Genomic DNA, 72,089 nt, shown 5'->3' with positions numbered 1-72,089 from the left:
GTACACCTACCAGAAGGATGGGTCTCTCACCTTTTGAAATCATGTATGGGCGTCCACCTCCCGTACTTGGTAACTTAAGGGGGGATTTGAGTCAGTTGGGAGAAGGAATTACCCGGCAGCAGGTTGTAGTGTTGGGTAAAACTATGGAGGAGGTACAGAAATGGGTACAAGATAGATTACCTGTGAATATTTATCCCCCTGTTCATAGTTATCATCCAGGAGATCAAGTATGGATTAAAGAGTGGAACAGTGTACCGTTAGGGCCTAAGTGGAGGGGTCCTTATGTTGTTCTTTTGTCTACCCCTACAGCTATAAAGGTGGCTGAAGTGACTCCGTGGATTCATCACTCCAGGGTTAAATCAGCAGCAGTAGATTCTTGGCAAGCTACACCAGATCCAGAGAATCCCTGCAAGATCCGGTTAAAGCGCACGACTCAGTCGGAGTGACGAGGAGATATCGGGATTTCAAGTGTGTTTAAAGAGATCAGCAAGTGAGTGTTTTGACGGCCATAATAAAGCCTGACCACTTACCCACGTGACATAGCCAGGGTGTCTTGAAGGGACCTCTGTGAAGGGAAGAGAGGACCTGCAGAACTCCATTCCTTGCAGCCCTTACGGCTGGAAGCTGAGGTGCCATCGCACGGACGAAGAATGAGGATGAAGACGTCGAAAAAAGTGCTCTTGATAATGTATATTTTTGTAATTTTAATTATTCAGGAAGGTAGAGGTACTGACACAGCTGGCAGTGAGGTTTGCATTAAGACTACTAAAACGGGTAATCATATTTCCCAGACCCTTATTTGGCATTCACAATATGAGTGTAAAGGATATGTATCTAGGTGTAGATACTTAGGTATAGATTATAGTGTATGCCATTTAGGAGTAGGAGAACCTAAGTGCTTCAATCCAGAGTATCAACCCCGTACAATTTGGTTGACCCTCCGGAATGGAGACCCACAGGGGACTCTAATAAATAAGACAGTATTAGAAACCGTACATTCTTCGGGTGTTCTGCTATTTGATGCATGTAAGGCGATATCAAGTGGTAGAAAACCATGGAATGTATGTGGGGATCTTAAATGGGAAAGAGCGTATGGGTCCAACGATAAGTATATTTGTCCCAGTAGTAAAAATAAGTATGTAAATCCAAAATGCCCAGATAGGGATTATAATTATTGTCCATATTGGTCTTGTGTAGGGTGGGCAACTTGGGGACAGACAGTAGATAAGGATATGATTGTTACTAAGTTGCCTACTAAACCATATTGTAAGTCTATGGAGTGTAACCCAGTCCATATACTTATTAATAATCCTGAACAATTTATAGATAGGTTCGGAAACGTATTTGGGTTCCAGATATATGGGACGGGTTTGGATCCTGGGACAATATTATTTATAGGGATAGAGACCGATACCGTAGCATCCCAAACTCATCAGGTTTTCCATTCTTTTTATGAAGAGTTGAGTGTAGAAAATAAGATCCCCCATAATGCTAAAAACCTTTTTATTGATTTAGCTGAGAGTATTGCTGGTAGTCTTAATGTGACCAACTGCTATGTGTGTGGAGGTACTAATATGGGAGACCAATGGCCCTGGGAAGCAAAGGAGGTAATGTATTCTGGTTCTGAGTCAATTGAACAAATAATATCTTCTCAAGCCGATTATCAAATGAGTGTTAGAGGTAAATCTGAGTGGCGATTAAAGACCTCCATTATAGCTTATGTTTGCATAGCAAGGAAAGGAATAATGTTTAATGCATCTGTAGGATAATTGACTTGTCTAGGGCAAAAAGCTTATGATGATAGTACAAAGAATACAACCTGGTGGTCGGCTTCAAATGTCTCAGAACCACCTAACCCGTTTGCAAGTTATGCCAATTTAAAGGACGTGTGGTTTGATCTATCTATCACATCTAGTTGAAAAGCCCCAGCAAATTTGTACTGGATCTGTGGTAAGAAAGCCTATTCGGAGTTACCACAGGACTGGGAAGGGGCATGTGTGTTAGGTATGCTCAAACCATCCTTCTTCTTGTTGCCTATTGAAACAGGAGAGACTTTGGGAGTTAAAGTATATGATGTGAATCATAGGAAGAAAAGGGGACCCCTAGAGATAGGTACCTTGGAAGATAATGAATGGCCTCCCCAGCGTATTATAGATTATTATGGGCCAGCCACGTGGGCAGAGGATGGTACTTTTGGATATAGAACCCCAATATATATGCTCAACCGTATTATAAGGTTACAAGCAGTGGTTGAGATAATTACTAATGAGACATCGCAAGCGCTCAATCTCCTAGCAAAGCATAATACTAGGATGAGGACAGCCGTTTACTAAAATAGATTAGCTTTGGATTACCTATTGGCAGTAGAGGGAGGTGTATGTGGGAAGTTTAACCTAAGCAATTGCTGTCTTCAAATAGATGACGAAGGGCAAGCAATAGCCGAGCTTACTAGCCATATGGTTAAACTAGCGCATGTGCCTACTCAGGTATGGAAAGGGTATAATCCAAGTAGTTGGTTTGGTAATTGGTATGAGCAGTTTGGAGGACTTAAGGCATTGGTAGGTGGAGTCATGCTAATCTTAATGCTGTGTCTTCTCCTACCATGTCTTGTTCCTTTGGTAGTTAGGTCTGTGCAGGGCATTATAGAAAATATAGCAGAAAGAAAGGCTGCTGCACAGATAATGGCCATATATAGATAGGAGGCTCTAGATCAGGGAGAACCAGTGCAGGAAGAGGAATGTTGAGGGATTCATGTCATTAGGGAGTCGCAAAGTCTGGTCTGGTTCATGGCAACCTGAGGTATATGCAAACTAAGGTTAAGTGATGCCTCCGGAATTGTGAAAATATCAGAGGCATCAAAGGGGGGAATGTGGTGGAATCTCGGTAAAAATAAATTTAGTAGGCCGAGATTACCACGTGGCATGTGTACGTGCATATACTGGTGTATCGGTCGGTTGGTTGCATGTGGCAAAGATACAATCAGTAGTGTACGGAGCATGTGCGAGAATACAGGATGTAGTATTCCCCTCCTCCATTGTACTGGGCAAGCCATGTGGTCAAACAGGAAGTTAATCTTTGTTCGGTTGATTGGTTAAGAGTATGTGTGGGTGGAGCTAATTATGGGTGGAGTTACATGCCTATATAAGGAACCTACACTATTGTCCGGGGCTCAGATCTTGTTGTATTTTGGTGACATTAGTCCCTCTGAGTCCCGTTCGGTGAATCGAATAAAGAATCTCTTCCTTCCTGAAGAAACCTGTGTCCATCTCTCTGTGCTTGGCTTCCGTCAGTTTCTCCGGTATCAGTACCTCCACCAGATTAGCTTTTTCTTGCCGCTGCCAAGAAAGCCTGGAGTGCCTCAGATCCATTTGCCGTAGCAAGATTTGGGGTCTCTGGGGACCTTTTCCGCTGGAATGACCATGGTTTTATATATATATATATGTATATACCTTTCTCTTGAAGCCTTCTCGTCTAGAGATCAGCAGTGATCATAGCCCTTACCCAGACACATTAGTCGAAACTTAATGTAGGAGGTAAAACTAAAACTTTATTCGAACACACAGCAATCAATATATACAGGACAAATGTGGATACCCATTACAGGAGATCCTCCAGGGGATTACTATTAAACAATGTGTTTTACAGTTATCCCTTTATACCACTTTGTCTGGGATCTTAATTATATTAGTCTGAGGTGAACTCCCTGCTGTGCTCTTCCAGACATGGAGACATGGTGTATAAGCTCCCTCCTTTTCCTTAGACAGCACCCTAACACATCATACATCCCTGGATAGCACATCACTCCAAGCCTACAATGTCTAAATAGCATCTGGATCAACGAATCCATGCCCAAGCAACATCGGGCTAGGAGTTCCAGCATGTGGCTAGATGGTCTCGGCCCTACTTTGGACACAAATCATTCTGTCCCTCTATTCTGTCTGAATTTCTCTCTTTTCTAGGAGCTCCATATGTCACGATAGTGACCCAAACACGCAGTGTGTAACCTAAACCAATAAACGTATTTTAACGTGATAGAATAGTCGAGGAAATAGCCAAAAGTAAGGGTTACCAGAAAATAGGATAACGATAAAACTAGCCAAGGTCAGGAAGACAGATAACGGAGAAATGAAAAAAAACCAGTCCAAGTCAGGGTACCAGAGAGGAGAATAGTCAAAAGGGCAAGCTGGGTCAAAATACGAGGAGACAAACAGAGAAATATACCAAGCACTAGAGGAAACCAAGAAAGGAACCACAATAGGGCACTGATCAAGGAAAAAAGGCGCCCTCTTATACCAAAGCGTCTTTAGCTTTAACACCAAGCGTCCGTCGCCCCGGAAGTGTCGGAACCCGGAGCAATACCGCGCGGGTCTGGAGGAGAAAGGTAAGGTATCATGACACCATATTGTTGGTATGTGTAAAACAGAGTTCCACAGCAAAAAAAAAACACCTCAAGTAATATGTCTTTAACCCCTTAAGGACAGATGACGGATATATTCCGTCATGATTCCCTTTTATTCCAGAAGTTGTGTCATTAAGGGGTTAAACTACAATAAATGTGTTTAGAAATCAGTATGTGTTAATAGGATATATCTTTCCTGATCTATATTACATTTTAGTTGCATCAATTGCTGTTAGTAAATCATCTAAAAATTCTTCAAACAGCCCTGCTCCTGACCACACCTCCACTCTAACCCCCCGAAATTAAAGTGTCCCTCTTTGTTCATTTGAAATGTTGGGAGGTATTTAATAAAATGCTGTATTTTCATTACAGTTCACCATTTAAAAGTTGACATTTCAACATTGGGATTTTTAAAATTACAGAAGTAAACTGCCTTATCTATAAAAGAACATATGTCAAGACACAATTTCCTCTTACTCTGAATTACCAGATTACATCATGTTTAACACTAGACTAACTTGTCCCAGCATGTTAGAAAATGTATTGTATGTCCTTTATGACTTATATTACCATCTGACCCAATTTTCTGTTTTATATTTCCCTTCCATTATGGTATAAGTGTTAGACGGAAGTGGTATGTTGACTAAGTGTACAGCTGAGGCATTATTATAGCTATTAACATTGCTGTTTCACTTTTTTTAATATTCAAGTTGACAAATTGTGTTGTATGACACATTGCAGTATGCAGTAGGTGTTTTGCTATATCATACACCATTTGGGAGGTGTAAATATGTACAAGCTTTTAGAATGTTCCTCATCTAAATTACACATTCCTGTAATTTTACCATTTATATACTGACTGGTGCATGACTGACTGGTGATATTTTTAATTGACTGGTAATATGTCAAGGCTAGTTTCCTATTTACCACCTTGGTACTAGACATAATAACATTGCCCAACAAGAATAATCCTTATGTCTTATGAGAATCAACATTTAGTTAAAAAATCTCCTAGTACTCTTATGCCTGATGTCTTTGGTATTTCCCTTTTTAACCCCTTAAGGACTGAGCCAAATGTACACGTTGTGATCAAAACAAAACGTAAACAAAAACTTGAATTTGCACTATATGTCTGTTCAGGCATAATTGGCCTCTTTTATATTATGTGCACCCACACGTGTTTTATATAATTTTATTCAGGGGAAACAGGGCTTTCATTTAGCATCAAATATTTAGGTATGAAACATAATTTAATATGAATGAAATATTAAAAAATGGGAGAAAATAAGAATTTTAAAACTTTTTTAGTTCTACGTGACATTTTAACTGTGAATGTCATAATACAGTTTACTTTTACTGCAATAAAATACACATATTTGTATTCAGCAATGTCTCACGTGTAAAACAGTAACCCCTATGAACAGGTTTTATGGTGTTTTGGTAAGTTACAGGGTCAAATATAGCATGTTACATTTTTATTTTTTTTCACATTGAGATTCGCCAGATTGGTTATGTTGCCTTTGAGAGCGTATGGTAGCCCAGGAATGAAAATTACCCCCATGATGGCATACCATTTGCAATAGAAAACTGTCACGATTTGGGGAACCCAACACGCTAACACACACACACACACACACAGAAAAGGTGCAGTACCGGACCTTAGAGTGGCCGGGCTAAGCACACACAGAATAGTCAGGAGACAAGCCGAGTAAGGGGAACCAGAAGACAGAATAACGAGAAACAAGCCGAGGTCAAAGGGTAGGAGAAAGTCACAAAGTCAGATTAACAAGCCAAAGAGTACGTAACCAGAAACACAAGTTCAGTATCAATACTAGCAAGCAAGACCACAACAGGGCAGGGAGGAACAGGAAAGGTAAGTATTTAAACCATCAGGTTAATTCTGATTGGATAATTTCCAATCAGAATTAACAATCACACGTGGGAGATATCTAAACCTCCCACTGTGATTGAGGCACTGTGCCTTTAACGCCGGGTCAGGTGACTGACCCCGGCGTGTCATATCTTGGGCGGTCTCCCAGCGTGCAGCGTCATTCATGCTGCCGCTGGGGGACGTGGAGGAAGACGCGGGTGGCATTCGAGGCTGGAGGGATGCCGCTCGCCGAACCCACGTGGAGGAGGGGACCGCTGACGGCTGGAGGGTGAGTACTGCGAGCGCAGCCTCCCCTCGCAGCCTTCCACGGGATCCCGACAAAGACAACCCAAGGTATTGCAAATGGGGTATGTTCAATCTTTTTAAGTAGCCGCTTGGTCACAAACACTGGCCAAAGTTAGTGTTAATATTTGTTTGTGTGTGAAAAATGCAAAACAAACTAATCTGAACGCAATTTTGGCCAGTGTTTGTGACTAAGTGGCTACTAAAAAGACTGGACATACCCCATTTGCAATACCTTGAGTTGTCTGCTATTGCAAATGGTATGCCATCATGGGGGTAATTTTTATTCCTGGGCTACCATACGGTCTCAAAGGCAACGTAACCAATCTGGCGAATTTCAATGTGAAAAAACTGAAATGCAAGCCTTATATTTGACTCTTTAACTTTTGAAAACTCCATAAAACCTGTACATGAGGGGTACTGTTATACTCAGGAGACTTCGCTGAACACAAATATTAGTGTTTCAAAACAGTAAAACGTATCACAACAATTATATCGTCCGTATAAGTGCCATTTGTGTGTGAAAAATGCATAAAATGTCACTTTCACTGACGATATCATCGTTGTAATACATTTTACTGTTTTGAAGAACACTAATATTTGTGTTCAGTGAAGTCTTCTGAAAAAAAACAGTACTCCCCATGTACAGGTTTTATGGTGTCTTGGAAAGTTACAGGGTTAAATATAGTGCTAGCAAATTAAATTCCCTGGACTTTCGGCTTGGGTTGTCAGGCAGTTCCCGCAAATTGTAATTAATAAAATGACCTAATTATGTAAAATTTTTTAAAAAACGTGTGTGTATATGTATTAAGGCCGTTTGGCCTGTATTTGTGGGAGGGGCTTAAATTAATTCACCCCCCTATATAAGGGACACCCCTTACCTGACTCATATCGCTTGAGGTCAGCATCAGAATGACTTCCACTTCCGGGTCATCCAGACGCCATTTTACCTGATTACTCCATGAGGTTTTCTAAGCTAAGCTGAGCTGAGTTAGGAATCCAGCCACAGGCTTTTCCGGTCTACCACCTTCTTTTTTCAATCCATCTCCGTGGATGGTGTCCAAGTGACAGACAAACCGTAAGTCGACCTACCCGTTACGCCAGGCATCAGTCCCACGGCACCATGCACGGGTCAGGTCCTCACTTAACGGCTGCATTTTGTATAAGTCTGTTCTAAAACCATTGCATGTTCATGCATATCATTCGTTTAAACGCCCTTCTTAGACATTATCGCATTTCATGTACAAACCAACGAACCACTGCATTTGCGCCTACACACTGACTCCTACCGGTCATTTGGTGTACTACAGGCTTCTCAGACATTATTGCATTTCATGTACAAACCAATGAACCACCACATTTTTCACCTACACACTGACCCCTATCGGTCATTCGGTGTACTACAGGCTTCTCAGACATTATTGCATTTCATGTACAAACCAACAAACCACTGCATTTTCGCCTACACACTGACCCCTACTGGTCTTTTGGTGTACTACAGGCTTCTTAGACATTATCGCATTTTATGTACAAATCAACGAACCACTGCATTCGCGCCTACACACTGACCCCTACCGGTCATTCGGTGTACTACAGGCTTCTTAAACATTATTGCATTTCATGTACAAACCAACAAACCACTGCATTTTTCACCTACACACTGACCCCTATCAGTCATTTGGTGTACTACAGGCTTCTTAGACGTTTTTGCTTTTCATGTACAAAACAATAAACCACTGCATTTCACCTACACACTGACCCCTACCGGTCATTCAGTGTGCTACAGGCTTCTCAGACATTATTACATTTCAGGTACAAACCAACGAACCACTGCATTTGCGCCTACACACTGACCCCTATCGGTCATTCGGTGTACTACTGGCTTCAGACATTACTGCATTTCATGTACAAACCAACGAACCACGGCATTTTCGCCTACATGCTGACCCCTACCTGTCAATCGGTATACTACAGGCTTCTCAGACTTTATTTCACTTCATAAGCAAATAAACTAACTACAGCATTTTCACTTTTATACTGACTCCTATCTGTCAAACGGTAGGATTAACCCCTTAAGGACACATGACATGTGTGACATGTCATGATTCCCTTTTATTCCAGAAGTTTGGTCCTTAAGGGGTTAAAGGGTATTTTTACCATACAATCAGCATTTCTGAACCCCTACTGGTCAACAGCAAAACTGTATTCACATGTCATATACAATTTACTAGCCAATATAAATTACAAATAGGATTGTTTTAAACATAACCATAAACCATAAATTAAACTTCAGCACAGGCTCAACTTCAGGTTTAATTCACAATAATTTACATTTCACATCAAGACCAAGAGTGGTTCTATCAACACTGCTACAGATCTGTCAAGTACATTGACAATTTTCATGGGGTTTTACAAACACCAAAACACTGACACCTATAGGTCAACAGACGAACAATATTTCACATACCAATCAGTATCCAACTACACTGCAACCTATAGGGCACTCGGCAGATCTCCAGTGCACTGGCATTTTGCAACACTATGTTCACTGACCCCTACCATTCAATAAGACATACAACAATTCACATAGCAAGTAGTATATCAACATCTGGTATAAATACATATATTATTGCACAGTAGCAGACGCATCTGTATATACGTTACTGGTAATATAGTTCACATACATTTTTCACAGCACGCTGCTCACACAACAGACTTTCCCCTAGCAAGGGGACATACAACATACAAGGTGGGGACAGACCACTTTTTCACTTGTACATACGGCACTTAATGGGTTAAGATTGATACATATTTAACCAGTATGGCTACGATGTTTAATATTTACACATCATGGCACTTTACTTTTCAAATATACTGTACATATTAAGATAAGCTTGGTCTATGCCATATTTCCTTATGTCATACGGTTTTATCCATTCAGGTTACAGTTACTACTAAAAAACCTATACGGATTGTCAGGTTCAATACCATACTACCAGGTACATACACCTGCTCACGTAGTTATTCATCTCTTACCTTCCCTGGAATAGTGATAGTTTACTGGCAATTAGGGTTCTAGGGCCCAATAGGTATTACCCCCTTTTTTCCTCTGCATTATGCTTCGGTTAGTGGTCCCGCGAGGCCAACACCCCGCCTCACACTCGGAGGCATACACCCCTCGGGCCACTCGTGAGCTAGCCGCCTCGCATTGTATCATAGAGGGGGCCTCACCTGTCACTCCCCTTCCTATTTTCTGGTTACTGTCACCGAGAGGCCAACATCCTGCCACAACGTTCGGTGGCCACACAAAATCCCCTCACGCCAAGCATAGATAGAGCCTCTCAAGCCACTTGGCAACTAGCAGGGCCTCACCAGTCACCAAAAAACACCAAGCCTAATCGCTTCGCCTTACGGCTTAGCTAGCAAGCCAGTACAAGACCCCTGGGTACAAATAATAATTGCAATCTTTATTGCTATTTAAGTATTTCTCAAAAAGATGGTAAAGAATCACCTCTTCCTAGCACCCCGGCTAGAATTGATACACCTTCAAGCAGAGGAGATGTTGCTAGTCCAGCAGCAATTAGATCCTGGACGATCCCACACATTACCACCGACCTAAGGAGGTGACAAATCCCCTACCCTGCCACAGCAAGGAAAGCAGAGTTATTCAAACTCCTCCATACATCAACAGACAACACGGAGGCAGGGGAAGGCCCAGCTACACCAACTCAGGTGACACCCAGGCCATGCTAGCCTCACTCATAAACTCATGAGCCCAAAAAATTATGACAGACTGGCAATCTCGAGTCGGTCACCACAGCCCTCACAAGGCTGGGCCTCACGCTACTGTACAACCAGCACCAACCAAAACTCAGTTACCTGGTACAATCAATTCTTATGACACACAAGACGTTTACCCTGCACGTATGATTCCAGCACATTGGGGAAGCAAGGCATATATATGTATGATGATGTAACTGTGATGGTCAGATCCAGGGATTCCAGGTAAATCGGGAACTGACCATCCCTTGGTTGGGTTGGCATTTGGTATATGTAGAGATGTTTATTGGTGCAGGTACCCATACAGAAGGGATTTTGTCCCAAACAAATGGACGAGCACTCTCAGGCTCCAGGTACCAGCACCTCTGAACTACCAGATACAATTTAGTTGAGTAGTTGCATTGCATATAGACTGTTGCATATATGTTCAAATGGTTCAGGGCACATGACAAACCATGTGTCCCAATACAACTTACAAATAACGTACTCACCATCTGTACACACCAATGCATGTTTAACACTACTGACTCATCACCCTTCCAGACTTGTAGTAGATTTACTAAAGCTCTGGAGCTTCAAAGGGCTCCCATACAGGTATCATAAATACACCTTCAAGGAATATAGCATGCCCTCACTTATAGTCAGCACAACAGAACCATTGGCTGTAAACACACTCATAGCCAGGATTTGCAGAGGGGTCTTCCAATCTCCACCATTTACAGCATGGCACCAAACACAAACACATTGGTATTGTCACAAGGAAATCTTCCCTTAAACAAAGACTAACCATAGACCTCTGCTACCACAAGTCTCAACTCCCTCATACCCTCCGAGGAGTTTCCTTACTATACAACACCATTGATCTACCTTTACAGCTATCACTCAAGCATGGGTTGAAGCTTGGTTAAGTAAGACCGATACCATCAACGCAGTAAACGGCTACCATCTACCCTACACACTGGCACTTACATGGCATAAAATGGGCAATCCTTTCCCCGCTCAACTTTCGGGCTACAGATTAGCCTACTATCGATATTCGCAGATACTCTGTGCTGGTTATGATAACATATCCAGAGGCCTTACAGTCATACACTATCTAGACTTCTTGTTGATCAATGATAACATATTTTTCACTAGAAGCCTCACGGCAGCTTAGTCTGGTTGACCATTTGGGCGTCCCAGTACCCCATAAGAAACAGAAGGCCCAGACACTATCATCACATTACTGGGCATACGACTTGAGTCGGCATCCAGACACACAAGTTACCACAAGACAAATAGGGAACATTCTCAACTACATCAATCACTACCTCCTGCTTAGTACTTACAACTGCAAGGAACTACAATCCCTACCAGGTTCCTTACTTTTGCCATGCCAATCATACCACAAGACCACGCTTTCACATCCAGAGTACTTTCCCCTTTTTTCCACACTTCCAACATGACGATCAGAGGATGTCCCTAGACACCCCAGCAACAGCAGACCTGCACATGTGGGGGAATTTCTTAACCACTTGGCATGGTAAAAGCATGTTCCTTCCAGGATTGTCTGACACTTCTCCAACCAGATGGTCAGATGCGGCGTCTACCACGGGTTTGGTAGCCATCTACCGGGAACGATTGCTTTGGAGCTGTTGGCCATGGCATCCATGCTAGGTTTTGCTTCTTTTTGCCACCTTAAACTTAAACTCTCTCACACACCATTAATTATATATTTTACAGGCATTCAACAACACAGGATAACCTATGGCCAAAACTACCATAACTTCATGCTATCATACCAGACAAGAATATACTCAGAGGTTTTCAGGAATCCATTCCCTCACGTTCCTCTCAGAGATTACCAATAGCCATCCAACTTTTCATCCTTATCGGACCTATTAGATCTACAACCATTCAATTATACTACCAAGTCGGCCATTACCAGCCATGCGCATTGCCTTTTATGCCTTTCTCAGGCCAGAGAATCCACTACCATCACCACCACTCAGACAGATCATTGTCTTCAACGTCACATACGTAAACACATATATCATTACCTATTGCCTCTACCACATTCCGAAATGAGTCAACACACACCAACAAATGGTGTCCACTTTCGGTCCTAGATTCCTACCTTCAAAATCCTTCCAGGAATTAAATACTGTAATGCATTTAAGGAAATGTCTGGTTAACTTGTATATATTTGTTGACTGTATTAAATCTTTGATTATTCATTTTTGCCCTCTTTATTTACAGGCCTACCGTATCGTCGGTCTCGGCACACCACAACCGACTTGCTCCCTTTATACTATCCTACGCTTATGCTGGATCCTTACTCCATATACGGCTATTTGCCCCTTACACAAATATATATATATATATATATATATAATATATATATATATAATTTGTTAAAATTATTTTTATTTATATATATGTATATACTTATGTATATAGATTTATATATTATTTCGTTCTACGTGTATTTTGATATGAATATATATATATATATATATATATATATATATATATGAATTTAACTAGTAAATCAATTAACCTATTATACAACATATTATGCAATATACTGTGCTATAATTGCTGGTACATAATGGATAAGCTATAAACTGAGCAGACCTATAAGGAGATGCTTTGAAATAAGTCTTAAACTTTAAAACAATTCCTAAATTGCATAATATGTTTGCCACAAGGTTAATTGATTTACTAGTTAAATTCATAAAGTCTGCAATAAGTACTTTAATAGCTTGATTCATTGTACCTATGATGGGCATTGTGTACATATGACTATAGTCACTACTGCTAAGTGTTGTTTTACATTTGTTTCATATACATAGTGTACATATGATGTATATTTTTATATATATTTGTTCAGACCCTCAAGATATATTAACCAAGCACTTTATTAACAGTTTGCACTGTTTGACACTGACACTTTTTTGCCTTTATCACATTTGCACTTTATTAATAATTATCTTGAGTAGGCACTTGGTCACTTTATTAGATCGTTTTCATACTTCAGCAACAGAGGTTGCCTTACTAGATTTAGCACTGAGTATTGTATACTACATTATGCACTTTACAAATAATTCATCCTTCTTTGCACTTATTCATTTCCCTCACTTCCCAGAGTAAGTAACACATTGCACTGTTTCAGGCAACCGCAACCCTATCCCCATGGCGACCGCGTTTGTATCAGGTCATCATGGGAACGGGCGCGATGACGTCATAAAGTCATGGGGCGGAGCTTCTTTGCACATGCGTACGGGCAACACAGAACGCCGGTCGGGAATGCACTTCACCTGGGGGTAAGCCAATTTGTTTAATGTACTTTGCTATATATGTTTGTCAGTTTGATTATGTTATTGTATTGATCCTGAAGAAAGTCCCGTTTAGTGGACTGAAACGTTGATCGTGTTTTTAAAATGAATAAATAAAGACTAGAACTTTTACAACCCGTGAGTGCTGCTACCTCTTTGAAAATGTATATATATATATATATATATATATATATATATATATATATATAAATTTTAAAATACATAGATGTCATAGATGAATGGCGCGCAGACACCACAGAATCAGAAGATGAGAAGAACTGGCTAGACATGCCCGCCTCTGACTCTAAATACGTGATAATCATACGGTGGAGAGTCCTTCACCTAAGAGACACTGGACTCCTTCACAGAAGACAACGGGCAGTTTCTGGACACAAAGTGCTGCCCTCTCTTTGATCCACAAACCATTTGCCACCCTCGGTCCTCCGAATGGACCCTACCACCACACCTGACAAAATGTGTCCACTACTGGCTACGCAAGTCCCTAGAGCACCGGGTACGCACCCGTATGAGAGCTGAATGCCCACGCCCAATTCTGCCAGACAAAATAGCATTGACACCCGAGTTTGACCAGACAGTCGTGGTATTCATGTCAAGAACCAACCATGACCCTCGTAAAAAGGGGTGGAGAAAGGCCTCAAGGCGACACAGGACAAACTGCTGGGTCTGTTGGGCCCTATCGCAAAAATCCTCTACTTCACAGATCTGGCCCTATTACAAGGTACCCAACTTGATCCCAGCATGATCAGAGAATGGGCACAATGCAGCATATGTATGATGGGCAATATCAACACTGCATTGTGCGAAGAAAAGCAAGACAGCTCTCATCCGAATCGATGCAAAGCTCATCAATACGGCACACAAAGAGTTAGGATAAGCTGCAAACAGACAACTATATGGCGACTCTTTTATCGCCGAACTGAAGAAACATGTCTCCTATTCACCACCCTAAATAAAGCGCAGTCATCACTGAGACAAGTGTTTCACCCACCTCCAGGCCGGGGTATTTTTAGGCGGGCTGGTCGGCAGAGGAGCCGGGACACCAGCCAATTCTGGAATTCAAGCTCCAAGCCAAATCCTCCTTCATCATTGTTCTACCTGACATCAACCTCATGGACACCAAACTACTACAGAGGTGCGGACAGAGCCAGAGGTTACCGAGGAAGAGGACAAGGACATTTTCCCTCTAAAGGTGAGTCCAAACCTCATACTAATGTCTCAACTTTGACTGCAGACAGGCTCTCCCTTATTTACAGAAATGGGAGGAGTTCTCGTTGGACACCTGGATCCTATAGATGGTACGATGATACATAATCGAATTTCATACACGACTGTACCAAGCACACCATCACTCCTGCGTACATCCGCAGACAACGAGTCGCTGAACGACGAGGAAGTCCAAACCCTTTTCTCCAAAGGCACGGAGAAAACACGCGAAGGAAGACTTTTGTCCCATCATCAACCTGCGGCAACTCAACTACTTCGTGGTATACCATCACTTCAAGATGAAAGGGATCCATCTGCTTCATGATCTACTCCTAAAGGACAACTGTTTCACTTGATTGGACCTCAAAGACGCTTACCTTTCGGTACCAGTCGCTCCATCCTGTGGCAAGTTCCTACGCTTCCTATGGCATGGTCAAACATGTCAGTTCACGTGCCTCCCGTTTGGACTTAGCTCGGCCCTGTGGTGTTTCACGAAACTCCTGAAGCTGATCTTGGTCCGTCTGCGATCTCTAGGCATAAGATGTATCATCTATTTGGACGACTTGCTACTGTTTTGCAACACACCATCACGACTCAGATGAAATTGGTCGTAGACTTCCTCGAATCCCTGGGTTTTGTGGTGAATCAAGCCAAGTTCGCGATGATACCCTCTTAAGTAGTCCAATTTCTGGGTTTAGAGATATACTCAACCTCCTGTACGCTCAGACTGCTGATCAAGAAGATCGCTGCCATGAGGAAAGAAATTTGCAAAGTGTTCGCATGGATCACGTTCCATTGCACCTCCTTGCACGAGTTGTGGGACTCCTATCAGCCTCCATTCAGGCGATATATATGCGGGACCGCTGCACTACAGAGCCTTGCAACGTTTGCATTCCGGACTGTCTTACGATCACCGGATTCCCCTCACAGCTAAAGTTCGGGCGGAACTTCGTTGGTGGCTCCTCCACATGCAAGCCTGTAATTGGTCCCACACCGGATTTCATACTGGAATCCAACGCCAGCCTATAGGGCTGGGAGACTCGTTCCAGGCGGTCCCTGGTTGGAAGAAGAAATGGACTTGCACATAAACTGCTGGAGTTGATAGTGGGCTCCTTTGCCATACGAAGTATTGCCAGTCACATGTCCAACTGCTGCATACTGCTACGCATGGCCAACATCTCGGCAGTTGCGGAGGCAACCAAAGACATCTACAGTTTCTGCCTATCCCGCAATATCACGCTGAAAGCGAAATACCTCTGGGAACTTCCAACCTCACAGTGGATTGGTACTCGCGACATTGGAGGGACAGCAGTGACTGGCATCTCAACGAAATTATATTCAATACTTTATTCAATCTCAGGGGTCCACTGATTATGCTTTGGCATAGGTTGCGGATGGCGCCATTGGAGTTATATCAGGGACCGGACTCCAGAGTTGCATATTGGCAGCTGCAATGTGAGTGGAGTCTGCTTGTTGGCTAATATTGTTTTTTTTTTTTAAACAGGGGCAGGGGTTTAGTAGAGGGAAGGGCAGGGGTTTAGTAGAGGGGGGGGCAGGGGTTTAGTAGAGGGGGGCAGGGGTTTGGTAGAGGGGGGTGCTGGTATTTAGTATAAGGGGAGGACTGATGTTTAGTAGATGAGGGTGCTGGGGTTTAGTAGAGGGGGATGCTGTTTTTTTTATACTGTACTTTTAAAAAAACTAAAACAACCTACGTTTCTATTAAAAAAAAAAATTGCGGCCCACATAAACTTAAGCCTTGTTTATTTGGCCTGTGCTATCATTTGAGTTTGACATGCTTGCTCTAGTGGCTGTCTTCCTGACAGCCATTAGAGACTCTTCCTAATCAGAGCCATCTTAATGCATGGACACGCTGGGTAGTTGTCCTGGGTACCCACAAACACAGGTAATCCATAGGTTTGCCAACATTTCAGTATATTATTCCAAGAGATTTATTTAGAGCCTTCAATTCCTCTTTATTAAAATGTTTAGGTGGACGAATCACATCAGTAAACTGTTATCTGTACAAGTCAATTATAAAGCAATTCTCTGCAAAGAAATGTTGCAAATGTTGGTGTTATATACATATATATAATGCAAATTGCCATAATACAGGCATTGACTCGAGTATAAGCCGAGTTGGGGTTTTTCAGCACAAAAAATGTGCTGAAAAACTCGGCTTATACTCGAGTATATACGGTACTTGATTAATAGTAAATAATTTATAGTAATTTCGTACTGTGCTATCCCGGTCTGTATAATTATAATAATAATATAATTTACCAACTGAGTGCCATTATTATGTTGAATTTCTTATATTTCAAACTCAAGGCTCATGTTATGCTGTCCAAACGTTTCTGGGGAATATTCTTCTAAACAGCATGTTTTTAAATGTTTAAACACTGATTTTCTTGGAGGTACTAATAAATGAAAGCTTAATTTTATCAATAATGTAACATTTTATTCCGGTAAGTGGTTGTTTAGGAATGGCCCCAGTGAACTACTTTGCCCTGGGGTCTATCATGCTGTTTAGATGGCCTTGTTCCTACTTGGTAATCAAATTCTGTAGACAGAGGATCACGGCATATGGTTGAGCATTCGTACCTCTATGAGAAGCAATGGACTGGTGGAGATCTCAAAAATGTCAGCAGGTAAACTGACACCTTTGAAGGTGGAGTGGGCAGCTGTAGCAGATTAGTCCTCGCACTAGAAACTAAGTAAGTAATCTCTTTTAAAAATTTTTTTTTTTTTAAAGCCAAAAGTGGACAAAGGGGGGTAGCAGAAGAGACCCTATAGTCGGGGAATAATATTAGTTATTTTTGGGACAATAGGTTCCCTTTAATGTTACATAGTTACATAGTAATCAAGGTTCCATCAAGTTAACCCTTTAAAATACATTCCTTTATACTGTTGAACCAAAAGAAAATATTAAAACCAAATTGTAGAGATTTCCAGTTATATCATTAAAAAAGGAAAAAAATCCTTATTGACTCCATGATGGCAATCAGATATTTTCTTGGATCCACAACCTGTTCACATACATATTATTATATTCACATTCTTGTATATTCTGTTTTTGCAGAAAAATAAAATTCAGGCTTTTGAAAAATATCTATAGAATCTGATTAAAACCTCTTTAGGTAGATAATTGGTTCTTAATGTATCGTTCTTCATGTAAAGATTCCTTTCCTCTGCTGTGAAAACACCTTTCTTTCAATCAAATTTTTAAAATATTTTTGATGGCAGATGTCTTTAAATTATATTTTTCTGCTAGTGAACAGGTTAGCACATAACCTGTATATGTTTGTACAGTTCTATCACATGCCCTCCGGGGCACCTTTTTTTCTAAAGAAAACAAATGCAGTTACCTATACTCTTTACAACTAATGTTTTCCATCCCCAGTACTAATTTTGTAGCTCGCCTCTGTACTTTTTCTAGTTCCGCAATATCTTTCTTTAAAATTGGTGCCCAAAATTGCACCACATCATCAAGATTGTGGTGACATTTTGTGACACAAATTTTATAACTAAGAATATGTATCCTCCTGCTTTAAAGTACTTAGTTTTTCATATGTTAAAGAGCTAAACTCAAAGTAAACACCTCTACACAGGGCAGGAATTAAATATACCTGCACATTCTCCCTCTCTCTCTCTCTTTCTCTCTCTCTCTGAGGCCTAGAGGAGAGATCTATGATATTATGTTTCATAATACAGTTAACCTCTTAAGACCTTTTGGAGAGATCTATGATATTATGTTTCATAATACAGTTAACCCCTTAAGACCGCAGGACGTTCTATGCCGTCCTTATTTTGGTGGCTCTAAACGCCGCAGGACAGCATAGAACGTCCTGTGATCTTTTGTACTTACCCGGTCGCCGGCGATGCCACGCCGGCGATCGCTGTATGGGAGACTTACCTGGGAGCCCAGGGAGTCCCCCTCTGTCCTCTTTGGCCCCCCAGGGCCATGTGATCGCGAGGTCCTTGCGAGGACCCCGCGATCACATGGACGGCATAGCCGTCCATGTCAATGCCAGCAGGGGGAGTGCCTGTGATGACAGGTACTCCCCCTTTTGCCTGGAAATAAAATAAAATAAGTTAAAACAGTGTAAAAATAAGATTATATATACTTAGATCATATATATATATTTATTATATATATGATCTAAGTATATATATATACACATAACTATACATACACTGTCTATGTGTATTTTAATATTAATATATACATAATTATAAATATATATTAATATCAAAATACACGTACAATGATATTGATTAAATATATATATATAATTTTCATTATATATATATTTATATATAATAAAAAAGAAATAAATACATAAATATGTTAAAAAATAAAATAAAAAATAATAAAAAATAAATAGATAAAAAATATAAAAAAAGGCGTCATTTCGTTCTAACTGTATTTTAAAATTAATATATATTGATATCAAAATACATGTAGAACGAAATAATATATATATCTATATACATAGTAATGTCCAAAGCTTGCACTCCAGTTCAGCAATCTATGTATAGCCCGGTGCTTGTCGGCATAAATAATAAATATAGCGATATGAAAAGCACTCCAAGGACTTCGTTTGAGGTGAAAAAATAAACTTAGCTTTATTCAGCAACTGCCAAAAGTGATCGACGTTTCAGTCCTTTGTCAGGACTTTCATCATGATAGCAGTGCATAGCAAATGTGACAACATAAATAGCATTCTTAATTACATCATGTACATTGTATTCAGCTGAGACTTAACTAAGTTCATGTGTACACCAGTGCCCTGAACGCCAAAAAAACGCGGGCTAAAACAGACCCTGCTTCTTGTATTCAGCAGCTGTTGCTGCTGTGTAACCTCTGCGGTCCAGTGGTTGCCGGGGAAATCGACCGGGCCGCCAGGGGGCTTGTGTTAAAAATGTTGCCATGACGACAACACGATCGCAATTGCGATCGGTTACACGGGCTAAGGTGTATCACAGAACTCAGGGGAAATGTAAGAGAAGGCACAGTACTGCAATACATTGGAATATTCGGCCAGCTAATCCTTCATACTGTATAAGGGTAACAGAGTCATAGTAATACTGTCTAATGTGGCTAATTAGCCACAAAACTTCCTATATAAGAGGTACTCAGTAACAAACTATACATACATCCTCTATGAGACTATACCAAAAGTATGTGCCTATTGACATAATATGATTGGCAAAGCAAAATGGCCAATCAATTGCCAGTTAATGCAACATAATTCATAGCAGGTAATTTGTACTAGGGGACTTGCAAGTGTTATATGTAAACTAAAGCATGAATATGTAATCCAAAAAAGACCTAATGTGTTAATAAAGGTTCTGAGTATGTCATACCTTATGTGTATGGTTGTTAGTTGGTACTGTTTGAGAGGGTAAGTGGCATAGCAGGTAATATGGTGATATATAATGAACAAAGGAATGGGAAGACTATAACAACAATAGAAAATAGTGCCCTAAAATTAAGTAAATATAATTAAGTAAATATATACATACTCGTAAGGTTACCACGTATGAGAGCCGCTATGTACAAAAGTTGGCTTTAATTCTCAGGCACTCAGGGGTCACAGTGTGCACATATGGGGTACAAAATAAAGTATATAAGGTGGTCAATGACCTTAACCAAATATAGCAGGGTACAATTATAGCTTAAATGTCCATAATACATAATCAAGGAGTATCCTTATACATAAGTATATACGTATATATCACTATATATATACCTATATATAAATAAAAATAATAAAAAAAATTATATACATATATATATATACACATATATATATATATACACACACATATATATAATAATTCTACGTATATATTTATGTAATAATTTTACATAATTAGGTCATTTTATTAATTACAATTTGCAGGACCTGCCTGACAACCCAGGCCGAAAGTTCAGGGAATTACATTTTCTAGCACTATATTTAACCCTGTAACTTTCCAAGACACCATAAAACCTGTACATGGAGGGTACTGTTTTACTCGAAAGACTTCGCTGAACACAAATATTAGTGTTTCAAAACAGTAAAATATATTACAACGACGATATCGTCAGTGACAGTGACATTTTTTGCATTTTTCACACACAAATGGCACTTACACTGACGATATAATTGTTGTGATACGTTTTACTGTTTTGAAACACTAATATTTGTGTTCAGCGAAGTCTCCTGAGTATAACAGTACCCATCATGTACAGGTTTTATGGTGTTTTCAAAAGTTACAGAGTCAAATATAAGGTTTGCGTTTCAGTTTTTTCACATTAAAATTCGCCAGGTTGCCTTTGAGACCGTATGGTAGCCCAGGAATGAAAATTATCCCCATGATGGCATACCATTTGCAATAGTAGACAACCCAGGGTATTGCAAATAGGGTATGTTCAGTTTTTTTTAGTTGCCACTTAGTCACAAACACTGGCCAAAATTTGCGTTCAAATTATTTTTTTGCATTTTCAAATATTAACACTAAATTTGGCCAGTGTTTGTGACCAAATGGCTACTAAAAAAGACTGGACATACTCCATTTGCAATACCTTGGGTTGTCTACTTTTGCAAATGGTATGCCATCATGGGGGTAATTCTTATTCCTGGGCTACCATATGGTCTCAAAGGCAACGTAACCAATCTGGTGAATTTCAATGTGAAAAAACTGAAATATGTAACACGCTATATTTGACCCTGTAACTTCCCAAAACACCATAAAACCTGTACATAGGGGGTACTGTTATACATGTGAGACATCGCTGAATACAAATATGTGTATTGTATTGCAGTAAAAGCAAACAGTATTTTGACATTCACAGTTAAAATGTCACGTAGAACTAAAACAATTAAAAAAAATCTTATTTTCTCCCATTTTTTTTTATATTTTTTTCATATTAAATTATGTTCCATACCTAAATATTTGATGTTAAACGAAAGCCCTGTTTCCCCTGAATAAAATTATATATAATAAGTGTGGGTGCATTTAATATGAAAGAGGTGAATTACGGTTGGACAGACATATAGCGCAAATGCCAGGTTTTGTTTACGTTTTTTTTGGATCACAACTTGTACATTTGGCTGCGGTCTTAAGGGGTTAAAAAGGGAATTGTTGCCTTATAGTTATATGCTGTTGGGGTTGTGTTTATATCAGGACCGATCCTAGGGTCACAGACACCTGGTTACCAGCTGGGTGTGGTCATTTTACTAACTCCTCCCCTTTACACATGTAAATTGTGATTGTGAACACAAGGGTGTTCTTGGGCAGTGGCAGTGCATAATTGTACTTGTGTGAATTCTGTGATGTATTTGTGTTTAGTGTCAATATATGTATACAAGGTGCACTCTAAGCACCAGGACCACTGTAGTGGTTATGGTGCAAGGAGCTTTAGTGTGCAGTGCTTCTTTAAGAAATGCTGCCATTATGAAGAGATCTGATTTGTTTGCCAGGGGGTTTAACTCCACCTGTGACATCTGTCAATCAGTTTTCTGAACTGGCATTCCCTAAACAGTGCATTGTATGCGGTAACAGCATGCCGCACACAGAACATAGAATTTAATCTGTGTCACTGAACTAAGAAAACCCCCTAAGTGCCATGATGTGGCTGTTTTAGCATTCTGAGGGCTGGTTCTGATTATCATATGGGATGAATGTAACTGCTCTTAGAATTCTACTTCTCCCATAAATCCCTGCTTTGCATACAGGGTTATATGTGTGTTATAGATATTGGCGATTATGAATTATAAATCTCTGACAACACACATCTTTTTCCATCTCCCACTACTTCAGTCTTAAAGCCCACTTATATTTCAGTCACTCTTTGCTTGTGTCTTTATTCATCCCACCGATTCCTTCCTTTTATAATCCTCCTCCTCCTCAAGCCCTCCTCTTTTGCCTACACTTTAATCTCTGCCCCCTTTTACCTATCATTTTAATCTGTTCACTCTGTCTCTTCGTCCTCCCCTGAGCAGCATGCCTCTTAATCATCACAGTCCTTGCTTCTCCTCGTCCAGGCAGCTTCACACATGCTGTGGAAGCGCTCTGCATTTGTGTAAGAGAGAGGCGGGTATGTGATGTCACTCCCTATCCCTGCTCTAATCCAACACAGAGCGCTCCCACTGGGGGTCTAAATAAGAGACCAAGGGCAAGGAAAACTTCCAGCAAATATCAAACGGACAAACATTGCTGCGTTATTTGATGCAGGGCCGCTTGGGGAGATCCTCTTATTTACATTTCCTGTTATTTGCAGTTTGTCTTTTCCCATTAAATGATGAATTTAATAAGATTTGTGTTCAGTTAGTTTTGCCACTCTGACACCATGCATTAAGTGAGGATTTATAGACATGTTGCCTTTTTGGCTAAAGTTTACATTGAGTCCAAGACGATAATGCATCTTGGACGTAAAAACCCAAGGGCAGAGTACATAATATTTGATAGAGTCCTAACCTCAACATCTAAGGAAAGGGATTTAGGGGTGATTATTTCTGATGACTTAAAAGGTAGGCAGACAATGTAATAGAGCAGCAGGACATGCTACCAGAATGCTTGGTTGTATAGGGAGTGGTATTAGCAGTAGAAAGAGGGAAGTGCTTATGCCACCTCAGTTGGAGTATTGTAAGCAGTACTGGAGACCATATCTCCAGAAGGATATTGATACTTTGGAGAGAGTTCAGAGAAGGGCTACTAAACTAATTCATGGATTGCAGGATAAAACTTACAAGGAAAGATTAAAGGATCTTAACATGTATAGCTTGGAGGAAAGACGAGACAGGGGGGATATGATATAAACATTTAAATACATAAAGGGAATCAACACAGTAAAGGAGGAGACTATATTTTAAAGAAGAAAAACTACCACAACAAGAGGTCACAGTCTTAAATTAGAGGGGCAAAGGTTTAAAAATAATATCCGGAAGTATTTCTTTACTGAGAGGGTAGTGGATGCATGGAATAGCCTTCCAGCTGAAGTGGTAGAGGTTAACACAGTAAAGGAGTTTAAGCATGATTAAAGTATTTAAAAAAAATTGGGCAGAGTAGATGGGCCGAATGGTTCTTATCTGCCGTCACATTGTATGTTTCTATAAATCAGATTTTCAGCATTTCAGTTTTTCAATGGGTTTTAATTATTTGCTTTTTAGAATCCATTTAATTTTGATAAATGATTGCCTACGGGGTGTACAGTTTCATGGATTTTATTTAGACGTTTTCTCCACATTAATTTTTGTGAGTGGTTGAATGGAGTCTGGTTTTGTTTTCAGATTGCATTATTTAGATGAACTTATATTTATTGGTGTGACAGCTGGTGCTGAGTGAGGCAAGTGGAAACATTTTGTGGTTTTGCTGAGTAGGCAGGGATACCACTGGCTAAAGAAAAAAACGTTGATCTCACTACTTCATACTGATTCAGTTTCTGGGTATTACTATCCACCCAATTTATATATGGAATGCCATTTGCCTGATAAGCATTTGAGTCTAAAATTGGAGATTTGGCAGGTGCTTTTATCTAAGTAAACAACAGTTAATCAGTTTCATTCATTGAATACTTTGTTTTGTTGGTTGTATAATGCCCATTGGCAGAATATTTGGGAGATGGATTTGGGTAGGAAATAGATTGCCCTTTGATCATATAAGAGTTACTAAAGCCATTAAACATGTTCAGCAGGTCTAGAATGGGTTTTTGCTTTTTTTTTTTTTTACCAGCTCCTTATTGCTATCAGAATCTAAAATGAATCAAAATTAAGATTTGTTTGCCAATGCCTCTATGTCTGTTTGTTTTCGTATTTATTGGAACAAGAACTGTGGGGGAGTTAGGTTGGCCAGAAAAAACAGTTTGCATGTTGTTTGAGAAAAACATGTGATTCTTACTTAGTTACATAGTTGGAATTGTTTCCAATAATAGCGGTTATTTTTTTGCGAGCTTTTGGCTAATAAGAAAATGATCTTTCACTGATAATTTATGAGTGGCCAGCTTTGTTAATTCCAATAGTAATTGGAGTTAATCAATAGTAATTGCAGGACTCAGTGGAAATGGAACTCAAGGATAAAAATAAGATAATAAAAATATATTCAATATCTGAATACTCAATAAAATACGAATTTAAAAAATAGAAATATATTCAATAAATAATAGGATATAAATGTATCAGCTGGTCAGATCAATGCCTCCCATATAGAAGGCTAGGAAAAATCCGAAATCGCTGAAGAAATAATCTAGTAAGGGTTCTAAAACAATAAAATACATAAAAAAATAAGTGACTAATGCCCCTCAAGGGGTTAAAATCCTTAAAATTGTGTCAGTTATATAGTATAGCAGACAGAGTGCTTAATATAAAAGATTTTATTGGCACATCAATACGGTCAGTACAATACACACATATATATAAAAGACTGGTGAATAAAAATGTCCCAAAGTAAAAGAGCAGAGAATACCAGGTTTGCAGATTGAGGGTTCAATGCTGTTCGTGAACTCTCTCTCACCGGCCGGAAAAAAGTGAGTCTAGACCTCCTTGTGCTGTATCAACACTGGCTGACAGCCGCTTGCGTTCCACTGCGGTTCTGGATGCGTTCCAGTCTGCTATCACTTGGGAACAGAGGCGGCTCTCTAATTAGGCGATTTAGGCGGTCGCCTTGCGCTATGGCCTAAGTCCTTGCGCTATGTGGGGCCACGCAGCCGCCTAAATCGCCTGAGGGCAGACTGACATGTCAGGTTCTCGGTCTATGATCGAGGACCCGACACAGGAGGGGGCCCGGCGGCATGCCCTTTGTGCCGCCGGGTGTGAGGCCCCTCCTCTCTGTCTGCCCTGGGGAGAGCCAGCCTCAGTCTGCAGCTCCGCCGGGTGAGAGCTGCAGACTGATGTCTCACGATCTCCAGCCAATCAGAGCGTTGCTGCGGGTTACCATGGCAACTCTCTGACTGGAGATTGCAAGACATTCCCCATGTGGTCTGCAGCTCTGCATCCGGCGGAGCTGCAGACCGGAAAGCCCACCGGACCACCAGGGAGCCATCCAGGACACTGGACCACCAGGGACAGAATTACCCCACAGGACCACCAGGGAAAGGTAAATTTCAACCCCCTTTCACAACCCCTCATCCTGCCACCCTACCTGTCACACCCTGTCACCCCCCCTCACCCTGACTCCCCACCTGTCACCCCCGTGTCAACACCCTGTCACCCCTCCTCACCCTGCCACCTCACCTGTCACACCCTGTCACCTTGACACCCCACCTGTCACCCCCTGTCAGTGCCCTGTCACCCCCTCACCCTGCCACCCCACCTGTCACACCCTGTCACCCCCCTCACCCTGACACCCCACCTGTCACACCCTGTCACCCCCCTCATCCTGACACCCCACCTGTCACCACCTGTCACCACCCCTCACCCTGCCACCCCACCTGTCACACCATGTCACCCCCCCTCACCCTGCCACCCCACCTGGCACACCCTGTCACCCCCCTCACCCTGACACCCCACCTGTCACCCCCTCTCACCCTGCCACCCCACCTGTCACTCCTGTCAATACCCTGTCACCCCCTCACCCTGCCACCCCATCTGTCACACCCTTTCACCCCCATTTCACCCTGCCACCCCACCTGTCACCCCCTCTCACCCTGACACCCCACCTGTCACTCCCTGTCAACAGCCTGTCACCCCCCTCACCCTGCCACCTCACCCTGCCACCCCACCTGTCACCCCCTCACCCCACCTCACACTGTCACCCCCTAATACTGTCACCCCCTCTCACAATGTCACCCCCCTACACTATGTCACCCCCTACACTATGTCACCCTCCCTCTTACACTAGATCTCCCCCCTCACACATTAGGTCTCCCCCGTCTTACTCTGTCACCCCCTGTCGCCCCCTCTTACTCTGTCGCCCACTCTTACTCTGTCTCTTCCCTCTTACTCTGTCACACCCCTTACACTAATGTAACCCTCTCACACTAATGTCACCCCCTCTGCAACTAATGTCACCCCCTCTTACTCTGTCACCCCATCACACTATGCCACCTCTCTACACTATGTCACCCCCTCACACTATGTAATTTTCCCCAAACACTCTGTCACCTCTCTCCGCACACACTGTCACCGCTCTCCATACACACTGTCTCTCCCTCCAAACACACGGGCACCACTCTCCACACTCTGGCACCTCCCTCCATGCTAGGTTTAGTTAATTGTTTTCACTGTTATGTCTAAGAAAAGCTTTTCAGAAAGAATATGACCATATGGAATGGTATGTTCCCCCTGCCGATCCAGATCAATATGTTAGAGGACGCAGTCCTATAAACAATTGAGAGCTTTGTGTCGTTTTGATAGTACCAAGGTTGAGCAAGAAAATTATAGTTATCACCCCATTACAATGATTTCTACTAATGCTCTACTTCTGACTTCTCATCAAAGCTACATGCATCTTGGAACATTATTATGTAGTATACCAGAACCTGCATATACCAAGAACAGACAGTTTTACAGCCATCTTCCAGAAACTGAAACCAAGATCATCATGACCTGCGGTGAGCAGATTGTCAGGAGATACCCTTGTAAACCAAACGGCATGTAAAAGGGGAACCCATGGTCTTGTAATACACAATCTTCAAAAACTCAGAAATTCTGCTAGAATTGCTGATATGATAATTTTTAAACGATTGCCATTCCCTTTACCAAATATGAATGTAATACAATTTTTTTTTCAAGTAAATTTATATTTTATGTAAAAATAGATGTATTTGTTACCAACTACATTTTGTCTGAATTTGGGATAATCGAGTGATCGTCCATATTCCTGATTTCTGAATTGTCATATAGACTTATCACAACAGAAGTGACTCTTGCAATGGACGATCGTGATCATTTAATTTGAGATATGGCGTACCACCCCTCGCACCAAAAAAAGATGATGGATGGAAAAAAAAATGATTGATGGCTAGGGCACTGACACTAAATTTTGATTTTATTCACAGGTCAAGTGAGAATGACTAATAGAGTGAAAAAAGGCGAAACAGTAAAAACCAATAGTCTATGTTTATACATTTAATATATAAATGTAGATTTATTTCCGCTCTTCTTTTTCCCACTGTTGGTTTATTTTTCTCACTTGAAATGGTGGGAAAATGCACAAATCCGTATACAGCAAATATATAATATATATATATATATATATATATATATATATATATACACACACACACAAATGAAAAAGATTCCTGCACTCCAACCAAAGAGAAAAATGATACCTGGTGCTCTGGTAGCTGTAATAATATATCCCAAAAAAATACCGGCACTCAAGGAGTTTCCAAACATACATCTTCTTTTATTCCAAAAGCGACATCAACGTTTCAGCTCCCCATGGAGCTTTCATCAGGACACCCCTGGGTATATATATTGTATATATTTGCTGTATACGGATTTGTGCATTTTCTCAACCATTGAGTGGTGCAATGCACAAATGTAGTTATCATGGGAGTAGGAGTTTTCTTTCAAGTGCTTGTGTGCTGTTTGTTATTTTAAAGTTATATGAGTTCACAAGAGGCCTGACACATATTTTGTTTTCTTTTTGCATTATAAAAAAAAAAGCACTTTTTTTTTAGGCCCAGGGAACTTGGAGAGTTTTTGTCATAGTGACTGACCATGCCCTGGCCTGTTTATCATTAGATAAGTGTTCTGTATTCGATTAACTTGTTTATTCTTGAACCTGTTCAACCCTTGGGTCGCAGGTTCAAATCCCGGCAGGGTTGACTCAGCCCGTCATTCTTCCGAGGTAGATAAAATGAGTACCATTAAATTGGCTAATAGTTACAACCCCTGGATGTTGGGCTAAGGTGACATCCCCAGGACGTACTTAAAAAAAAACAAAAAACAGAGTAATCAGAATGTACCCTTTCTGGTTAAAAATGTGTTATTATTATTATTATTATTTCCACATTCTAATTGCCAGCCATCTCTAGTAATATGTGAGTATTACCCAATATGTTCATAAAAATATATCATTTTAATTTACGCACCTTTTAAAAGCAAAGATAATCAGCGTATTTCAAAACAAAATAATACACTTCTCTGAGGCATGTAAATGGTTCTTTCAATTGATATAGACAGAATTGAGCAGCAGTAAATATTCATTAACATGTGTATGGGGCTTTTTACAGGAGATAGATCTGTAGATAAGCTCTATATATATGTGTTCGGGCAGTAGATTTCTTTCTTATGTTATAGGAAAAATATTACAAACCAACTTGATACCAGTGACTGAAATGGAAAATTCTGTCTTTTGTTATTCAGTAACAGTGTTCATAGTTTATTTTCTTTCCCCCGTATTTTAATATATAACCTAATTATGTAGATGTTACCTATTTACCTTGGCATAGATCTAGTTTTCTAGTTGATTGGCATCATTTTAGCTTTATGTTGTTTTTTTGTTTTAGTTGTTGAGGATATTTTTTTTTTTTTTACATGAAACTTGAAACTTTCCACAAATATAAATCATAGACTATGCAAATAATATCACATAAAATTATTATGTAAACTAAGTTTGGAGTTTTAAGTCCTACCTTCTAACAAGCGTACGACTTTAAAGTTTGAGCCCTGCTTGAGTTGAATGAATATGTTTTTATTCATTTTGTCGAAATAACAGCTTATCGGTTGTCATTTGTGGTTTACTGTGGCAAACTAGGCCAAGACTCCATCTTGTTTCATGATAGAAGAGTAATTTGACAAGCATTCTAAAGTAATTGTATACATTTCTACTTGAGTCTGTCTGCATATATTTTCACATTTCTTTCTGCTCGTTAGCATAAGATTAGATGGAATTGAGAAAATTATAAATTTTTCACCTTTCCTGATGCTGCAACACTTTATGTAACAATGCAACTCTCAGTATCTTCCAAAACCACCAATGTTGAGTTATTCTATCACAACGTTTAATATCAAAAGTGGGAATACTGCAGGAGACAATGTATCCTGTTTCCCAGGAAACCCAATCAAAGCCATTATGAGAATGTAAAGCAGAATTTGAAATGAAAGCTGAGATTCTCCAGAGTTTGCTGTTCTTATTTTTTTCTAAAAGGAGGAAAAAAGTGTAGACCTAGGACAGAACGTCCAGGAAACACTAGTGAGATATAGAACTGAGTTGTCTGTTACTTACTTAGTAGTTAGTTGATCTCAGTAGTTAGTGTGAGCTACTATGCAACACTGGTCTAAGAAGTGTCCTCTAGTGTAGCCATTACTGGGGCTGGAGTGTCTCTTCATTATCAGTTGTCACTATAGCTTATGTCCATTTTTTCCGAGAGCTATTTATTATCAATCTCTCTCATTTGTATACCCATTTTTTTGGGTGGACACTTATATATCTATATACTACTGACACCTCCTATTGCCCCTTGATTAAGCTCCTCCCTTAGCTCCCTGAGCTTCTTATTTCTCCTCTCTCCCTCTCTGAGTGTGTTTATTTATTTATTATTATTTTTGTTCATTTTCTTTTGTTCATGGTCTTGTATACCAATTAAACGATTTTTATTTTAAAGTGACAGGCAACTCAGTTCTATATCTCACTAGTGTTTCCTGGACATTCTGTCCTAGGTCTACACTTTTTTCCTCCTTTTTGTATTACAGTATAAGGGTTATCCCCTCTCGAGATATGATCTGGACACACTGAATTTAAGGGATATTTTCTCGCTTTCTTTTTTATTTTTTTCTAACCATCTATTTTAATTGTGTAACATGCAAAATATACAGATTAACCAATGACTACATAAACCAAAGCAAAAGTAAAGTATATCACAATTGCAAGAAAGATGCTAGTAACTCGTTCTATAAACATAATGTATAATTTTACAAGTACTATCATCAAAGATGTCTACTTAAGAGATGACACTTCAAGTACAAAGATAAGTACTCTCAGAGATGTTGCCTCTCCTATAGCATGATGCAGGTGGTTGCGTGTGAGTGTGCCCTTGGGCACTTTGTAACTTGGAGATCCTAACTCTGTTATGTTATGTAACATGTGCAAACAGTGTGGACTGTTTGGACTTTGATACATGTTTGAAAAACCAATAAAAAGAAATTAAATAAAAAAAAATACTCTCAGAGAATACAATCAGACTTACAATAACAGTGGAAAAGGAAGACTGTCATTGCAGGATACACAATTCCTTAAAGTTCTGTTTTAACCTATGCCTGAGCATAAAATAGCTGACAGTATTTTGCAATGTATTTCAGTTGAGAGCTTTGTGTCGGGGGTGACAGTATTGTTTGGGAACAAGAAACCTGGAACCAAGTGTGAGCGTAATGATGCTAGTGTTGAACTAGACACAAAGCCTCACTAAACTTTGAACTACTGATCAAGGTCATTAAATGCAATGATATGTTGAAATTCTGTGCAGACAATGAGTATTTTCTGAATTTAAAGTAATAGAGTATAACCTAGGTTTCTAAGTGTTTAGGAAATCACTGGTTGTGGTAAGAATAACCTTTCCTAGGCAAACAAAGAAAACACAAAACTTTAACCTTACTTGTGTTCAGAAGGGGAGAGATGTTAGGGAGGGCTTGAGTATTGCCTATAGGTAGCACTGAGGGGGACCGTGTTGTCTTTGGATGTCTGGTGTCTGCATCACACTTTTTGCACAGAATTGATATTATCCAGTCCGAAACATGAGCGAAAACACTGCTGTATGTGGCTTTACGCCCATGGCAGGAGAGGGGTTAATCTCCGTATGTGCTGCTTAAAGTCATTAAAGTGGTCATGTTGCTCGATGTAACTCTTTAACTGGTTATAAAAAACATCTGGAGAGAGAAAATCCTAAAAGACAGGAGTCAAAACTCATAGAATGGTTATACCAAGAATCCCCTGTACCAGACAAGGTCAATCCAAGTTGTAATATGACTGTTTTGTATGACAAAGAGACATACAGATGTTTGGAGTTTTGAAATAGGATATCAAATGATGATTATGTCAAATATGCAAACATTGAGATTTTGCCAAGTAGTGGACCCTTTGAAAAGATAAATAGTGTATTAGTAAACTGGCTACCATTTAACCCCTTCTGGACGGAGTCAATAGTGCATGTTCTGATCAAAACAAAACGTAAACAAAAACTAGAATTTGCGCTATATGTCTGTTCACCCGTAGTTCCCCTCTTTCAAATTATATGCACACACACTTATTATATATCATTTTGTTCAGGAGAAACAGGGCTTTAATTTATCATTAACTATTCATACATGGAACATAATTTATTATGAATAAATTAAAAAAAAAATGTGAGAAAATAAGATTTTTTTTAAAATTTGCATTTCCGTCTGACATTTTAACTGTGAATGTTATAATACTGTTAGCTTTTACTGCAAAAAAATGCACATATTTGTAATCAGCGATGTGTCACGAGTACAACAGTACCCCCCATTAACAGGTTTTATGTTGTTTTGGAAAGTTACAGGGTCAAATATAGAACATTCCATTTTCAAATTGAAATTTTCCAGATTAGTAATGTTACCTTTGAGACAGTGTGGTAGCCAGGAATGAGAATTACCCCCATAATGGCATACCATTTAAAAAAGTAGACAACCCAAGGTATTGAAAGTGGGGTATGTTTAGTCTTTTTTAGTAGCCACTTAGTCACAAACACTGGCCAAAGTTAGCGTTCATATTTGTTTTTGTGTGAAAAAAGCAAAAAACAAATATTTGGCCAGTGTTTGTGACTAAGTGGCTACTAAGAAAGACTGGACATACCCCACTTGCAATACCTCGGGTTGTCTACTTTTGCAAATGGTATGCCATCATGGGGGTAATTCTTATTCCTGGGCTACCATACGCTCTCAAAGGCAACATCACCAATCTGGCAAATTTCAATGTGAAAAAAATGAAATGCAGCCTTATATGTGACTCTCTAACTTTCCAAAACGCCATAAAACCTGTACATGGGGGGTACTGTTATTCTCAGGAGACTTCACTAAATACAAATATTAGTGTTTTAAAAAAGTAAAACATATTACAACAATAGTATAGACCATAAAAGTGCAGTTCGCTTGTAAAAAATGCGAAAAATGTCACTTTTACTTAAAATATCATCGTTGTAATACAATTTACCAGTTTGAAACACTAATATTTGAGTTCAGCGAAGTCTCCCGAGTAAAACAGTACCCCCTATGTACAGGTTTTATGGTGTCTTGGAGAGTTACAGGGTCAAATATAGTGCTTGCGAAATAAATTCTCTGCACTTTCTCCCTGTGTTGTCAGGCATGTCAATCAAATTTGAATTAATCAAATCACATAATTACGTTAAAATATTATTTAAATATACACGTAGAATTTTAATATGTATGCATTTATAGGTATTTAAAATCTTTTATATAATTATATGTATTTATCTATAAATATCTATATTTGCGGTTATTTGTATTTTATATATAGATAGATATATATAGAATGTCATTCTAAGTGTATTTTGTTACTGATATATATATATATTTATAACAAAATACAGTTAGAATGAAATTACATATGCATATATAATTTATATAAAATTTTGTTTCAATATTTTATTTATTTATTTTATTATTTTATTTATTTATTATTTTAATTATACGTATTTATATATAATATATATATATGTACATCTATTATATATATATACATATTATATAAATGTAACGTCATTCTAAGTGTATTTTAATATTAATATATATACTTATATTAATATTAAAATACACTTTGTATGACGTTACATATATATAATATGTATATATATATAATATATATACATATTATATATATATATATATATATATAAATATATTTAATTTATTTTATAACATGTTAATTATTATTTTTTTACACTACCTACCAGCAGGGGGACTGTCTGATATTTCAAACAGTCCCCCTGCTGGCAGATCCATAGCGAGCTATAGGGGGCCATGTGATCGCTCTTTGAGAGCGATCACATGGCCCCCGGGGGCCTCATTTGCCGGAGGGGGGCTGCCTGGGCTCTCAGGCAGCTCCCCAGAAGAGGATCGCGGCGGAGGTGAGTACACCTCTCTTCCTGGGGGCTTAAGCCGTTACGGCGTACCATGCCGTCGCAACGGCTTTAAAGCCCATTTAATGCAGGACGGCATGGTACGTCGTAACGGCGTTACGGGGTTAAATAAACCAGTCAAGTGTTTGGGTTACATATGTTTTCCACTCTACTGGACAACCAACCCTCTGCTTTTTGAATAAACCTATATTTGTTCTAAGTATTATCAATAAACCTGTTCTAAAGACACCAGATTGTGTGTGTGTGTGTGTGTGTGTGTATATTTCAATCTATAAGGTATTGTTTTATATCACGTAACAATAGTAAGCAGTAAAAGTTTTTTTCCAATCAAAGACTACACGTCGACTCGTTGACATGAATTCTGTTCATAGTGTATCTTGACTGCTTTGCCTGGCACAATCTTGGATACCTATCTCATATGTACTGTAACATTTTGTGATGTAGGTACCTTCATCCAGAAATTGTAAAAAAAAAAATCCCACCAGGATGTTTGACCTTACAAATATGCAGAAATATCTATTTTAATAAATCTTACTCCTCTTTGTCAACGACTATTTCATCTGCACATCTAACATCAAGGCAACATGCAAGTCTCCTATTTGTAGTAGAATATTGTCATCAATTCTTTTCTTTTCTGTGCTTATATTTATTTATTAATAATTCATTCCATTGTTTTCTAAGTTACGTTCCTTCTTTGAAAGTTTTGTTTTGGCACAGTGCAAAAAATTCAGCAACCCAAATGAAAGTTAAATATTAATGTCATCCAATTAAACTTTACAAGATAATGTTCATATGTCAAACAACACTTACTCATATCCATTTAATTTTGAGTTTATATTTCATTTTTTAAGGATTTTTTTTCTTTAACACATTAATTTTTCACTTCTTTACACACATTACCATACATTACTACCACACTATCATTTTCTTTAATAAAGACACTATTCACACTCTCAACACTTCAGCTGTTGAAGTGCTTTATGTATCTGGTGCCTGTCACATTTATGAAACGTTATGAAAGTGCCGATATCAATAGAAATCTGCACTTTTATCACTGGAGGCAGGAACACCTCCCTGGCTGTCAACCAGACAACCAGTGAGGTTTCTTTCTCTTCTGTTGGCTCCACTGAAGGTTGTGCTAGCATGTATGTGTCACCCCCTTCTTAATCCCATCACGCCGTTAGGACATCATATGACACCCTGCAGTAGGAGGGCATTAACACCATTAGGGTGGCATAGCATGCCTTAATGATCTGGCCCACCCGCTGACCCACGTCCCTACCCAGCGAGCCGATCACGATTGGTAGGCCTGCCTGGCAATCCAGCCAGCCCCCCTAAAGTCAATCCAGCCATGATCACAATATTGACTGAGCCGTGGTTACAATATTGGCCGAGCCATGGTTACAATATTGGCTGAGACATTGCTCTCTGCCCTCTAGATTTTTTTTAACCCTTTCAGTGCTGATAACCTGCAAATTAGGGTGATAACCTGCAAATCTAACCCTAACCCTACCCCTAACCCTACAGTTAACCCTACGACCCTTAACTCTACTCCAACTCCAACTCTAACCCTACCCCCAACCCTACCCCTACCCCCAACCTCAACCCTAACCCTAGATGTGTAAGTGGTTGTGGAGGTTAGGGTTAGGGTTGGGGGTAGGGTTATGGTTAGGGGTAGTGTTAAGGTTAGGGTTGTGGGTAGGGTTAGGGGTAGGGTCAGGGTTAGGGTTAGGGTTAGATTCCTGTCATTATTCCCGTTAATTTACTGTCATTATTCCTGTAATAGTTTCCTTATTCTGTCATAAGAAAAGGGTTAAGAGTTTTGATCTATATGTTTATTTCTACAGTTCTCTGTAGGGATGAACAGATTCATTATTCTGTGGGTAGGAAATGGTTAAGAATTTTTATAGAGCTCGGGAGATAAGGGTTTCATTCTGTAAGGATTGGGGAATTGCCGAAGTCCCAAAGTGCTAAATTGCCGAAGTCCCGAATTTGGGAAATACAGAACCGAGCCGAAGAGCCCGAAAAGCCGAAGTACTGAAGTCCCGAATTTCGGAAGTGCCAAACCGATTTTTTTTTCCCCATGCACATCCCTATTGATTGATGTAAGTATGGAGCAAATGGTGTGCGCTAAGGCTAAAGAAGGCGAAAATGGTGTATGAATGTCCAGTAACAGCGTTTGAAGGATTGGTGTAGTGTTACTGCTCATGTGGATTGATCACATGCTAATTCAGCCAATTTGAGTGTCAGTCATTCATATTATGTAGTTGAAATAGATAACTGGTTTTGTGAAAATGGTTGAATTTCCACTTTCCATGGTATTTAAAAATTATAGATGGAACATTTGAAATGGTACACAAAATATAGGTGAGTGCAACTCAGTACGATGGCAGTTAGCTCCAGACCCATCCATTTTTAATGTGCAGAGAGGAAGAGTCTAAGGAAGGTCTAAGAGGAAAAGGTGGGGCCTACAGAGGAAGGAGTGGATTTTGTAGAGGAAAGGGTACGTCTTAAACAGGAAGAGGCGTGGCCTTGACAAGAATAGATGGGGCAAATTTAGATTTTGGGATTCCTGAGTTAAGTCATGCCTGGGGCAGCACAAAAGGAAAATACACCACTGGATTTGTCTATATCTTTGGATTTGTCTATACCCTCAATTTCTAGTGTTGTAATGTCACTTTAACTTGTTTCTGTATGCTTGTTTTCACAAAACTCTGGCAAAAATAAAGTAATAAAGTAACCATATTGGTTGATGGATGTGACACATTTATTTCTTTTGAAAAGAGTCATGCAATGGGATCCATCATTTGATACTAAGATAATTAATTTCTGCAATAGTCTTGCCATTTTGCACTTCTTACACTTGTTTTTCAGCAGTGTGCAACACTATTAGGGCAATAAATGATGTTGCATTTCTGTATATGTAAGTACAAAATTATGGAACAGAAATATATATTCCTATTGAAATAAATGTTAGAACAGAAATTACCATGACACATATGCTTCTGCTATCAAGTTAGCTGTGTATGCAAACGACTCCTAATAGAATATATACGTAGGAAATTTGAACAGTGTAAGTGTTATAAAAGGTTTGTGGAAACTATTCAGCATAGTTTCACTTCTCAACCAAGCAACACTAAAAATATATAAAATGTGAAAGAAACAAATGATAGATTAAAAAGTCAGATATTTGAATATAGAAAAAAAAATGTATACCCATAAATAATTCACCTTTGTATGGTTCGACGGAGAGGTTTCTTTGAAAACCATATGAAAAGCCAAAATAGCCAGACTTGAAATATCCTTAATCTATTTAATCCTTGAATATTATATCATATTATATCCTCGAATATAATTCACGAAACACTTCTCATATTCACTAAAGAAAAAATCCAGTCGGAATTCGGTTGTTCTGAATTTCTGAAACAAAATTAAATATTCATAAATCATTGGCTGAGAGCAATCATGACTATAGAGATAAATAAATATAATATTTTAAAATACTAGAAAGGGACATTTCCCCTTTATTCATTACTGCTGGATTTTCCCCAGCTCCTATCTGCCAGTTTATTCTGTTCATTGTCACAGTAGAAACCTGAATCATTAAAAAGTGTGGATGGTAGATGTCCAGATATCAAACAACCCTATAACTCAATTAAAGGAACACCCCCGACACCATAAACATTACATTTTGGATTAGGAAAACACAAAAATGGATACACGCTAAACAACTGGCTAGACTTAGGCAGCATACACCAGGTATAGGGGATACCTTCAAACTCTAAAAATAGACAGCATAAAATACAAGAAAAGAGGTTGCGCCAAAAGGTGTAAAACAATAAAATAATATAATAATATGTGCATTAATTATTCTTTGAAATGAAAGTATGATTTAGGTAGGGTTAGTAATGTGTGGAGTGTTTTGGACAGGTATAGAATTATAGGGAGTATAGACATTTTGACATTAAAAAATCATCATGCTTGGGAACATATAGGATTACCACAAAGTAAAGTCAAAGTGAATTTCAAATTTAAAGCCAGAGTAGCTTAACTGAAACAAATGCTGACTTTAAAATTGCTAGGGATGAAATACTGCTTTGACCTTCAATTAGAAATTTGCTTTCAACTCACCTGGAATTCTCCCTTTTGTTAATAACCCTGATAGTTGCATCTTCTCCACCTCTTGATTGAATTGTTATTTTTCAGGTAATTTACTGTGGATTATATTGGCATTGGATCAGTGAAATCAATATTTTCAATGCCAACAATCATATTGCTTTTTAACCCCTTAAGGACCGGACAGTTTTTGCGATGTTGTACATTTGCGACCAGGCATCTTTTTACACTTTTGTGGTGTTTGTGTTTAGCTGTAATTTTCCGCTCTCTCATTTACTGTTCCCATACAAATTATATATTGTTTTTTTTCAGGACAAAAGGGGCTTTCTTTACATACCATTATTTATATAATCTCATGTAATTTAATTTTTAAAAAATGAAAAAATATGATGAAAAATTGAAAAAAATACATGTTTTTTGACTTTTATGTGAAAAATCTTTTACTCATCTACAAAAGGGAATGAAAAAAACTGCTAAATAGATTCAAAATTTTGTCCTGAGTTTAAAAATCCCCAGTGTTTACATGCTTTTTGCTACTTTTTTGCATGTTATAGGGCTATAAGTACAAGTAGGATATTGCGGTTTCAAAACATACATTTTTAAAATGTATCAATAGTGACATTGTAACACTATTATCTGTCATAAATCGCTGAATAACACCCCACATGTACATATTTTTTTTAAAGTAGACAACCCAGGGTATTCAATATGGGGTATGTCCAGACTTTTTTAGTACTGATAAAATACAATAAAAAGGGAAAAATTGATACACAGTGCTCAAATCACCAAAATGTGAATCACTCCAATCACACTAAAAGTGTATAAAACAGTATAAACAAGGTAGTATGGTGAGAGCAAGTATTAATACACCAAAATAGAAAATAAATAAAGTATATAAAAACAGGTAATATTACCAACAGGTCTTGAATGTCCTAAAAATATAAAATAAAGGACATAGTATAGCCTGTATAAAATAATGACACTTAAAATAACTACCGTATTTATCGGCGTATAACACGCCCCGGCGTATAACACGCACCTCATTTCCAGAAGGAAATTCCAGGAAATTTCCACCCCTCCCATAGTATTCCACCCCCTCATCCCATAGTGTTCCCCCCCCTTTCCATAGTAATCCCCCCCCTCCCATAGTATTCTCCACCCCCTCCCATAGTGTCCCCCCCCTTTCCATAGTATTCTCCCCCCCCCCTCCCATAGTATTCTCCACCCCCTCCCATAGTATCCCCCCCTTTCCATAGTATTCTTCCCCCCCCTCCCATACTATTCTCCACCCCCCTCCCATACTATTCTCCACCCCCCATAGTGTCCCCTAGTGCACTTTCCCTCTGTCCCATATTTACTTACCTGTCTTGAAGCGTGGGCCGGCTTCACAGCGCGCACCGCGGAACTGGAACTTAAATTTCAGGTTCCGGTTTCCGGCGGGACTGAAAGGAAGTGTGCACACAATAGTGTGCACACTTCCTTTCAGTCCCGCCGGAAACCGGAACCTGAAATTTAAGTTCCAGTACCGGCGGGACTGAAAGGAAGTGTGCACACAATAGTGTGCACACTTCCTTTCAGTCCCGCCGGAAACCGGAACCTGAAATTTAAGTTCCAGTTCCACGGTGCGCGCTGTGAAGCCGGCCCACGCTTCAAGACAGGTAAGTAAATGTGGGATATCGGCGTATAACACGCACCCATGATTTTCTCCCTATTTTCAGGGAGAAAAAGTGCGTGTTATACGCCGATAAATACGGTATTTAAGATTGTCCACTCACGTGGTGCTGAGCCTTAGACAGCGGCTCAGACTTCAAGCGCCTTTATAATGATATCGTGAAGACCGCAATGCTGGTTAAAAATGATCTCTGTCAGAATCCCCTTGTACAAATTTGATAGGAGCCAAGTCGGGAAATGCAGGAACAAATTTTATTAACAAAGCATAAACTAGGATCTTCCAAGTATTGCACTGACGCGTTTCGACCGTTATGGTCTTTATCAAAGTGATGTGTGATCAACCACAATTTACGGTTTAAATACACTTACAAACATCAAAATTTTAAAAAAGGCGCGCGTTGTAATTTCTTCGTCGGTCTATTTCCGGCTTCCGGTTATGATTCGTCCTCGTCTAATTTCCGGCTTCTGGTCACGTTTGCGTGTCACGGGGTATTTCCGGGTCAGCGGTCAAGTCCCCTTTGCGTTCCAGCAGAGGCTCCGATCCCGGTCAGCGGAAGTGGAAAAAATTTCTCTAAATTGTCTTTTAGATCTTGGTGGGTGTTTATCCATTCCCTATATCGTTGCTTGGAATATAGTAAAAGAAAACTTTTCTTAACATTGGGCTCTTTCATATACAAAGGGCTATAAATCATATCTTAGTCATATGTTTTAAAACAGACAATTCCACGAGTTAAAAAATATATGGTACATCCAAATATAGTGTAAATACATAAAAACTCAATAGGAGAAAAAACTCAATTGGAGAAAAAACAAAAGGGAATAAAAAGAGAATATATGAATGTTAAAACGAATTATAGAAAACCTAAAATGCATGTCATAACATATAATATAAGAATTATAAAAAAAAAAAAATTTTTTACATTTTTTTTAAAAAAAAATAAAAAATAAAAAAAATAAAATATTTTTTTTAAATTTTTTTATAAAAAATAATTATCATAAAAAAGAAGTAGTTTCAAAATCCACGTTAAGGCCCTCGGGAGTGAGGGTGTTGAGGTTAAACATCCACCTCATTTCTGCTCTACTTAAAATTTTATCTTTACACCCTCCTCTCCAATGGACTTTTATTCTTTCTATACCTATGAACTGGAGACCTTCTGGATTTCCATTGTGGTGTTCTAAAAATGTTTGGAAACACTATGATTAATAAATTTTTTCTTAATATTATTGATATGTTCTCCTATTCTGACTTTTAATTTTCTTATTGTCTTGCCCACGTATTGATAACCACATGGGCAAGTTAGGAGATATATTAGATTTGTTGTATTGCAGGTGATTAATGAGTGGATTTTATATTGTTCCTCTGGATTTTTATTCGAAGAGAAGGTTTTTTTAAATTTACTTGTGGTTTTTTAAGTCTACATCCAGTGCAATCTCCGCAATAATAAAAACCTATTTGTCCTCCTAAAAAATTACTGGTTTCCTTTCTTTCTTTATCTAAAAAACTATGTGTTAAAATTTGCCTAAAATTCCTTGCTCCTCTAAAAATGAATTGGGGTTTATCACCTAAATAAGGTAAAAGATCTTTATCCTCTTTTAGTACATGCCAGTTTTTTCTAAAAACATTGCATAAGGGTCTATTATTAGTGCTAAAATTAAGGATGAGGGGAATATGTTCTTCCTTTTTTATTTCTTTATGTTTATATTCTAGCAATGACTCTCTATCTCTTCTGCCTATTTCATCTCTGGCTTTCTCAATTAGAGAAGGGTCATAACCTTTATCCTTGAATTGTTGCATAAGGTTACATGATTGGTTTTGGTAGTCGTTAAAATCTGTACAGTTCCTGACTTTTTTAGTAGCCACTTAGTCGCAAACACTGGCCAAAGTTAGCGTTCATATTTGTTTGTGTGTGAAAAAAGTAAAAAACTAAATTGAACGCTAATTTTGGCCAGTGTTTGTGACTAAGTGGTTACTACAAAAGACTGGACATACCCCATTTGCAATATCTTGGGTTGTCTTCTTTTGCAAATGGTATGCCATCATGGGGGTAATTCTCATTCCTAGGCTACCATACGCTCTCAAAGGCAACGTAACCAACCTGGCCATTTTCAATGTAAAAATATTTGACCCATATATTTGACCCTGTAACTTTCAAAAACGCTATAAAACCTGTACATGGGGGGTACTTTTATACTCAGGAGACTTTGCTGAACACAAATATTAGTGTTTCAAAACTGGAAAATGTATCACAACAATTATATCATCAGTAAAAGTGCTGTTTGTGTGTGAAAAATGCAAAAAAAGTCACTTTCACTGACAATATCATCGCTGTGATATGTTTTACTGTTTTGAATCAGTAATATTTGTGTTCAGCAAAGTCTCCCGAGTGAAACAGTACCCCCCATGTACAGGTTTTAGGGTGTCGTAGAACGTTACAGGGTAAAATACAGTGACAGCAAATTAAATTCTCTGGACTTTCGGCTTGGGTTGGCAGGCAGGTCCCTTAAATTGCAATCAATAAAATAACTTAATTATGTAAAAATATTACATAAATACCCACGTAGAATTTAAATATATATGCATATTTATATATTTGAAGTCTACGTGTATATTTATATAATTATTTATGTAATTTTGTATATGGACATATGAATAGTTCGTATTCTTTTTATTTATTTATATATACATAGATATATATACAATTTCATTCTAAGTGTATTTTGATATAAATATATATATATTAATATCAAAATACAGTTAGAATAAAATTTCGTATAGATATATAATTTTTTTTAATTTTTATTATTATTTTTACATGTTTAATTTAATTTAAATTACTTTTTATTTGTATTTTATAATAATATATATATATACAATATATATAGTTATTATATATATTATATATATACGTGTGTAATTTAATTATAAGTGTATTTTTATATTAATATATGTACATATTAATATAAAAATACACTTAGTATGACATTATATATATGATATATAGACATATTATATAGGTATAATATATGTCTATATATCATATATATATACACATATATAATAATCATTTTTTTTTATTAACTATAACTTTAATTTTTTTTTTGATTTTACACTAGCAGGGAGACTGCCTGTCAGCACAGACAGTCCCCCTGCAGGCAGACACATGGACACCTATTGTGACTATGTGGTCGCCCTGTTGGGCGATCACATGGCCACAGGGGTCCTAATCCGCCATGGGGAGACTGTCTGGGCTGCAGGCAGTCTCCCCACACCGGGAGCACCGCCGATCGCCGCCGATCGCCGCCGGGGGAACGACGGCGATCAGGTAAGTACCTCTTAAATTTAGGACGGTTCAGGACCGTCGTCGGTCGGCAAGGGAAAAATGCCGATGACAGTCCTGAACCGTCCTGCGTCGTTAAGGGGTTAATATCTTTTGAAAAGCAATATTATTCAAAGCGACATTTATTGGCTCTGAATAAGCCTTTAATAGCGGTATTTAAATTGACTAAAACTGATAAAAGGCTTATCATGAACCGATAAACAGCTGATAAAATGTATTGGTTGATATGTAAGCAAGGCCAGTATTGCAAAAGTGAAAAATATAAGTTTATAAAATCTATCTATATTGAAGAGATAATTGTGAGACAAAATATTTCTAACATAATACGCCTGACAGCATTTTCACATACCATTAGGAGAATATAAAATCATAACCAGGTTTTCCCATGAATCCAGGGTGGTGTAAATTCCTGCTATAGTAAAGGAAATTCCTCCACGTATCACTGTAATCAATCTAGTTTGTAATGACGTTCACTGCTGTGTGAGGGGATTTTGCTTGGCTTCAAAATCAACATTTAGTCATAATATTGAATCAACCCTAGGGGAATGATGTCATATTTGGTTTTCTCTAATCTGGCCATTCTGTTAATCTTTAATCGTGTATTCATTTAAGGTCCACTTCTAGGATTACAATCTAAAATAATTACACATATTTTGTACACAGGTAAAATGCATATAGAAAAATTTTGTAATTATATAAATATCTGTATTTTATTCTTAGAAATCTGTGTAAGAGCTCACTCACCTTACTGCCAAGTCAATTTGGAAATCTTCTTCATTGGCCATCGGCCATTGGACATGCACACCTGTGATATGTACGTAAGTACCTATGATGTTGAATTCTCAATTCTGATTGTTAAGAGTCCATTGTGCCTGGTGCTGACAATTATGATGAGCCTAATTACAGAATCTTATCGATAGGAACCACTAAAACAATTATACCCCCAAGTGTCATGTATCTGGTAGAGGTGGTGCAGGAGGGAAACTCACAGGATATAGCTATCACAAAACACATACTCTATGCTTATCTCTCGCTTTCAAGTAAATCCATACCCTCTAACAACAAAGAACAAGATGGTTAGCTAGGCATGAATGCACATCATGCTGCCTGCCAATCATGCAGTATCACCAACCAAGAGGATACTGTGGATACGGCACCCTGAGCTTTCCATAAATGTGTATAATGATGCGCTAGCTCTACTCTTTCTAAGGACTGTCCTCTAGCAAAGTCAGCTTTACCTTAACTAATTTCATTGTCAGCTAGTCCACAACAGTTTTGTTCCCCTACATCCCTCTTAAGTTTCCATACTTAAGCAAGAGCACGTGAAGAGTAGTGAAAAAAAATATATATATGCTTTTTAAATCAATGGGCCGCGAGCTGCAGCTCCATCAGCCCCTATGTTAATCCGACCCTGCTTACTTATTGTTAAACATAGTATTGCAATAATCAGGATTTTATGCCTTCACCTTTCTAATACAGTTACATTATAGTTTCTCTGGCAATCCAATTTGACACAGTCCATTTCACAGAACCAACTGTGAAATGTGGTGCTTTCATACAGGTTATGGTAAAAATTATGGATTGTATTCTCAAATTAAAGTTCCCAGCAATAAAGTAATAGGTATCGTAAAAACATTATAAATGTTAGATACAATGATATTCACAGCTTAGTACCAATATCAACAGACATAGTAACCTAGTTTGGAGTATTTCCCATGATTCTCAGCTTCCATGTAAAAACTTGAAATATGTATCACAGCAGCTGTTAACATTTTTCCAGAAATAAACTATTCTCTAAACACTGCTGCAAATTGGACACCCATAGTAGCTGGCATGATGTAATTGCTGTCCGTGCTCAAGAAATACTGAACTATATTGAATAGTTACAAAGTTAACCCCTTTAGGTTATTTGTTGGCGCTATATAAATAATAACATAATAATAATAATTATTATTATTAGGACGGAGGCAAGTTCTGAGCCAAAAGAAAACCTAGAATTGCAATGTGTCTGTTTAACCATTATTTCTCTTACCTCTCTCATATTTAGTGCACCAACATTTATTACATATCATTTAGTTCAGCGAAAATAGGGCTTTAATTTGGTATGAAATATTTATATATAGCAGGGGTAGGCAACCTTTTAGCAGCACTGTGCCGATATAGGATTGTGATGTCCCGTAGCGTGCCGGTCCTATTTTTTTTTTTAAAATGAGGTGTGTATGCTGCCGTATCCTGCTTGTGTTATTTTTACTGTAATGTTTGTATCGTTGTATTGGTGCGTATATGCAGGGCCGTCTTTAATATTGACTGGACGCTGGGCAAAGCATTTGTTTGGGGCCCCCTGGACCCTGTCCCCCCTCCCCAGGCGTGCAATCACGTCCTCCACCTCAACGCAGTGGGGGACCTAAAGTAGAGAGGTGCAAGAATTTTTTTGGGCCTCCCTGTTGCACGAGTGATTAAAAGGTAGATCCCCATCTGTCGTGCAACTCCAATAATGCATTGACAGCTGGGGCTCTACCATTTACCCATGTTTCCAGGTCTTAGCACTAAGCGGTTTTTGTGTGTTTGAATGTAAACAGGTTTTTGTATGGAATATGTTTGTATGTGGTGTTGGCGTGACTGCAAGCATGTATTTGTGTAGTGTTGTTTTTTGAATGCAGAGGTGTATTTACATATAATTTTGGTGTGTAACACAGACATGTGTTTGTACGTAGTGTTGAAATTTGAATGTAGGGGTGTATTTGTGTGTAGTGTTAGTGTGTGAATGCTGAGATGTATGCACATATACACGCACACAGAGATATATACACACTGAAACACACACACAGACATACTGATACACACACACACACACACAGATATACTGACACAGATTTACTGACACACACACAGACATACTAACACACACACACACAGACATGCTGACACACAAACATACTGACACATACACAGATATACTGACACACAGATATACTGACACACACACAGACAGACATATGACACAGACATGCTGACACACACACACACACTGACATACTGACACACACAGATATACCGACACACACATACTGACACACACAGAGATACTAACACACACACTGACAGACATACTGATACAGACATACACACATACAGATATACTGACACACACAAAAATTAAACTTTTAAACCCACCCTCCAGTTTCCTACCTTTCCTGCTGGTGGCTGAAGGTGTTGGGAGTTGAGGTCTGGCTCTCTCGGCCAGCCCCCCTCCACTCTGCCTACTCTTCTTTCCCGCACGCTCCTCTCTTTGTGGGATGAAGTGATGCACGGCCGTCACTTCCTCCCAGCCTGTTGCCAAAAAGCAAGGGGCCCGCTCGCGCTGTTAAAGCGCCTCAGTGCGCCACCGGGACCCTGCTGACAGAAGCCCACCGGGTGGTCCTTTGTGCACGGGCCATCCGGTGGGCCTCCTTAGTGTGTGTGGATTACCGGCCGGGGGTTAGAAATAGTTGAGGCCAGCGGGGCTCACAGTGCAGCTGCCTAGTTTGCCCCACATTAAAGACAGCCCTGCGTATATTAGCTATTATATTGTATATGTTCATGAGTAGTTTATGGTATTGTGTATGATACATATGAATGTGAGTTGTGTATGGGGGCTGCTTGTGGAATTGTGTGAATGGATATGTCACATTGTGTGTTTGGTAGTATGTGTGGGGGCTGTTTGAGGTATTGCATGTGAGAGACTGCATGTGGGGTTGTGTGCATGTATGTGGATTGTTAGTGGTGTAGCGTTTGTGCAGATTATGTGTATGTTTGTGTGTGGGCTGTCCGTACTATTTGTATGAGGGATTACACAGGAATGCAGGATTCTGCATTCCTGTGTATATCTAGCAGTCTGGGTGGCTTCCCTGGGTTCCAGTGGGGACCAGACCGGCCAGGTACATGTCAAGGACAGGAGCTGCAACAGCAACTGCGAGCTGCTCTACTACAGTGTGGATTCCGATTCACAAGTGCTGGGAGGAAGTGATCTGAGATCACTACCTCTACGTGCTGCAATGCATAAATTGAGGATTGTCCTTCACCACCTTTTCGGATTAGCAGATATCTGAAGTTTTACTGGGATTCCTGATAGGCCAGAGCCTATTTGTCTCTAGCAGCCTTGAGTGCCGTGCAAAGACACCTCGAGTGCCGTGCATGGCACTAGTGCCGTAGGTTGCCTACCTCTGATATATAGAATACATTTAAACACAAATACAATCTTAAAAACGGAGAAATATTTTGTTGTTGTTGCTATTTTCCAAGTTTAAAAAAATGCATGGCATTTTAAAGGTGCATTTTATAATACTGTGAACTTTTACTGCCATAAAATACATGTATTTGTATGCTGTGATGTCCCTCAAGTACAAATATGCCCCCTATGTACAGGTTTAATGGTAGTTTGGAAAGTTACAGGGTAAAATATAGGACTTGTCCATTTCAGTTTTTATACATTGAAATTTACAAGACTTTGTTTGCTGGCTTATTTTGCCTTTGAGACCATATGGCAGCCCAAATATGAAAAGTAACCCCATTGTGGCATACCATTTGCAAAAGTAGACAACCCAAATTTAAAATGGAGAATGTCAAGTCTTTTTAGCAGACACTTAGTCAAAAACGCTAGCCAAACTGTTCACAAAAATGCATTTCACTGGTTCGACATACATTTTACTGCTTTAAAACTCGTATTTGTGTTCAGCAATATCTCACGAGTACAACAGTACACCCCTCCCATCTACAGGTTTTATGAGGGTTTTTGGAAAGTTACATGGTCAAATATAGGGCTTTAGAATTTAATTCTCTGGTATTTCTTCCTGGGTTGTCAGGCAAGTCTCCAAATATATAATTAATATAATAATATCATTGCATACAAATTATGTAGAAACACACTTAGAATGACTTTTTTATTTTATTGGATTGATTCACCAGGGCTGCAGGGGCACATATATTAGGACGTGTCATTATGCCATAATGTCGTTAAAACAAAGAGAGCGTTACCTGCGCTCTGGCCTAAATCTCCATGTGCATTTAAACAAAATGGAGGCTCTTTAGTTTTATTCTAATGGCCATTTGAATATATAAGCTCACCAGCCACGTCAAGGCAAGCCTCAATAGGTGAGTCCTACACTAGCCTTTAGATATGCTGATATCAGCCAAGAATCTCCAGTCAGACAGGAAGGGGTATTTTATAAACCCTTTAACCCCTTAAGGACCAAACTTCTGGATTAAAAGGGAATCCTGACATGTCACACATGTCATGTGTCCTTAAGAGGTTAAAGGACCACTCTAGTGCCAGGAAAACATGCTCGTTTTCCTGGCACTAGAGTGCCCTGAGGGTGCCCCCACCCTCAGGGTCCCACTCCCGCCCGGCTCTGGAAAGGGGAAAGTGTTTAAAACTTACCTTTTTCCAGCGGTGGGCGGAGAGCTCTCCTCCTCCGATCCTCCTCTTCTCCTCCCCGTCGGCTAAATGCGCACGCTTGGCAAGAGCTGCGCGCGCATTCAGCCGGTCACATAGGAAAGCATTCATAATGCTTTCCTATGGACGCTTGCGTGCTCTCACTGTGATTTTCACAGTGAGAATCACGCAAGCGCCTCTAGCGGCTGTCAATGAGACAGCCACTAGAGGAAATAGGGGAAGGCTTAACCCATTCACAAACATAGCAGTTTCTCTGAAACTGCTATGTTTATGAAAAAATGGGTTAACCCTAGCTGGACCTGGCACCCAGACCACTTCATTAAGCTGAAGTGGTCTGGGTGCCTAGAGTGGTCCTTTAACATTTAACCCTTTATAGGGCTTCTACACATTCAATAAATGTTGCTGGTGTCAGACAAAGTTTAAACATCTCTAATGAGACATGAAGGGGTGTTTTATAAACCCCTACATACTTTACCCTGAATAGGGCTATAACACATACAAATCACCTTGTTGGTATCAGCTAAAAGGCAAATTTCTCTGATGAGACAGGAACAGGTGCTGCCCCTACATACTTATAAAGTCTTAATGCACATGGGGATTTAGGCCAGAGCGCAGGTAACGTTCTCTTTGTTTTTACTATGTATTTTAAGCTGTTGGATACTAAGCTACTGCTGCTGTAAGCGCGGTGCTTTATCTTTGTGTTTGTATAATGTTGTCAAGGCCTATGCTGTTCAGGACATAATGACAGGTCCTAACGCGGCAAGTGGGTTAAAAGTGAACCTGTCATGACTTACCTGACCCTCCAATTCAACGCTGCCATGTCCTCACCAGAGTTCTGCCCATGCCCGCCCTGTCTTCTTTGATTTGCCCATGTAAGGAAACCTCCTCTGTTGTGTGTTTGAATCAAGTGAGTGGAGTCCCTCTGTTCCTACACTCCCTAGACAGTACTAACAGTGACCGCCAAAAAGTTAACACAGTAACCAAAGTGCATGCGCTGTGGTTGCTATTCTTGAAGAACAGAAGAACCAACTGTGGGAGTTCTCTTCTTCCTGTCAAACAATTTATCAGCATAGCGTCTATGCCAAAGACTTGATTGTCAGGTAGGAGAATTACCTGTTTTAATAGGTATTTAAATATTTTTTCGACCAATGTATATATTTGCTAACAAAGCTATAAATTTGTTCCATATGATGTTTGATGCAGATACATTTTTTTTCTAGCACCAGACAATAAGCAATGTGGACATTGCACAATACGTTCTATTATTACACAATTTTTGGCTAATGATCTGTTATGTTGTAATCTCATGTAAAAAAGACATTAAAATGGGAACATCTGTTTTGTTAAAGGGATACTCTGAGTAGTAATCACTATAACAATAATATCATCTAATATTTTATCCACTAAAGTGCGAGTTGTCAGGAATTCCAGTTCAGCTACTTTGGTCTTAAGGGGATATTGTAGGCACCAAAACACCTTTAGCTTAATAAAGCAGTTTTGGTGTATAGATCATGCCCCCGCATTTAGGATTTAGGTCACTTTGTGTAGGTAGCCCTAGTCACAACTCCCTGCATGTGATATGTACAGCCTTTCTAAACACTTCCTGTAAAGAGAGATCTAATGTTTAAACTTCCTTTACTGCACAGTCTGTTTAATTTAGAATTTCTTAAGTACTGCTCTGTCTAATTTCTTATCTACTGCTCTGTCTTTAGCCTTTCTAGAGCCAACATGAGCCTCCAGTGTCTGTGATTAAAGTTAAATTTACAGAGCAGGAGATACAAACTTCTAAAGTAAGTTAACATGTGATTAAAAAGGAAACCTTTTTCTGCAGGCTTTATGAGTCACATCCACTAAAAGTGATTTAACTCCTAAATTGTTGAGAATTGAGCAGTGAATCTGTAGGGGCATGATCTATGACTGCTTGCTAATGCTAGAAGCTTGTTTAACAAAAATAGGGAGCTTGACATATTGGTATACAAGTAACAGATATAATTGAGCTTACTGAGATTTATAGGGTTATTCCTTAAAGTAAAGGTATTAACACATAATATTAAGCCCTGTGATTAAACTCACACTACTCATAGACAGCAACAATGGCTATATTATTCACTGGCCCAAATACATAGAACAGAAACCAAAAAAAGTTACCTGCGCTCTATCCCAAATCCCTTTGCCCATTTAAATAACTTGAGGTTTTTGGTATCACTCTAATGGCCATTTTAAGTGTAAGCTCACATGCCACATCAACAATTCACCTTGCTATTTTCAGCTAAAAGGTAATCATAGCTAATGTAATACTGAAACTATTTCTGCTACCCAGGAGTAGTGGGAGTTTAAGCGCATGGCTCCTTTTTTGTTTGTTTATATTTGCTTTTGTATTACACAGCCATGTGCTACCGTCCACCCCATGTGTACCCTATTAAGGGTTAATAAGTTTGTAGGGAATCATAAAATTATCTCATTCTGTCTCATTAGAGACTTTTACCTAAACTTATTTAAAGGACCACTCTAGTGCCAGGAAAACATACTCGTTTTCCTGGCACTAGAGTGCCCTGAGGGTGCCCCCACCCTGAGGGACCCCCTCCCGCCCGGCTCTGGAAAGGGATAAGGGGTTAAAACTTACCTTTTTCCAGCGGTGTGCGGAGAGCTCTCCTCCTCCGATCCTCCGATCCTCCTCTTCTCCTCCCCGTCGGCTGAATGCGCACACGCGGCACGAGTTGCGCGCGCATTCTGCCGGTCACATAGGAAAGCATTCATAATGCTTTCCTATGGACGCTTGCGTGCTCTCACTGTGATTTTCACAGTGAGAATCACGCAAGCGCCTCTAGCGGCTGTCAATGAGACAGCCACTAGAGGAAATAGGGGAAGGCTTAACCCATTCACAAACATAGCAGTTTCTCTGAAACTGCTATGTTTATGAACAAATGGGTTAACCCTAGAAGGACCTGGCACCCAGTCCACTTCATTAAGCTGAAGTGGTCTGGGTGCCTAGAGTGGTCCTTTAAATTGGCATAGGGATAGAACACAGGTAAATCTGTTTGGTTCCTGCTAAAGAAAGTGACAGTGGCACCAGGGCTCACACATTTTGGGGGCCCATCGGGTAGCCCGTGTACTTAGGGACCCGGTTGGGCACTGTAACCCTTTAAGAGCAGGACCGGCCCCCTGTGGTATCGGCTGCCTGGGAGGAAGTGAAAGGAGATCACATTCTCCCAGCTTAAATAAAGAGAGCGCTGCGCAGGAGGGAGGAGGTAGCTGCACAGGCTAAGGCAGCATGAGGAAAGAGGAAAAACGAGTGCTTCTCTAGTCCCCACTCTTCCATTTTTTCTCATTCAGTAGCAGCACGACACAAGCAACCATTCTCCAGGACACAAAAGGTATGCTAACAGGAGGGTGGCTGCAAATATAAACATTATGACATTTATTTGTCTGTGTGTATCTTGTGTGTTTTCAAGGTGTGTGTGTGTTAGTGTGTATGTGTGTGTGCATTGTACCCCAACACGCAGGAAAGAGGAAATCTTTAGAATAGCCGGACTTAACATATTAATACAACAAGAAACAGGGTCAAGATAAATCATGGTCAGGATTACAGAAATACTCAGAGTCAAGACAGAGCCGAGTCAGAATACCAGAAATCATGAGTCAACTATGAAGCCAAGGTCCAGATACCAGAGACCACAAGTCAAATACGAAGTCGAGGTCAAACACAGGAAATTCAAAAGATAGAGATGCTGAAACAGAGATAAGATGAGCACATTTCAATATTTTACATTGAATACGTTAGGTATTGTTGTAATGTGTTATGTATTCAATATATATGGGGTGATTTAAGGTGTTCATTTTTATGTTATAGCGTATTTTTTTAAATTGCAAGTCTGGACTCTGGAGTTGTAAGTGATGTATCCCAAGCTGTGAAGCTCTGGGCAATGTTTAAAATTACGCTTGCTGGAATCTAAACATATTAGGCTTATGTGTAAGCATTAGCATCAGCAGTGAGGAGGCTGCAGTAATTGATGAATGTAGCCCCATGTAGCTAGAGCGCAGCTAAGCGGAAAAAGGCCTTGACAGGGGTTAGGAGGCGGGCTTAGGAGGAAGTAAGCGAGGGTTGGAATTATGGGTAAGTGGGATTGGCTATTTAAATGAGCAGCCATTTTAGGTGAGTCATTCTAACTTCCTACCTGGTCGAGTTTGTCCCACCCACCCTCCCTTTGTTTGTTTTGTGTTTATTTAACCCGTTTCTTTCACAGCGGCGGGACGGGGAGCTGAAGGAGAGGAAATAGGCTCCCCTGGATGAACGTGAGGTGGAATAAACAGATTGTGGTCATCGGTGGTTGAGAGGTTTCGAGTCCTGGAGGTGGCTCAGAACCTGGTGGGGCAGGGGTATCCGGGTATACCCCTGCCGTGGTTAATGGTGGTTGGCACTTTGATATAAAGTTGGTGTATGTTATAATTATGTATATATGTGTTATTATATGGGGGTCATTGCCTTTTGTATGGTAGCCGAAGGAACAGGATGCGAGGGGGCGGAGTATGGGGGGCAATGACCCATGTTTACCTGTTAATTTATTATCGATATTATTATTATTATTATTATTATTATAATTATTGGTTAATAAAGCTGTGGACAAATTTCCCCATACTACTTAGTGTCTGTGTATTATTGGGTTAGGTTATGGGGGTGGTTTGTCCTGGATTCCGACTGCCCAAATGGCGACTATAGACCTGTCAAGTGTCAGCTTAGGTGCTCAAGCTATGACTGTTTGCATATTGTAACATATAGAAATGTACACATATTTATTTCCAATTGGCAGCCAGTGATAGACTGAGAATATCAGCCAATCACTGCCACCTCCTCACTGCTTGGGGTAATGCTTCCCCATTAACCCAAGTAGAAGAGGAGAGGGAAAGCCCCGAACTTGGGCACTTTAGTGTTAAACCATAACAACTTTATTGAGAGTAATTTGTTATGGAAGCCAGAGTGTTTCTCAAAGGCACATTTTTGCTCAAGTTGAAGACAGTCAAAAGGCAAACAAAACTGAAACCCTTTTTAGTGTAATTTATTTTTTATTAGATTACAGAACACCTCTTCTAGGAAGTCTTCATATTTTATGTTATTAATAAATTATTTAAGATTTTTACAATGAATATTATCCATAAAAAATATATTGGAAATGCATTTATTAAATGCATTCTGTTAAAGTAATTTTGAACCGCACATTTATTTTTATGAATGTTTTAATATTTAGTTCAGTTTTTTTGTTTTAACCCAATTTACATGATGATGAAAACTAGACTTCTGCACAGTGAAAAAATGTTCAGTTTTGTAAAATAATTTCTTCTGAAAAAATTGGTTGTTTTTAGTTGGATAGAAACTCGTTTATGAGAGATTTTGGGTTAGAAGAATTTCATATACATATTATGTATATTTTGCAGCAGCAGGACCGCGTGCGGCTCGAACAGAGGACCCCGTCCGGCCCCTGGAAAGGGTAAGTACCGCTACAGAGCCTCAGGTGGCTGCAGCTTTGCCTGGGCTGGTGCGTCCATGAGGGCGCACCGCCCGGGCGTAGCATGAGGAGAGGGGTTGACAGGAGGGAAGTGCTCAGCGCTCCCTCCTGTCACTCCCTCACTGTAGCATGGCCGAGCCCTGTATCGGTCTCCTGCACTTCCTTTCAGTCCGGCCTGGTACAGGAAACAAAAGCTCCCTGTATCCGCGGATCATACAGAGCTCGGCCACGCTACAACAGAGGTAGGGGAGGGGGGAGAAAGAAATTGGTAGGGGAGGGGGGAGAAGAAGAAATTGGTTACGGGAGGGGGAGAAGAAGAAATTGGTTACGGGAGGGGGGAGAAGAAGAAATTGGTAGGGGAGGGGGGAGAAGAAGAAATTGACTGGGGGGAGAAGAAATTGACAGGGGGGGAGAAAGAAATTGACAGGGGGTGAGAGTGACAGGGGAGGGAGGGGGAATGAGAGTGGGGAGGGGGAGGGGAGAAGAGAGTAACAAGGGAGGGGGGAGAAGAGAGTGACAAGGGAGGGAGAGGGGGGAGAAGAGAGTGACAAGGAAGGGAGAAGGGGGAGAAGAGAGTGACAAGGGACGGGGAGAGATTGACATCCATCACACACATACACACACACACACACACAATCACACACAATGCACCCCTTACACACAAAGACAATGCACCCCTTGCACACAGAAAAACACACAATGCATTACACACACAATGCATTACACACACAGACACACACACACAAGCAATGCAACCCTTACACACAATGCATCCCTTACACACACAGAAACACACAATGCATTCCTTACACACACTCAATGCACCCCTTACACACACTCAATGCACCCCTTACAGACGCACACACTGCATCCCGTACATACACAGAAACACACCTTGCAGTCCTTACATATACAAACACAGCTTCACACAATGCATTCCTTACACACATATCAGGACATCCCCTACACACTCCACCCCCTGTGAACAAACTCATTGGTGGAACATGAAGGTGGACCCTGGGACCCAGACCTTGAGCTGTGTAAAGGGCCCCCCAAAAATGGAGCTCCTTCCCGTTCCCCCAGAACATTGATTTTTGTAACCACAGTTACAAACAGCCTCCAGAGAGCCTGTTCTACACCAGACCAGTGGAGCCAGACTGCAGCTAGAACCCATCATCATCCTCATCTGGTTGTAAGTAGGCAATCTAGTGGCACTAATCTCTAATTTACCTCACATTAAAGAAACACTATAGTCCCCAGAACCACTGCAGCTTAATGTAGTGGTTCTGGTGTCTATTTCCTGTCCCTGCAGGCCTTTTAATGTAAACACGGCAGCACTCCAGCACTGGCGTTGGTTAACGTGGAAGATCATACGGGTGGAGCATTGTGATGTCACATGGGGGAGGGTGGCAAGGGGAGCAAACTTTACTTTTGCCTAGGGCGGCAAAAATCCTTGCACCGGCCCTGTTTAGGAGCAGCAGACAGCATCAGTACATAACACTGTTCAACACAAAAAGGAAAATGAAAAAGTGTAAAAACTAATTACATATAACATGTGATCCATATAGCACAGTGGAGGAGATTTATCAGTGTTCTGTCCAGTGTTCTGTTCTAAAAAGTGATCTGTACTAGTGATGTCGCGAACATAACATTTTCAGTTCGCGGACGGCGAACGCGAACTTCTGCAAATGTACGCGAACGGGCGAACCGGGCGAACCGCCATAGACTGCAATAGGCAGGCGAATTTTAAAACCCACAGGGACTCTTTCTGGTCACAATAGTGATGGAAAAGTTGTTTCAAGGGGACTAACACCTGGACTGTGGCATGCCGGAGGGGGATCCATGGCAAAACTCCCATGGAAACTTACATAGTTGATGCAGAGTCTGGTTTTAATCCATGAAGGGCATAAATCACCTAACATTCCTAAATTGTTTGGAATAACCTGCTTTAAAACATCAGGTATGATGTTGTATCGATCAGGAAGTGTAAGGGTTACGCCCGCTTCACAGTGACAGACCAAACTCCCCGTTTAACGCACCGCAAACAACCGCAAACAGTCCATTTGCACAACCGCAAACTCCCCATTTGCACAAGGTTGGATACCAAGCTAGCCAACAAGCCACCTGGGACGCCTGCTGTGTTTGGTATTCCACCTCCTCAAAGCCACCTTCCTCCTCTGACTCCTCTTCTTCAGACTCCTCTCTCTGCGTTGACTCTCTCTGCGTTATTATAAGGTGTGTTAAGTAGTACTATTCCTATCAGTTTAATCCCTGTTACGTCCCCTATCAGGGGACGTGTATATAAGGCATCGATTTTAGGAAGCGGGAGATGGAAAAACATGCTTGGTCGGTCCTCCCACTTCAAATTTGGGGAACTGCGCGTGCAGTCTTATGTGCCACCAGATAGGAGTGGTGTGTTAAGTAGTACTATTTATATCAGTTTAATCCCTGTTACGTCCCCTATCAGGGGACGTGTATATAAGGCATCGATTTTAGGGAGCGGGAGATGGAAAAACATGCTTGGTCGGTCCTCCTACTTCAAACTGGGGCACTGCGCGTGCAATCTAATGTGCCACCAGATAGGAGTGGTGTGTTAAGTGGTCCCCCTCATCAGGCCTTTTTTAGTCGAATGTATCGCCCACTGTCAGTCCCTTCGGGATCCATCCCTCATTCATCTTAATAAAGGTGAGGTAATCTAGACTTTTTTGACCTAGGCGACTTCTCTTCTCAGTGACAATACCTCCTGCTGCACTGAAGGTCCTTTGAAGCGGGGCAGGTCACTTGAAGCGGGGCAGGCCAGAAGTTCTATCGCAAATTGGGATAGCTCAGGCCACAGGTCAAGCCTGCACACCCAGTAGTCAAGGGGTTCATCGCTCCTCGGAGTGTCGATATCTGCAGTTAAGGCGAGGTAGTCTGCTACCTGCTGGTCGAGTCGTGCTCTGAGGGTGGACCCCGAAGGGCTGTGGTGATGCGTAGGACTTAAAAAGCTCTGCATGTCCTCCATCAACAACACGTCTGTAAAGCGTCCTGTCCTTGCCGGCGTGGTCGTGGGAGGAGGAGGGTTACTTTCACCTCTTCCCCTGTTAGATTCCCTTATACGCTGTGTAAAGCATACTTTTTAATTGATTTTGGAACTGCTGCATCCTTTCCGACTTGCCATAATTTGGTAACATTTCACATACTTTCTGCTTATACCGGGGGTCTAGTAGTGTGGACACCCAGTACAGGTCGTTCTCCTTCAGTCTTTTTATACGAGGGTCACTCAACAGGCACGACAGCATGAAAGACCCCATTTGCACAAGGTTGGATGCCGAGCTACTTATGTTCCTCGTCCTCAGTGATCTCTCTGAAGGTATGTTCTTCCCCCCAGCCACGTACAACACCACGGGTACCAGATAGGTGACAACGAGCACCCCGGGATGCCTGTTGTGGTTGGTCTTCCTCCTCCTCCTCAAAGCCACATTCCTCCTCTGACTCCTCTTCCTCACAATCCTCTTCCAGCGTTGCCGCAGGACCAGCAAGCGATGCCGATAAGGCTGTTTCCGGTGGTGATGGTGACCACAACTCTTCCTCTTCACGCTCATCTACGGCCTGATCCAGCACTCTTCGCAGGGCACGCTCCAGGAAGAAAACAAATGGTATGATGTTGCTGATGGTGCCTTCGGTGCGACTGACTAGGTTTGTCACCTCCTCAAAAGGAAGCATGAGCCTACAGGCATTGCGCATGAGCGTCCAGTAACGTGGCAAAAAAATTCCCAGCTCCGCAGAGGCTGTCCTAGCACCCCGGTCATACAAATACTCGTTAACGGCTTTTTCTTGTTGGAGCAGGCGGTCGAACATTAGGAGTGTTGAATTCCAATGTGTCGGGCTGTCGCAAATCAAGCACCTCACTGGCATGTTGTTTCGCCGCTGGATATCGGAAATGTGCGCCATGGCCGTGTAGGAACGCCTGAAATGGCCACACACCTACCTGGCCTGCTTAAGGACGTCCTGTAAGCCTGGGTACTTATGCACAAAGCGTTGTACGATCAGATTACACACATGTGCCATGCACGGCACATGTGTCAACTTGCCCAAATGCAATGCCGCCAACAAATTTCTTCCGTTGTCACAAACCACTTTGCCGATCTCCAGTTGGTGCGGAGTCAGCCACTGATCCACCTGTGCGTTCAGGGCGGACAGGAGTGCTGGTCCAGTGTGGCTCTCTGCTTTCAGGCAAGTCAACCCCAAGACGGCGTGACACTGCCGTATCCGGGATGTGCAACAGTACCTGGGGAGCTGGGGGGGTGCCGTTGATGTGGAGCAAGACGCAGCAGCAGAAGAGGACTCAGCCGAGGAGGTTATGGAAGAGGATGGAGTAGGAGGAGTAGAGGAGGTGGCAGCAGGCCTGCCTGCAAGTTTTGGCGGTGTCACCAACTCCTCTGCAGAGCCACGCATTCCATGCTTGGCAGCCGTCAGCAGGTTTACCCAATGCGCAGTGTATGTGATATACCTGCCCTGACCATGCTTTGCAGACCAGGTATCAGTGGTCAGATGGACCCTTGCCCCAACACTGTGTGCCAGACATGCCATTACTTCCTTTTGCACAATCGAGTACAGGTTGGGGATTGCCTTTTGTGCAAAGAAATTTCGTCTGGGTACCTTCCACTGCGGTGTCCCAATAGCTACAAATTTTTTGAACGCCTCAGACTCCACCAGCTTGTATGGTAAAAGCTGGCAGGCTAAGCGTTCAGTCAAGCCAGCTGTCAGACGCAGGGGGTGACTTTGTGACATTGGCTTCTTACGCTCAAACATGTCCTTGACAGACACCTGACTGTGGGCAGATGAGCAGGAACTGCTCAAGGTGAGAGACGGATGGGTGGATGGTTGAGAGGGGGCAAGCAGGACAGCAGTGGTTAACGTGGCTGAAGATGCTGGACCAGGAGGAGGATGGCGGCTTTGAGTTTGTGTGCTGCTTGTACTCATGTGTTGATCCCATAGGAGTTTGTGATGTGCGATCATGTGCCTTCGCAAAGCAGTTGTACCTAGGTGGGTGTTGGACTTCCCACGACTCAGTTTCTTTTGGCACAGGTTGCAGATGGCATCACTGTTGTCAGAGGCAGACACACAAAACTATGCGTGCAAGCTACTGTGACAACAGATATGAGTGGCACTGGTGTGACACTGTGCCCTGGCAGGGCCTGAAATGCACACTCGTGAAGGAAACTGACTACTATTATATTACAGTCCAAAAAGTTATTTTTTTGTTAAATGCAAGCTATTGGGACACCAGTGAGTGAGTGGTGGCACTGGGCAAGTGGGCACAGTATACGCTGTGAGCCTGACACACACGCTGGCAGACAACTAACTGCTATTCAATCTATTACAGTCAAAATTGTATTTTTTTTTTTAAATGTACACTACTGTTACACCAGATATGAGTTGCACTGGTGTGACACTGTGCCCTGGCAGGCCCTGAAACTCACACTCGTGAAGGAAACTGACTGCCATTACATTACAGTCCAAAAAGTTTTTGTTTTTTTAAATGCAAGCTATTGGGACACCAGTGAGTGAGTGGCGGCACTGGGCAGGCCCTGAAACGCACACTAGTGAAGGAAACTGATTGCTATTATATTACAGTCAAAAAAGTTTTGTTTTTGTTAAATGCAAGCTATTGGGACACCAGTGAGTGAGTGGTGGCACTGGGAAAGTGGGCACAGTATACGCTGTGAGCCTGACACACACTCTGGCAGACAACTAACTGCTATTCAATCTATTACAGTCAAAATTTTATTTTTTTAAAAAAAATTTACACTACTGTTACACCAGATATGAGTTGCACTGGTGTGACACTGTGCCCTGGCAGACCCTGAAATGCACACTAGTGAAGGAAACTGACTGCTATTATATTACAGTCCAAAAAGTTTTTTTTTGGTAAATGCAAGCTATTGTGACACCAGTGAGTGAGTGGTGGCACTGGGCAGGCCCTGAAACGCACACTAGTAAAGGAAACTGACTGCTATTATATTACAGTCAAAAAAGTTTTGTTTTTGTTAAATGCAAGCTATTGAGACACCAGTGAGTGAGTGGTGGCACTGGGAAAGTGGGCACAGTATACGCTGTGAGCCTGACACACACGCTGGCAGACAACTAACTGCTATTCAATCTATTACAGTCAAAATTTTATTTTTTTTAAAGAAATTTACACTACTGTTACACCAGAGTTGCACTGGTGTGACACTGTGCCCTGGCAGACCCTGAAACGCACACTAGTGAAGGAAACTGACTGCTATTATATTACAGTCCAAAAAGTTTTTTTTTTGGTTAAATGCAAGCTATTGTGACACCAGTGAGTGAGTGGTGGCACTGGGCAGGCCCTGAAACGCACACTAGTGAAGGAAACTGACTGCTATTATACTACATTAAAAAAAGTTTTTTTTTGTTTAAATGCAAGCTATTGTGACACCAGTGAGTAAGTGGAGGCACTGGGCAAGTGGGCACAGTATATGCTGTGAGACTGACATACAGGCTGGCTGACAGGCAGGCAACTGCACTTACATTACACAGAAGAAAAAAAAAAGCAGACTGATGTTCTAGCCCTAAAAAGGGCTTTTTGGGGTGCTGTCCTTACAGCAGAGATCAGATGAGTCCTTCAGGACTGTAGTGGACACTGAATACACTAGCCTAGCTATCAATTTCCCTATCAAATCAGCAGCAGCTACACTTGTATGTACGTAGTGGGGAATCGCGATGCAGCCTAGAACAAAATCTAACCCCATTAAACCCCCCAATAACGACAGACCACTTAGTATGGATGAAACAGGCCACAGCATTTATTATCACAACTAAATTACTGCATAACACATCCATAACTTTATTTATTAAATCTCTTCTTTTCTGTAACCAAAACATTAGACATAAATAAGCATAAATTAACATATATACATATATAACTCCACCCATAGTGTTATACAGTGACCCAACTGTCCTTGCCAATAAAAACATGGAGTGGTTCCTAATCCCCACTCCCTCTCACCTCCCCCCTCGTCATAAAAATCCTTCCAATGCCTGCCATCAGCCGACCTTATCCACGCTCGATGGGCACGAGACCTCAGGCAACCTAAAGTTAAACCTTTAGAGCAGGGGAGGTTTGAGACCTTAAAAAACTTGTTCATCTCATTCCATCTACTTAAACGTAACCTCAAACTCAATTGGCAAGGACATACCCCCGGCTAGCTGCGACAAAATATAGTATAGGGTGGGCGGGAGGGAAGCTGTTTGCTGGCCCGAATCCCAAGTGGCACTGAGGTAAGACCTCCCCCACACTGTCTTACACAGAACATAATCACACCCACAGATTCTTCCCAACCAATCCCATGCATCTGTCCCCACACTCCTACATGTGCCCTTGTCCGCTTAGCTGCGCTATCTCCCCAGGGCCTGTCCCTACTCTCACTAAGAATGCAGCTTCACAATGAATGTAAAATGGATGCTGTCCAGGAGGTGGGAGGGTCTGGGAGGGAGGTTCTGCTGCTGAATGGCTGGAATGTGTCTGCTGACTGTGAGGTACAGGCCAGGGTCAAAGTTTACTCAATGATGACGAATAGGGGGCGGACTGAACAGCGCATGTGTTCGCCATCCGTGGCGAACGTGAACAAGCGATGTTCGCCAGGAATTATTCGCCAGCGAACAGTTCGGGACATCACTAATCTGTACTAAAAGTGAAGCAGTCATCATGGAAACCAGTGAAAACAGCAGGCACAGTCCATTGGTGACTCTTCCTTTTGCTAATTTTTGTAGTACTTTCAAGACCCCAAGAAACAAATGGAGAGGCCGAGGTAAAAACAGTGTTTTTTTGTGTGTTTGTTTTGGTTACATGTGATATCCTGCAAAGACAGTGGGAGACTTATTTCTTTATGGAATACCGTATATACTCGAGTATAAGCCGAGTTTTTCAGCACATTTTTTGTGCTGAAAAACCCCAACTCGGCTTATACTTGAGTCATAGTCTGTATTATGGCAATTTACATTGCCATAATACAGACTGGGGGGAGAGGGGTGCTGGCAGAGCTGTACTTACCTTTCCTGCAGCTCCTGTCAGCTCTCTCCTCCTCCGCGCCGTCCGTTCAGCACCTCGGTCAGCTCCCAGTGTAAGCGGCTCTCGCGAGACTTACACTGGGAGCTGACAGAGGGAGCTGCACAGACCGCGCGGAGGAGGAGAGAGCTGACAGGAGCTGCAGGAAAGGTAAGTACAGCTCTGCCAGCACCCCTCTCCCCCCCACTGAACTGCCAATGACACTGGACCACCAGGGAAGGAGCCCCCCTCCCTGCTATGTATCAAGCAGGGAGGGGGGACGAAAAAAAAAAAAAATTTAAAAAAAAATTAATAATTAAATAATAAATAATAATTAAAAAAATAATAATAATATATAAAAAAAATAATAATAATTAATAATATATTAAATGCCCACCCCCACCAACACATACACAAACACACACTGCATCACACACACTCACACTTCATTTATATACACACACTGCACTCACACACACTGCACTCATACACACACACTGCACTCATACACACTGCATTCATACACACACTGCACTCACACACACTGCATTCATACACACACTGCACTCACACACACTGCACTCACACACACTCACACTTCATTCATATACACACACTGCACTCACACACACTGCACTCACACACACTGCACTCATACACACTCTGCACTCATACACACACTGCACTCATACACACTGCACTCATACACACTGCACTCATACACACTGCACTCATACACACTGCATTCATACACACTGCACTCATACACACTGCACTCATACACACTGCACTCATTATATACACACACTGGAAATAAATATTCAATTAATATATACGCACACACACTGCACTCATACACACACACTGCACTCGCACTGCACTCATACACGCACTGCACTCATACGCACACACTGCATTCATTATATACACACACTGTAAATAAATATTCAATTAATATAATTTTTTTTAGGATCTAATTTTATTTAGAAATTTACCAGTAGCTGCTGCATTTCCCACCCTAGTCTTATACTCGAGTCAATAAGTTTTCCCAGTTTTTGGGGGTAAAATTAGGGGCCTCGGCTTATATTCGGGTCGGCTTATACTCGAGTATATACGGTAGTTCCACTGAATATATCTGGGAGCTGAATTATCAAAACATTTGATGTTTCAATTACTTATGAAGACATAGCGATTTCAGTTAACTATTAACCTTTTAGCGATCTTCTGTATACTCTACCTAGTCTGACAGGAAGCTGCTTGCTGAAAGCTACATGAATGTAAAACAGATGGGGGAAGAGACAACAAAGAGACAAGGGATGGAGGGAGACGCACCGAAGAGCTGGTGGGATAAAGAGACACAGAGAGGGACTGGGGGGGGGGGGGGCAAAGAGGCATTCAGAGGTGCTAGGGGACAAAGAGGCACACAGAAGAGCTGGAGAGAAAGGCACGCAGAAGGCTCGGGGGACAAAGAAACAAAAATAGATGCCGATGGGACAAAGAGACACATAGGGGAACAGGGGGACAAAAAAACACACAGAGGGGCTGGGAAAAAAAGAGGAAAGAGGGAACAAGGAGACACAGAGGGGCTGGGGGTTAAAGAAACACACAGAGGGGATGAAGTGTGACACATATGAACAGTTGAATGTGTGCTTATTTGTGAAAAAGATGTAGAAATAAAGAATTATTAATAGAAATGTTTTTAGTTTCGATTAATTGCAGTTTCTACTGGTTCAAGAAGTGTGTCTTAAACATCATATTTGTGTTACCATTTGTAGGATGGCCCTCACAGCCAACAAGGCATCATGCCAGATTTCAGGTCCAAGAGACCGAGTTTAGAAATTAATTTGTATACCCACCTTATTCTTGCCCCAAACATTTTCTGGTCTAGAGACTAGATCACGAAATAGAAATTGGGTTACTGCATATGACCAGTACTTTCTCTCTTATATGTTTTCCTCCAAAAACAAAATATGTACAGTAGAAAAAGAAGAAAAATCATAGAGTAGTATTGTACATACACCAAAGGATAACAACACTATATGTAGCACTCACAAACATAATTTGATTGTAGGCACATCAAATAGCATGGCAATCTTCGGCACAATGGACAGACATAAGGGAACTAAAATAAAATAATAATAGTGCAAAACATTATTTCCAAAAAGGCTGTGCTTTAATATAAGTAACACATAACAGGATCACTGCAGAAAACGGGCACATCAAACCATATAGATGTTCTCCCCAGTGGGTAATGGTCTTGGATCTCCTTTTTGGCTCCTGTAGATAACCACTCTTCATGTGTGCTTTCCTCAATAAATAAGTGGGTTTCTTTGTCTTTTTATGTTTTCCTCCATGTTTGATTTATTCTTTGAATGGTAATTAAGTACACCGTCACTTTTATAAGTGAGTTACCGTGCAACGAGACGTCGAAGACACAGTGTCTCGTTGCCATGGTAACTCACTTATGCTCATCACTTAGGCATGGTAGTATTTGTGTGTGGATCCTCATATGCACCTCACACACACGCACAACGTGACGTCAGTCGGCACGTTTGGATACCGAAACACAACACTGATCAGGGTCTTGATGGGGAAATATTTCTCACAGATTGAGTTTACTTCATGCGTTATATATATATCATGTTACTTCACACTGTTTGTATCTTGATAAAGACCCAGGAGGGTCAAAATTATACAGGGATATAATTTCTCATTAGAGTTGTAATAGCTGCGTGATCCAAGGAGACATCTGACTGCTATTTTGGGGTCCAGAAGGAATTTTTTCCTAGTTTGTGGTAAAATCGGAAGCGCTTCAGACTAGGTTTTTTGCCTTCTTTTGGATCAACAGCAAAAACATATGTGAGGAAGGCTGAACTTGATGGACGCAAGTCTCTTTTCAGCTATGTAACTATGTTCACTTGATTATAATACACTTTTTTTTTTTAATTCCCAGAGAGTGCTCCTTGTTTACCATATAAATATTATCATGCCCTTCTCTCGTTGGTGGAGTATCTGGTGATATCACTAGATGAACATGGAACATTCAGTCATTGTACTTGTCCATAGATCTGTAAGGTGCAAGGATCTCTTACACACTGTAGTTACCAGTTAGTATTTGAAGGAGTTAGTTCTTGAATGATCACACTTAGAGAACTTTATTGTGCAGTTTAAAAGTAAAGCAAAAGTCAGTGTTTCAGCCACTAAATCTTTTATTTATTTATTTTTAAATCAAGTTTAGAGACTGAAACATTAACTATTTTATTTATAAACTGCATAATAAAGCAGCACTTTGAAAAGTTATACCAGGTCCTCCGAGTGCAGTCTTTCAGGATTCTTATACCATCAGGATGGAGTTAAACACCGGGGCATAACAAGACCGAGCATTTGGATATTATTTTACTGCCTGCCGTGGAACCATGTTCTTAACTTGGGATCCTGTGATTATTTTGCAGGCTGTCTTCATATTAAAGCTGGTTCTTAAAGTTAAAAAAAAAATACTGTTTTTCTGGAAATGTAAATCCTAATATCTGAATTCAATCTTGTGTATTGTATGTATCTTTAACAAATAGGTGGTTGTCTGTTGCAGTTTGCTATTTAGTTCCTCTAGCACTTGTAGGGTTATTCACTAAATTGAGAACGTAAGGTGAATTCAAAGTGAATTTCAAATTTAAGGCCAAAATAGCAAAACTGTCAGCTGTGATTTCTGTTCAACTACTGTGGTCTTAAATATGAAATTCACTTTGAATGCATTTTGAATTCTCATTTAGTAAATAGAAGTTTTATTTCCTTTAATTATTGTTACTTGCTTACCAACAATGCTTCCTTTACATAAATCACTTCCCCAAAACTGCTGTCAAGAAAGTCCAGTTCTCTTCTCCATGCTTGCTAATGCATGCCAACTGGTTGTTGTGTTAATACAGTGGGACCTCGGTTTACAAATTGAATGCGTTCTCCGGGACGTTTCTTATTGCGAAACATTTGTAAACTGAAACGTGGTTTCCCATTCCCATAGGAATGCATTGAAAACCAAGTAATCAGTTCTGGAGGTCAGAAAAAAAGTCAAAATGAGCTGGCATGGAAGCAAACCCACAGTGCAGAACACACAATAAAAGGCATGCACACGACAAAGCTCAGCTCCCTACCTTTCCACAGCTTGAGAAATGCACCAAAAAGTCCCAAAACAACTGCAAACTATTTACAGAATGGCTCCAAAACTCGATGCAAAAGCCGCTCCAACACCTACACACTCGATGCCACGTGCTACCCACAGGCTCCAGCATGCAGGGGGCGGTGCTATAAACCTCCCAGCTGCAAAGCATCCTGGGGAAACTTGCTTTGTATTGCAAAAAAATGTTGTACACCGAGGCATTATTTTCAATGGATTTTCATTTGTAAACCGAAAATTATGTTAACCAAGGCGTTTGTAAACCAAGGTCCCACTATAGATTCAATTTACATGAGACTCTGCATCTGATACCTTCTGATGTTGGTCTTCTCCTCATCGTAACAAAACACGTTTTTATGTAAGAAAATATATTTGCAATAGTTTAACCCCTTAAGGACCAAACTTCTGGAATAAAAGGGAATCATGTGTCCTTAAGGGGTTGAACACATTTGGACTTTTTTGGGGGGGAAGGGAGGGGGGGTTAAAATATTCACCATAAAAAAAAAGATTTAAAAACTATATAAAATATTAAAGAACATAATGTGAAAGCAAAAAGAAAAAATATAAAATATAATAATAATAAACTGGTAGAGAATAAGGGTAAAAAAAAATATAAAAATATAAAAAGATATATATATAAAAATATCCATGAATTAACATACATATATGTATATATGAATTAATTAAAGAAAATGAATTAATATTTAAGTGGGTTTTAAATCTTTTTAATGGTGTTATCTTTACCTCCCATTATGGTTTTCAATTATCTTATTTTGTATCTTGACATAGATATAATAATCTTTTATTTGTGTCTCTTTGTGTTTCTTCCCTTCTGTTTTCCCTTTTTGTTAGTATTTGTCTATTTATTTTCATTCCTCTGGAATGCTCCAGACCATCAAACTGCTAAACTTCAGCTTTTAATTCAGGGCATTTGATTAGCAGCACCTGTCTGGGGTGTGTGTGTAAATTTTTATGGATTTTGGGGATAAAATAAAATATTGGGATGGTGGGATGTTTATTAAATAAATATTCAAAATGTTTTGAGGATATAATTCCATCATTTTTTGCCGATATTAACAATTTATTCAACTGTGTGTTAAATGTTGAAGTTGGATCCTTGTCCAATTTTCTGTATGTCTTTAAATTTTGCAGTATGTTATTACTTTCCTTTAAATACTAACCCACTATGAATGTAGGTGGATATCAGTATACAGTGTCCTGTTATATGAGACATACTAGACTGATTAATGTGAATGTAATTAATTAGTTTATAAATAAAAATAATAAAATAGTAAATAATAAAACAAAAAATAAATATATAAATTCATTTAGTTATTAGAAGGACACTTGTTTGCTGATGAGCAAGTATGGAACTAAAGGTACTAAACATACTATTTTCAGAGGATAGGAATGAATCTTAATGTTGTTTTCCTCTTCTATAATACATACTATGGACTGCGATATCATGTCAAAATTGGGGTAATCCCTCTGGCGACCACTAGACGCACGGCCATCATAATTAAGGACTAAGTGGAATGCACGGATGTGCGCAAGACCGGAAGTAAACGCCGAAAGCGGATTTTGACCGCGAAAAAAGAAAATCAACAGCTGGGACAACTCTACATGATGATTAATGGAGAAGAGGACGCCCAATCAAAGGAAGGAGATTGAACAACACCCACCACACCACCAATGGACTTCCAGCTCCACCATATTTAAGGGAAGGAGAGGGAGGGGGTTATTAGGCTTATTTGTGCATTTGTCACTTTGTTGACAGTGTATGTGGTTTTACTGTTATTGTTATTTTTGGTCCCTGAGGAAGTTCCCTAAGGGGAACGAAACGCGTAGGACCGTTATCTATTATTTATCTTTTATTTAGTGTATATACATAATAAATCTTTTCTAAACCCAACCATTGGGAGTGTGTGGACTTCCTTATAACCGGATTTGGCGTGGTAATCAGCAAAGAAAATCCCCCCCTATCTAGGGGAGGCACCTTGAGGGACTGATTTAATTTGTCATCTTGTGAGTGTAACCTTGAAATGTGAAGCGAGTGTTTAAAGTTGTAACTGTATTACACTATGTTGCATTTTATGTTTCCATTTTAGTGGTACAAGCTGAATCCCTGATCGTTTTTTATTTTATAAGATTTTGTACATAGTTACCACATTGGGAGGTAACTTAAGGGAAGCAAGTACCCAAAAGCTAAGTTAATATTTTACTTTTTCCACGGGTGTTGAGGTGGAAGTTGTATAATCTTTAGCAGAAGCCTGGCCAGGGCTTTGGCGGGAGTACAAGTACCACACTATTTCATCAGGGAGTCTACGCCCATGAGGGCAAATCTGATGGTGTGGAATGCTTTTTTGAGGAATTTTAACAGTAAGATGCTCTTTCAGAAGAAGGGGATTTCAGGGCGCTGCAGATCTCGAACTCTTCACTGATGCCTTGGGCAGGGTACGCTTTGGAGCATACTTTTAGGGCAGGTGGTGCGTGGAACGGTGACCGACGTCGTGGGCGGAGAGCCCACTCATTTGTAACTTGCCATTTCTAGAGCTTTTTTTTTTGAGGTGGCACTGGCGCTTTGGGGGGATCTCCTTAGGGATAGGAAGCTGGTCTTCTTCTTGGATAATATGTCTGTAGTGCACGCGGTCAATAATCTGATGGTCTCGTCAAAACCGGTGGTGCGTCTTTTGCGTAATTTTGTCTTGCTGTGTATGTCACTCAATGTGGTTTTCTGTGTGCGGGATGCACCTGGGTATTTCAACTTCATGGTTGATGCTATATCTCATTTGCGGTGGTCCTGCTTGGGGAAGATAGCGCCCGGAGCACAGGAGGCATGGCAGGCATGCCCGTAGGGGATGTGATGGCTTGAAACATCTTGCTTGGGGGATTTATTAGAGTTTTTTCTTGGCCCGGGCACGTGGGCATCCTACTGTAAGGTTTGGGATTTGTGAGAAAGTTTGTGGGCTGGTTTGGATCTGGCTCTTGTGGGTGATTCCCGGCTAGATGCTCTTGGTTTGCATTTCAGTTGTTAGCTAAGGGCGTGTCTCTGGCAGTGGTGGATAGGCATATGGCAGCTCTTGCATTTTGGTTTAAGTTGGTTTAAGTTGGTAAGGATTTGAGAAATCATTTTGTGATAAGGCAGGCATCAGTATAGGAAGAGGCATAGGGTTCTTGATGCTTGGGGGCCAGTACCCGTGGAAGTGTTGCCCGATTCGTGTGTTTCCCAATTCGTGTGTTGCCTGACATCTGTTTTGATGATTTTGAGGGGCTCCTGCACTGCGCTTTTGTTAGCCTTCTTCGGCATGTTTTGGATTGGGAAGCTTGTTAGCAGTAACCAGGTGGGTTGTAGGGTCATTCAGGTGGATGATGTGCACAGTCAGGAGGGGCGGCTCGTGATTCATTTGGCCCGGTTCAAGACCGGGCCCGGTTCATGTTCAGGGCTTGGGAAAGAACATCACCCTGTGTGCCATTCCGGAGTCACCATTGTACCTGGTTACCACAGTGTTCTGGTATCTGGAGTGAAGGCCCATGGTGGAGGGTTCCTTCATGTTGCATGCAGATGGTTCCTTGCTCAGCTTGCCAGGGTTTTTAGGTTGGGTTAGGGACACATTTTTTCCACATAAGGGTGGCTATGGAAGCAACATGGTTGAGGCTTGGAGAGGCCCTGGTCAAGAGGATTGGACGTTGGGAGTCAGTGAGGTTCCATTCTTATGTTTGGGGATGCTGGCTTAGTGTTGTTGGGACTGTGGGACTTGGGGTCGGTGTTGATGTTGTTTCATTTGTCTCCCTAGGTAAAGTCACCTGAAACGTGGGTCATTCTTTCATTTTCTGGGAAAGAAGGAGGACTACAACTCATTTTGGAGGCTGGGTTGCCCGGTTACTATCACTTGGATGGAGTACACCTCTCTGATGTGGGGTGGGAGCTATTGAACCTGGAGTTGCAAGAGGGGCTGCATAGAGCGTTGTTTCTTAGTGGTGGCTGAGCTCATATGGCTTAAGGGATCAAGGTCTGAGCTTGTGGCGGGATAGTGAGCTGAAGGTTAGGAAAAAAGGTTCTTCTTTATGCTGATTTAGAAATGGTTAATATGGTTGTTGGTAGGTTTGGTAGGTTTCAAGCTTGTCGGTGGCTCAGCACCTAGTGGGTGTAGGGGTATCCAGGTATAGCCCTAGCATGGTTATTTAAAACATTGACACTTTAATTTTCTGTTCATATTGGTAAAATATTGTTATATGATTATGTTTTCAGATACGGGTCATTGCCTTTTTATAACTGTGGAGTTGGGGGCAATGACTTTATGCAATGTTAATTTATTATGATTTTATATATATATATATATATATATATATATATATATATATATATATATATATATAAAGCTGTGGGCAAATTTGACCCAAATATCTTTAGTGTCTGCGTCTTATTCTGTATGTGGGGCTTTTTATTCTGCCCGCCCACCCATACGGCAATGATGCACCTGTCACGTGTGTGTCTGAATTCATCACTGAGATTCCAGTTCAAGTACTCTTGCACTTTGCAGAGCTGTGCTGAAACATTGATGATAACAGTGATGTTTTCATTACACTGACATCCGGTTTGGTGTCCTTACATTGATGAAGTAAGGACTGGGGAAGCTGAACAAAGCTGCACTAAAACTACAACATGCAGAGGGACTATGGAGGGGACAGTGTCAGTATTGCTCTCTCTCAGAGCCAAATGGCAGATATCCATGCTATAAGTTAGGTAACATCAGGATTGTCACTAGTGAAGTATAAATGGCTGTATGAGTAGCTAGGGTTAAGGAATATGAGGCCTGAGGGTCTTTTGGTGTAGTATATATGGCATGATACAATAAAAAATCAAAACAAATAAAAGTGTTACCTGCACACTACCCCAAATCCCTATGTATATTTAGACAAATTAATGTTTTTTGTTTCACTCCAATGGTCATTAGGTGTAAGCCCACCTGCCACGTCAAGTCAAACATTTAGGTGGGTCCTACACTAACAATTCACCTTGAAACAATAACAACCTCCATTTGTCAAAATATGCATAGGTATTTGGGGTAATGCGCAGGTAACTCTTTTCTTTGGTTTTTATTGTATGTATTGGGGATGATGTGTACTATGGTCATTGCTGACGCCCAAGAGTAGTGGGAGCCTGAGCACATAACTTATTTTTGAGTATTTATATATGGCATGATAGGCTATGGAGATGGAATATGTGGCATGAGGGGCGTAGGGCGAAGAATATATGCTATGAGGGACCTGGGTTGAATAATATGTGGCATGAGAAGCTTGAGGCAAGGACTTAATGCATGAGGGATTAGGGGAAGGAATTTTTGTGTTTTTTGTGTGCAAACTGTCTTTTTACGGTTGGACATTGGCTGAGTTGTGGGAGAGACTTATTTCAATATTTCAATATATGTATTATGGTATAAACTTTATTGTTTCTGTTGACAGCGATAGATAGATAGATAGATAGATAGATAGATAGATAGATAGATATTTGCTGTGATCACACTTAAATGATGTATATTTCTGTTAAAGAAAAACTATCACTTCATTGATAACTTCTTCATGTTTTCCCCTTACTTAGCACTGCCATTTTAAGTAATCCTTGGTTGTTTGAAACATTTATCCACCAGAAGTCTGGTCAGATAATGCTTTTATATCATGGCTTCCAAGCTAAACAGTGCATGTGTGCCCAGCAAAGACAGCTGATCAATGTGAATGAGCTGCAGGGCAAAGCAGGGTGATCCTTATGCGGGGTAAGCTTTGCTTTCCACCTCAGGGAGGGAACAAGAGGAAGTTGCAACTAGAGTGTAACTTTCCCTTTAATAGAAAATTCTTTCAAGGAACCTTTTGATGTCTTC

Source organism: Pelobates fuscus, chromosome 7, assembly GCF_036172605.1.
Source record: "Pelobates fuscus isolate aPelFus1 chromosome 7, aPelFus1.pri, whole genome shotgun sequence".
Classification (NCBI taxonomy): Eukaryota; Metazoa; Chordata; class Amphibia; order Anura; family Pelobatidae; genus Pelobates; species Pelobates fuscus.
This window is presented reverse-complemented; position numbering follows the sequence as displayed.